This window comes from Chelmon rostratus, chromosome 11 (genome assembly GCF_017976325.1).
Source record: "Chelmon rostratus isolate fCheRos1 chromosome 11, fCheRos1.pri, whole genome shotgun sequence".
NCBI classification, from domain to species: domain Eukaryota; kingdom Metazoa; phylum Chordata; class Actinopteri; order Chaetodontiformes; family Chaetodontidae; genus Chelmon; species Chelmon rostratus.
Window position 1 is genome coordinate 8,565,431 of NC_055668.1, and position 70,655 is coordinate 8,636,085.

Here is a 70,655-nt window from a genome sequence, read left to right on the forward strand (position 1 = left end):
TTCAGGGGGAATGAATGGTTTTTGGGCTGGCGAAGCTGGAAAGTGTCCGGAGTTTGTTTTGGTCCCTTTGTGGGACAATAACTGAAGTACAGAACATATCTCGTCTTATCGTTAAATGTAGCGGGGAACAAATGTTTCTGTCCTTCAAAATATCTGTCACGGGTGCCATCGTGGAACATGGTTCAATGTGTAAGCCAGTGTAAGTCACGCCGAAAGCATTCAACAGTGTGCCGGTGGTTTTCATCTCAGGCTCTTGTAGAGGAATAAAAGGTCCTGCCAGTTGCTCCGATGGAGCAGCTCGGCAGCCCTGTAGTGAAGGACTGCAGTTGTTCTGGCGTCTCCAAAAAGTGAAATGTGTGCACATCTGTCAAGCAAGGTGCACTTAAAGGAAAGCGCCATCTCAGAAAACTTTGCCCAGGTGAGTAAATTTTTAAGAATATAATTAACTCAAGAGAAAAACACTGAAATCAGTGAAGCCGTATAAACACAGCGGCTTCTCCATTCTGAGCAATGAGGTTTTCAAAATTTTGTTGTTGCCATACGAATATTTCTGAAATATCTATTGGAGAGCTACCAAGCAGCACAAATGTGTAAAGTGCAGCCCAGTGATAAATAATCCAAAGCTTGCAGAGGATGAGGGAGACAGTGAGTGAGCCATGTCGCTCTTCACACAAAAGCTATTCTGTTTTGCTCTCAAACAGAACTCAGACGCTGTGGGTGGAGAAAATCAATCTAGTAAACCTAGCGCGCCAGAGAGAGAAGAAATGAGAACTGTGAGAGGCTTTGATTACTATGATGGACTTATGTCAGCTCTGTGAAAGCCACTTCATACGTCTCTGCTGTTTATCAAATCACAAATGCATTTGCATCACATTTTCCTGCACTTGTGGCTGCTTGGAGGGAAAATTAGTAGAGGAACCGCTCCCTACAGATTTTCAAGAATTTGACATTTTGATGAATAGATGTTTTTTTTCAGAGAAGCCACAATTCAATCTGAAAGACACATAATTAACTGAATTGCAGCTGTCAAGAGCGAGAGCTTGGGTGAGTCAACAGAGCTGTCTGGGACAGATAGCCTCTGTCCAAAGGGCTGCACATCTTTACAGCAGCTGAAAAAAAAAAAAAAAACAACCTCACAACAGTATTAACAGAAGCAACAAATAATACAGGATTTAGATGACTGGTGCCTTGTATTTCAGACACCAACCATGTCCATAGCAACCAGCCTGTGAGAGTTCAGTCAAGGTTCCTCAAAACAAAGCACAGCACAAGCAAATTCTGTAATAACTTGAATCAGCCGGTTCACCTTGCAGCCGGTACTATTCAGCATGCAGTTGCATGGCCATGGGGGATTATTATTGCATATACTGTGGATAACGATGGCTCAGTGTTTTGTTATGGTGTGTGTTCGGGGTGTGTAGGGTATAGGTTCCTTGATAAGACATCAGGCCCGGTGTGGGAAGAAGCCTTTAACTGCTGTAACAGGCGTGGAGACACAAATACCACAGCCTGGATTATTTTCAGTTACAGCTGTGTGCTCAGTAGATGGTGCTGCTTACATGTATCTGAGGAGAAAGGTCCCCGTCCTCCCCCTTTGCATTTAATATGTTCCGTTCAAAACAATGAAAGCCAAACCAGCCTTGATGCCGCACTGAGATCTGACGTTTGGTTTCAAAAATGGAGACAAGGCCACGGGTCATCTTCAAAAGTTTTTTATTCAATAGATGAGTTGTCAACTGCAGCAGTGTCTACTAACAAATTTCGAAGGTGATCACCCTAAAAAAATATGAGAGGTGTGAAGAGCTGTGTTGAATCTGAACCAGCTGGAAACAGTCTGCCGATAAGCCAAAGCATCAACAAAGTATTCGTATACAGCCGAGTATGAACAGCGAGAGCGCTACTTTGCATATAATGCCAGCATGTTACATAACAAGTAGACAATTGAATTGCAGAGATCTTTTCTACAGGATTGGCACTCTGGCGGCTTAATGATTAAAGATCCTCCAAATCACACGACATACAATCGAGACAGGGACATCAGAAAAAAACAACGCCCAGCATTCACTCAATTTTCATTTGGTGACAAAACATAAAAAATACATGTATATGCACTGTAGTGCACGTCAAAAGGAAGGCTGTTAAGATCTGCTGCCATCTTGTTATTTTTTCCCCATTCAGAAAAGCCTTAAACCATAAAAAGTTAGTTTCTAGTTTAACTGATTTCTTCCACTGACAGCACAGCTACACTTGGATACAAAAATTGCTGATGCATTCTTTGTTAAGCAACACTTGAAGGATGCCATCCAGCACACAAGAGAGAGGCAACGGTTTGGGGCGGCTTTGCGGTCTCGTCGCCGCTGAACACGGCCGTGGCTGTCTACCAGAATTCGAATGTTCAAGTTTAATGATTCATTGTGACTCAGAGTAGTTTGTGAATGTAACATACGGGTATGTGTGTTGAGCAGAAAATGTCTGCGTCAGTGCGTTAGCAGAGCTTCTGTGTTAGCAGAGTGTGCAGGGGCTAGTCACAGGTGGATGAGGTCAGTGGTTGTGGCTTGAGTGTGGCTCAGCGCTGGACTCTGCTGTGGCTTCGGCCTCATGATGCATTTGGCTGAGGTGTTTGACAAGGCTCTCCAGTTGAGGGTTTCCCCCAAATTCCCTGATGAGGCGGTAGGCCTCCACCTCCAGGTCCCGCAGAGTCTGACGGGTGTAGGCAAACGAGCCGACCTTCTCCAGGTAGTCCACGCAGTATCGCTTGATGTCCATGTTCTCTGTGCGCTGTCTCAGGATGTTCTGCACCTGGGTGCTCTCCGGACGCGACCAAATGGCATGAATGGTGGGGAAAGAGAACTTGCCCTCGGTCAGGTCCTCGCAGAAGCTCTTGTTCTCGCTGTACTCGCGAGAGCTCAGGTTGGCGTAGTCGTCGCGGATCTGGAAGAAGAGGCCTAGTGTGTCCAGGAGGGGTTTCAGGTCCTGTTTCCAGTCTGAGAAGAGCTGCATTAGACCGACAGCCAGGCCAAAGAGACCTCCGGTTTTCTGCAGCACCATGTTGCGGTACTCCTGCTCAGTGGGACAGGTGTAGGTGTCCCTCCAATGAATGTCCAAGCCCTGGCCGCGGTGCAACTCCAGCAGCTGTCGGGTAAACACTCGGACAGCCTCGGGGTGCTCCAGAGTCAGCACCTTCTCCAACCCCAAGAAGTAGACGTAGTTGGCCGAGTTAATGACGGAGGGAATGCCATAGATGCTGTGGGCCACGGGGAAGCCCCGCCGCAGCTTGGAGCTGTCCTCAATGTCATCAATGAGCAAGCTGGCGTTGTGTAGCATCTCAGTCACCTCGATGATCACCTGAACAAGACAAACAAACCTCATCAAACCTCGTCCATGCAGACATGAATTAATAGTTTGAGAATTACTGTGCCTGAAAAAAACCCACTTCATCATATTTTCTTTTTCATAGTAATTAATGACTTTGAGTTTTGCTGTACTAGCTTTCAGGAGCTGATATGATGATGCATACAGTGAGAAAACTTGCTTTTCCCTTCTCTTGACTTGTAACAGACAGGTTTTCAGGAGCTCTGTGTAAATTATGCATTACAACTTGTATACAGCAGAGGGTGCCATGTCTACACTCTTGCCTTCGCTGCTCCACTGGCAAGAGTCTTCATCAGCAGGCAAAATAGTTGTTGCTGAACCAAACCAGGTAGTCATTGAGAGGGAGTGAGCTCAGCAGAGGCACACTCCATACTGTTGCTGTTTCACATTCACATTCAGAAATTGACCACGGTCGGTTTTATCTCGTGTGCTGTAAAATTCAGAGAGCCAGAGCAGCTCGATGAGCTTAGAGGAGATGTGTTCACATGGTTGAGCAATTACATGTGACACTACAGGGCTTAGCACACTTTCACCAGGGCTCAGCACTTAACTTAAGCCATAAATGACAACAAGCTCCAACAGGGTCAACATTAACACTTATGCACTGCTGTGATGAGACAATGGATAAGTTCTTGTTGAGACTTTTTCAGCAATATGGAGCAGCGCATGTTCTACGTAGATGCTTTGCTTGCTGAAATTGCAGCAGTCATTTATCATTGGAGCACACAGCTCCATAGTAAACTTCCTGTGTCCTTCAGCCTCAACCAACCAAAAATGGCTTTGTTTCAAGTCCATGTGTGACACAAAACAGCCAGAGTTGCCATCAGGTGTCTGCTGTCTCGAGCTGGCCGTGCAGCCTGCTGGAGTGCTCCGCTGATTTAAAAGACAAGTGGTGTGGCCCGGTAATGAAAGCTGTTTGCATGGGGCTGGGGAAGCACAAAGAGAGGCTCAGTGGGTCAGGCAGATGGCCAAGGCTGGGCCAGTTGAGCAGTTTATCCGACAAACACATCCTTTCCTTCTGCAGGGTCCCAACTCTCACCCGCCCTGCAGCCTCAGTCAGCCACTTACGCGAGAGGGGGGTTGTGGGTAAAGCGGCACTGAATGCACACATAAACGAGACATTATGCAGGCAAAAACATACTAAAGGATTCAGAGGTTGTTGCAAAAAGCCTGCAGTCTCTGTGAACTTCCCCGTCAGGATAAAGGGATACGAGCACAAAATTCACATCAAAACAGCCTCAGAAAACAACAGCAGCTATCAAACCCAAACACAAGCACCAACAATTTTCAAGTTTTGGTCCTTGAGTGTCTAGGCTCTCCAACCATGCTTTGAACTAGTCAGGCTGTTGCTGTGTGATGCTGCTGTTTAAGTGCCAAAAGCCTTCACTACTCCGCAGGACTTCATTGATTATCACCGGAGGTTACTGACTCAGAAACTCACTGTTTGCCAAAGCTACAATCAGCGGTCCTTTAAGAATGCAGAGACTCCCTCACAAGAAATGAGTGCACTGAGTCCAATATATTGAAGAGAAATAACTCTGAAGCAGACAAGTCAGTTAGGTGTGTGCATAAACCTGTCTCACTTAGAGGGACTATAGTAGGTGCTAACCTACTACAAGTACACCTGAGTCAGACTGCAGCACTGTTGAAGTCTGGCCAAGGTTTTAACATGTTCATCCCACATGATTACACACCGCGCCTGCTAGATTGTGTCATTCAAACATGCACACTCATTCATCTAGAACAGCAGCTTTACAGTGCAAATATAAGAAAATACTGCAGATGTCCTACCAAAAATAAATGCTCAAGAAGCCGCAGTAAAATCTTAATCTGGGACTTCTGTTTTATATGTTTGGGTTTTTTTTAAATCATGTTGTTTGCTGACGCCGTGTCCCTTCTGTATGTCCTCATCAATTGTCTTGTATTGTTTTTGATGCTGTGTGGTGCAGCTGAGGGCAGTTTTCCCCAGTGCAGATAGTGGAGCCCTTAACTGATCAACTCCTTTACAATACAGGGTTTTCTTGCAGTGTTTTACAGAGGTGGCAGGTCACCTGACTTGAAACAACACCTTCACTGTCATCATAAAGAATTGATACTTTTAGGATATAAAACATTAGCGTTTAGGGAAAAGAGCAGAAGAGTGATTTCAGCAAAGGTAATATATTTAACGAGTGTGGCTGTTGTTAGGTCTGTCATCTAATAACTTCAATGATGACGAGATGAGATGTGTCAGGATGTGTCTGGTTAACTACTGCAGCCAAACTGCCTCCTGGAGAAAACGCTATGGTGCAAATGTATTACAGATGCACTTTCTAGCCTGATCCAGGCTTTACTGCAATACAATCTGCTGTTGTCACAGCCTCTTATCTGCTCCATGTAATGATAACCCTCTGACACATTGCAGGTTGTATCTAGAAATTTGACTTGTTTGCATTCATGAGCTGCTACTTAGGGTTGCAACAGTATGAAATATTCACAGTATGACAACCATCTCTGTAAATACCACTGTCTCACTGTACAACACTATTACTTATATTAACAATAATAATAATAATATCAGTTCCAATGTCCCTTAAAGGAATACAAACTTTTTTTTGGTTGAATAAATCATAATTTATAATTTCACAAAGTATTGTGTCTGATATTTTTTAAAAAAGCACTAATATGATAGAATCCATCTTTTTAACTAACACTAATATGGGAGAATTTGAAACCATAGGTACGAAAATGTAACATGGTATGACAACAATCAAATGTCATACCCTGGTATACCATGAAACCGTATGCTTCCACTACCCTCGCTGCTGCACATCATATTTGACATGTTAACCTGTGACCCAGTCCCTAGTTATTTTCTCATGGAGGCAGCTGCATTATAGTCTCACTCTGCATCAGTCACATTATAACCTACAGGATGGTCTGAACCTGAGACACTCTCATGAATGACACATGTTTTGCCAGTAGAGGAAAGAAGACAGACGAAAAACTAACCTTTCTATGTTGTCAAAGACCAGGAGGAAGACAGCTAAAGGCCGCAAGGCAACTGATGTGTACAAGGGGAATTTCCCAAACCTCCACGAGCTGTGCTGTACTACACTGTGGAGGAGCGCGTATGGGGGCTTGATAAAAAATTCATTGGCGAATGAATGAGACAGTGTGCCACTGTCACTGCCTCCATCTATCTGAAGGCACGGTTGTTTCCATGGTGGCGACTTCTTGGCAGCAGTGTGCTAATGATGACGAGAGGAGTCTGTATGTTGGGTTCAGCAGGAGTTTACAGAGCTACTACACACACACGCACACACACATACACACAGAAAGAGTGAGGGGGGAGATGGAGCTAATCATATGGGGAGGCAGTCTCAGTATGTGAGGTAAATTTAAACCTTAACTGCCCGATGTACCAGAACAAGGAAATTCTATCTGAAGAGGAATTATCAGCAGAACAAAGAGATTTGGTTACAATCTGACATCTATAGTTTAATCTCAAAAACTGATCAGTCAAACTGAAAACTCTAAGGTAACATGCCACTGCGGCCTCCACGTTCATATATCCTCCTGCATTGAAAATGTCAGCACTCCTGTCAGGAAACAGCAGCGTGTAAAATGTGAAAATATTCACAAATGCCACTTTGAACGTTGAGTCGCACCCTTGACTTCTTCTGCAAACGCGATTTATTTATTTGAAGACATACAACCCACTGTAATAGTAGCAGTGTGAAAGCTGAAATTAAATACATCTCTACTGATGCAACGTGTGAGATGGATGCTGTGGCAGGAGGAGGGCTGACATGACAGCACTGATCTATAATATTCCTGAGAAGAGCCCGACAACTTAATTACTCTTTTGCATGCATGCACCTACTTTTCTTATAGAGGCCGGAAACCAGTCATCAGATCTGGGCAAGACTTTTATTGTGCACTGGAAGATGAAATGACCACAGGAGACAACAGCGCCGCCTCTGAGCTTCGCTGCAGAACCAGAATTCCTCTATTTGTGGGAGGGTTTATAAAACATTCAGGACAAAGGGAGACCTGTTGAACAGCAAACCTAATGAGACCTGACAGGCTCAACACTTAGCATTCTGCAGTGGCATGTAGATTCAGAAAACACAGATTAGTCTCCGTATCTTCATCGCCGGACACTGGACCAGAATTCAGCCGTAACAATGCTAATGCTCTCAGTAGAATAAGGTCAATGGCCTGATCTCCCTAAGCGGACAGTGGGGAGGGTCCTGCTCAATAAAACCAATAAATCCTAAATGGCTAGTCTGAAATTAATTCGGAGGAAAAGCAGTGATGCCTATCAGCCTGCTATCTGTGTATGTGCTTCAATATGTCTGTTGCAATCTAATCAGGCAGCATTCAACAAGATGTTACAACACTGTAATGGATGAGCGGAGGCGTACGCTTGCCTGGTACTTGAATCATGCTAATCCTTTGCTCACGGAGGTGATCAGGGACACAAGGAGCTGAAGAAGCAGTAGCCTCTCGTTGGAGATTAATGTGGGTGCAGTATGTCTTAAACTACACAAACAGTCCCTAAATGCTGCCAAATATTTCCTTCTCACTCTCATTTACAGCACCATCAGGAACAGACTGTATCTGAAACCATGACCTACACATTTTCATTTTTCTGTTAAAACTGTGAAATTCCCGTCAAATTTCTGGCAGTATATTTTTTACGGCAATATTTTTGATAGATCTTTTGTGGCAATATATATTTTTCTTTTAGATCTCTATAGTTCTTGTATAAAATGTACATATATATAGTCAACTTTTATTTTGTATGTTGTATTTTTCTGTTCTGTTGTTATTACTACTGCTATTGCTTGCTGCCTGTAACACTCAAATTTCTCCAGCTGGGGATGAATCTCATCTTATCTTATCCTAAAATATCCTGACAACCAGCTCAAGCATATTCAGGGAAACCCCTGTATTAGAAACAACTATTGCAACTGATGCAATTTCCTTTGCGGTCATTAGAACCAATTTGGTGTCTTCCGTTTTCCATCCAAATTTACAGACAAATCTAATGTGACTCTGGGAGAAAATACAATGCTTTAGAGTCTGGGAATCAATTTTGCAGCAATTTGCTTGACAACAGCTCACATGCAATCAGTTAAAATGCTTTGTGAATACAATTTAAAGACCACCTCAACTCACAGGGAAGTCTTGCTTTCACTCCCACCAGAGACACCACTCATCCTTGTTAGAAACTCTGTTTGAATAGATTTTTGATCTTTTCAGACGATGCAGAGGAATATTAAGAGGAGAAGGTAAGGTGGCAGATGACACTGCAGTAGTAGGTAGTAGTAGTAGTAGGAAGAAGAGGAGGGGGGTTGGGTTTCACATGACCAGCATCCATACAAACCCATAAAGACAAAGACGTGTCCTGGATGCAAGCGCCAAAACAGGAAACAGAAGCTGGTATGAATGACAATGCAGCGACGTGACTTCAGTGCACATTATTTGTACAAGTGGTCAGGCACATTCCCAACCCAAAACAAAACTTATTTCAGGTATGGACACTATAAACTGTCAAAACATATGGATACTAACAGTTAAACACAAAATACAGTCTAAGCAAAACCCATCATGACCAGACTCAGAGGCAATCTGAAACTTTCTAAGATTTAAAAGCAGAAGTGAGAGAACATACATCAAAATGTTGTTAACCTTTATGGAAATGGTAAAAATACAGTTTTAGTGGGCAGGTTTCCCTTCTCTGCTTGAAAGCCTTTGAAGACTATATTATGTTTCTGTTGTATAGCACTTTTGTTTGTATTGTAGCCAACAATAGCTAGCTAGCTGACATTGTTTCACTTTCATCTTGTTTTGTGTTCTTTTAAACAAAATTGAGAAGTGCTCTTTGTAATATTATCAAATAAAGCTATTATTAACGCGCCACCACTGAGCAACTTGAAAAAGCCCTGAGTCATGAGTAGACACCCTGAGATGAAACAGTAGATGCAACAGAAAGTGCCTTTTGAAAATGAACAATAGAGAGCAAATGGTGCAAGTGTTATGAATAAATCAACAGTGGGCAGGACGTCATCAGTGCCATAGTTTGAATGATACTTCGTGATTTAGGTAGCAAAATACAATCAGTGATTTTTTTTAAATATTAGCTACACCTATTTAATTCATTTCAGGCTGCATTTGTGTGTAAATTGTTCCTTCATTATTTTTTATTCAAGTTTGAAAGAGGCTCCGCTGTTCTGTTCTGGAGGTGTGGACTGTGGTAATGAAGAAATGTGTACAGAACACAAGATGGCCTGATCTGACACAGTTTGGCGTTGTTAGTCACATCAACTGTAATCTTAACCCACAAAGCCACTGATGAGCTTGGTTGTTTCTCCAACTGGCTAAACATTCATTCACCAGAGCAACGCCAGACCTTTTTCAATCTCTCCAAAGAATGTGTGATGTGGGCGGCAATTCAGAGGTCTGGTAACGGGCTACTGGGCTGTGCCTTAAAGCAGTCAAACCTCACAATCATCTCTGAAACAGCTGACAAGCCCACAACGAATCACTGTATCACCCAGCTCTGCAGCTCTATGCAGCTTTTTGGCCTTTATTAGCCTCTTGTTTTAGCTTTTGGTTCCACGACTTTACTGTATGTCTCAGTCTCACTTCAGTCTTAATCTTGTTGGCAACAGCCACAAGTAGCCATTTTCAGGTAGAGAGCAGAGAGCTCTGATTGGCCCACTCTGAAAAACTGAACCAAACCACAGACAAACTTAGCACTTACTGTTCTTACTCAAGACTAAGCTCTTTAAAAGTGAGTATACGCGCCATCTATATAGGCAGAAATGCATCCAATATCAACAATTCATGAAATCAGTGCTAGAGGAAAGCTGCAATTTTCAACCTACAGATCAAACAAATATAGAAGAGGGTAACTGTTCTGTTTCTAAAAGCATAGCTCCGGCTTTTTCATTTCATTCCACTTGATCCTCAGCTGCATTAACAACCTCCTGTAATCAATCATGGATGCTCTACGCTCTATATCCTGGCTTTACATTTACATTCAGTTTGGAACAACTCAGCTGACAGAACTCTCTGGCTGCATTACAAAATAAATTGCCTATTCGGAATGAGCACAGCATCATTTCACCTTCGTGGACCCATCTGCAACAATAAACATCAGACAACTCTGAATGTTAAGAGGCTTGAAATGGCTGATTTCTCACCTGCAGTTTGTCCTCTGGAACATTAAGCCAGTGGTTAAATGCTTGGGATAGTTTTGTCCTCACTTGCTTTCCTGAGAAGAGAGCAGAAAACAAAAGTTAAACTGTTTTAATAGTCAAAAACATATGTGCTGTAGTATAGAAAGGAAGACAACGATATGTCTAAATTGCATCCTTCACAATGAATACTATTGCAAATCATCAGCTCATTCTACATTGAAAAATGGTGTGTTACTGCGTAGGCTTTGCTGACATTAGTATTTCTTTGAGTCCTTATGTCACTGATATTTGAGAATGAACACTTTGTTGAGGTCTATATCAACACAGCTGGTGGGCGGTAGCTACATATTCCCAGAGAGACTGAACTTTCAACAAAAATTACATAGAACAATAGTTCTCAACCTTCCCAACCCTATCATTTATACAGGTCCCTTAGTGGCCTTGATCAAACAAGACGTAGGCTAACTGTCCTCCCTGAATCCTAATTTTGATTACTATTCTGTCAAATCGTGAAAAAAATATGGAATCAAATATTAAATAACAGATTTGATTTAACTGGACAGCTGGAACAGCATTATCATTAGTTTCCCAGGGAGCAAAAAGGCCATGTAAATACAAATGACTCTGTATTTATAAGTGCTAAACAAATGTAATTGTTAGAAGTTTGACATTCAAATTTGATTAGGTCTTGTTACTGATCACAAACAGCAGCTAATCAGAATTGCCAAAAAATAAAAGAATTCTTTCTTTTGTGCAAACGGAAACCAAGAGCAGCCTGCTAATAAAGGAAAAACTGGAAGGCAAAATATTTTAGAGCAGACTTTGTGTTGTTGGGCTTAACACTAAGTTTACTTGGAGCTGGTGCACATGGTTACGGCCTTTGTTCCCTCAGACACTGGTCTTGGTTGGCTCTCTGGGCAGCAGCAGGCAGACAGTGGTCTGGATCTCCCTGGAGGTGGGGTTGGAGCGCTGGTTGTAGTGAGCCAGACTAGAGGACTCACTGGCAACAGACTGCAATATATCACTCTCAAAGGACTTCATGATGCCCACGGCCTTGGAAGAGATGCCGGTGTCAGGTTGGACCTACTTCAGCACCTTGTACACATAGATAGCATGAGTGTCCTTCCTGGTTCCCGACCCTGTTCTTGCCACTCTTGGTGGCTTTAAATATGGCTTTCTTTGAGCCCTGTCAACTTTTTAAGAACGTTGCAACGTAACCTCCCACGTCTTTGCTGGAATTAAGGCGCATGACGGTGGAGCTGTGACTCAGCTTGTCAGGTGGCAGGTGTCTGGTTTTAGAATAGTGTTATATTGTGTGTCTGAATGATAGAAGCTAAGTTGATTACACATGAAGTCAACAGTGGAATATCCCTCTTTGAAAATTTGTAACAATGGCAATAACACAGTGTTCACTGTGTATCCTCGGGAGAAATGAATGCTTGAAGAGGAAGAAAGCTTGTTAAATTTCCTCCACGGGGAATACAAACGAAGATAGCATCCATTTTCCGGCGCTGACACCGTACATAGCATGTTGGTGAAATTTTTTGAGATGATACACACATATCGACCCTCTTTCAAAAATATTGCTTCCAGTGCCCCTCAATGTTCTCTGAACTCCCCCTGGGGGGTGGTACCGCCCCCGTTTCGAAAACACTTTTAGAACTTATTGTCATAACTTCAGCCAATATAACCGGGTAAACATGACACCGATCACATCCTCACTGTTGTAAACATAGAGCGCTCTGCAAGAAACAGCTTTGCAACAGGGTCCAGTGAGACCAAAAAATACCAGCCTCGCACACACTGTGAAATATTTCAATCCAACCTATCCCAAGTAGTTATTAACATCATGAACATCAACTCTGTTCTTTCTTCTTCTACTGGAGAACTAATTCAGAGTTAAACTTGCCTAGGCACACAACTCTGTTTTGGCAACAGCGGGTTGGGATGTGACCTGGCTAGAGGAACTGTCAACTGTCAGGAAGTCAAAAAAGAAAAGTCCTCCAGCTGCCTTAAATGAAGCACAGGAAGTTTTCTGCTGTTCAAAGACAAGGTGTAAGGGGAGTATCTCTTTGACCCTATTGGATTCTGTTGTAAAGCCATTTCCAGCTGAGTGCTCACATCCACAATCTAAACACTGACATGGATTAGTGCAATTGCATGCCAACCTATAGCTATGTTTGCCAAAACTATGACAAAAAGAAATTTTCCTTTAGGGAGAGGGTCTGTTGCAAGACTTTAAAATAATTGTATTTTATGAGCTTGAATGACACAGTGGCACTGTCACAAAGGAAAACACCCCAACTCACTGAGACTCTTAGGACTTGCCCTATTTACCCAAATAAAATTCTGATGTTAGGTCAGTTACTTCTCCACTGACAAAGAGTGACCAATCAAAACTGAAGAAGCAAATTATGTCGGTCTCCTAAACAGCAGCACATGAGCTCTCTGTCAAGAGGAATTAGACTCAAGAAAGCTGGGATGTTAAACATTTACAGAAGTACGCACAGCTTGCTCACTTCTGGGTATTTAAATTCTAATTTCTCAAACTTCTCTGTTTAATTTCTATTTGGAGTCATGTTGTATAAAATACAGCCTTAAATATGACTAGATTTTATAAGACAAATCTGTTCATGTTCAAATTGTCATCTACTGTTTTTATATTGAAATGTTAACATAATAACATCTTTAACATGGTGAGACCATATGCTGCTGCCAAAACACAGATTTGATTTTTAGGAACCATGTCAGTCAGTTGTCATAATTGTGTTCCAAATGTGCTCTGTAAAACAAAGTCAGTTAAAAACTCAAATATATAAGTTACAACGGATTAACTGAACTCCCTTTAAATTCAAGGCTTCTGTGCCACAGCAGTAACATATATGCACCCTTATATGAAATTAATCAACACCTCGTAATAACAAAAAGATTGGGTGTTAGCATTGATCAAGATGAACAACTTACGAGACATCCCGTCTCATATTGTGAGATTGATGGTAAATGTTGGGTGCATGTTTTTTGTGATTATGTCTGCAGTGTGCAGACATCACATTCATCATTTGAGGCATTTTGCTGATGCTATGATCCAGTGTGACTAACAAGATGTCTAGCATCCACACATGGCTTTCAATGACCTTTTAGCTACATGTCTGTGTGTCCCCACCTCTTCCGCCACTCGGCAGTCAATGACATGGAAAAGACTCACCTGGCAGCTGCAACAAGTACTTGTATGGCTCCAGCAGAATTCGCTCAGAGGCCGCTTGCGAGTCACTGTCCATTGCTTCAAACTTACACAAATCTATATTGGAGGAAAAAGTAAGGAAATGCAAAATGCAGTTGTTGAAGACAGCATCATTTTTGAATAAAAATGAACAGCCTCGAGGGTATGGCAATCTAATGTTGTTTGGGATGCGGGAGGCAATTTGTTTTGAATAATGAAGAAAGAGGTGAATTTTTGTTCTAAATATTCAATTTGTTAATTCACATGTGGAAACTGACTAGTTCACGGAACATTTGTAAAGTAATGGTATGTTCAGTGTCACCCACGTGAAACTCCAAAAATGGAAAGCAACAATTTTCCAAGTGTTAATCTCTCAAGACTTGAATGTGAAATGACAATGAAGAGCAACACAGACAAAGTACAAAAGAAATACAATTTGCACTTCATTTAACATCTTCAAGCTGTTGTTTATCCGTAGTCTCATAACAGTAAACAATTAGTTCCAAAAATATGAGCCATTGAGCAATTCAGAAATCCATTCCCTAAACTAAGAGATTATTATTTACTTTACTTTATTACTTAGATTAGATAACAACATGTGGCTTTCTGAACTGGCATGGCACCAGTTTCAAACCACAAAAGTCAGTCATTCCTCTAGCCCGTTGTTGATTGTGAGCTGGCTTACAGAAAAAACAGTGATATTACTGAGTCCTCACAGTTAAAAGGCTTGGTGCAAATCCACAAGCACACTAGAGTAAACAGAAGATGTGTAAAATTGTTATTAGTGAATGCTTGTGGTGTGTTCTTGTTGCTTGTTGTCTTGTATCTGTTATTTCTCAGCACCAAACTAGAAGCTGGCTATTGACTGACAGATTGGGGAACCAGTGTTGGGTAGACAGAGCTGTGGTTGAAGAGATTGCAGAAAGGAGTGTGTTGACATGACAAAAACTTTGTCAGGCTGGAAAGCCAGCTTGGTGTAACTGACATCAGATACAAAACTGTGCAATGCTGCAACACATTTAGCATAACACACAGGAATTGTGTGGCTATCATTTGTGAGTGATACTTTCACCCACTCATTGTACTCTCCTTTTAAATAAGCACATAATTGAGAGACAGGAAATGCAAAAGTAACACGCTTGTAATGCTTTACCTTAAACATGCTCTCACTCATCTAAACCAAACAAGAAAATAGGAGGCTTCAATAAATCAGATGAAATATTTTCATGATGTAATGCACCCTGCGCCAGACACGTGCAGAATCATGAAATCCCCTTGTGCATGATGACACATTTATCACATGATTGGATAGGTTAAAACAATCACATTACTGGTGAATCACAGAAACTGGTGACGGGTGATGTAGCAATAAAAATAGAGAGGCGGGGCAGTCTGTGGCAGCTAGCTCAAAAAATGACTTATTCCTCACATAAGATGGCAGTTTAGGTTTCATTTCATAAATTGCCCAGACTACATAATTTACACCCAGTCACATTATAAACATCTATAAACTAATGCACCTAAAAAAAAGTTTGAAACTTTTATCTTGAGAAAATAATATTAGCAAACTAACTTCTGTTCAAAAAGGAATCAATTCACTGCAGCTCTGCCTCTGACACTGATGCACAGCCTCACAGCTACTCATCATAATTAAATTATCAGACTGCCATGGACTTTAGGCAGTGCAATATTATATTTGGCAGACCTGATCTCTTGTCAGGTAATGTTATTCACAGAGTCATCATTGCTTTTGAAAAACTGTCACAGCCTAGCGTGTAGATGGAGAGCTACTAGATTAATAGGTATAAATGTATTATTGAAGACAGCTTTGAAATAAACTTGATTAAGTGGTAATTCCAGTGCAGTATAATTCCACAACTTCAGTTGAACAGTCAACATTATTTGGTTTGAAGCTGAAACAAATAGGTAATAAATGCAATGTTTACTCTCATCTGGTCTGCAACAAGTGCCTAGCGAGTGGAATAATCAAAATCTAGGCAATTTCTCATTAGATATGCCAATTTCACTTTAAAACACAGCCACCTCTCAGTTCAATTATATCTATTCCATATGTACACTCTGAAATTTTGTGACAGTGAGACTCAACCAAAAAAAAAGAGATTTTTTTAAATTATTAATTTTTAGAAGTTTTTGAAAAGTGAAGTTTAAGTTTTCCCATCACGTTGACAATGTACATCCCTTCAATTTCCCCGTTTCTTAAAATAACTTAAACGACAATATTAATTGCACACCCAAATTGCACACGCACATCAGAGCTTAGAAAATAAAATGGTGTGATGCAAATGTGAAAGCTTCCTTCAGGTACAGTCCAGTGTTCTTAACTCCACCCACCTTGGCTGCTGTCTGTCAGGCTGCTGACTGGCCGGTTCTGTCTTCCTGTTAGCCAGACTGCTAGTTAGTTAGCATTAGCAGGCTAACATAAACGCGCCGGTATGCCACAGTTGAGCATTTCTTTCTTTCTTTCCTTTTCAAAATAAAAACATCCACTCCGACGCTGGTCGACTAAGGCACACGACATGAATGCCACAGCCACACTTTCACATCATTTTCAGGTCCGTGTGTTACTAGCTAATTCACCACAAGCTAAGCTACGCTAGTGCCGTCACCGTTACGCATTAAACACTTTTCCAGACAAGCTAGTGTTGATGAGCTACATATATATGCTTCGACTGCGTTACAGAGCAGGCGCAGAGTAGGTGGGGAATGTAACATGGGTGCCTCGCATATTGTGCATTGCAATTATATTGCTACATTGGCCGGTAAAAGCTTCCGCCCGTTAAGTAAATCGGACAAACGCATCCCCGTGCTGTCGGGCAAGTCTGTAATACATATCGAACACACATGTGTTTCAACATCGGGTGTTGTAGTTTTTCAGTGTTTCTCCTCTGTGTATTGTGAGAACCACCCAGTAGGATTACTTCTTACGCCTGGCCATGGATATTTTTCTCCTCCCTCAGCCAATCACGTGCTTCTCTTCACTGTGCGATCCAATGGAGAGGCGAGGCGGGGTCAGTAAACACGTCAATCATTCTCAGGAGGCGGGGTAAAGATCATAGAAAGAGCTAGGCTAGAGGAGCTACTCAACAAGGCAAACAGCAGCGCTCTGCAAAAACGACTTTTACCCATCCGCATCCAACATCAACTGGGGGCCAACGGACGACGTTAAAACCTGTCAGATTTTTCACATAAATGTTCCTATGGATTACTAATACACTTTCGTCGAACAACATTGGTGTTTCTCAACTTGACAGCATAGGTAAGCCTGCTTTTGTTCGGCCAAGCCATCGCAATTTTGATTATTTTACTAACGTTAGCTTGCTTCCCTGCTGCTACCAAGCCAACCTTGACGTTAGCTAACTTGTTAACTAATGCTGCGATGTGTGTGGGGGGATTTTATGGAATGAATGAATTAGGCGACTGTACAGCAAAAAGCTGACGGCCGAGAATACAGAAAAAAAACTTGGGTCAGCTCGATAACAAAGTTATGCTGTAGCCAGCCAAATTAAGCTGATGAGCACAGTGAGAGGTTATGCTACTCCGTGGTTGAATAGTTTCAAGCCTGCTGGACAGGCACCGGAGTGTTGTGTTGTTGAGCGGAGGAATCCTCGGAGAGGCTGTCGTCGAGCTGCGCTTGTCATAGTGTTCCCTAATAGCCGTCAAAAGTGATATTACACGAAACCAGTGGCGACCTGTATGTGCTTGACATCGCTGCACGATGTGATTTGTCGACCAGCGACTAAACGTCGTCATTTAACAGGTAAATTGCGTTGTCAGGCTTTTCTTTTGTGACCCCAGTATCGTTAGCTTCCCCCGGTTGACTTGTCCAGTGTAGGTTGGACCAGATGAGCTACCTTGGATCAAGGAGCTCATCCGTTTGATCAGTTGTGGTTATATTCCCAGATGCGAGGTGGACTATTTCCCCTCTGCCGGAGAGGACTTGTGTTATTCTCTACGCTGTGTGTGCGTGACCAGTATTTTGCACATTTCCTTAACTGGCAACATCATCGCTGACAAACTGACAGGGCAGAAATCATCACTGAGGAGGTTTAAATGGGCTCGACGGGTTTTAGTTAATCACAGCACCGGGCTTTAGGACAGGGGAAAATGCGGTCGAGGCTCGGACCGTGTGTGTGTGTGTGTGTGTATGTGTGTGTGTGCATTATTGTTGGCGGTGGTCAATCACTCACTTGCAGCGGCTGGTCTAGCAAATTGTCTGGGGCGGATGACATTGTATCCTCCGCGATCATTCACCGCCACAAATGAGGGCTGCGACCTTGGCTTCTGCTCTAACAATAAAAAATGCTGTAGGTATTAATGCGATGTTGCCGCGTTACAAGTCTTCCTCGAGCTTGACCTTGTTGCGAACCGTTTCGTCGACTTGTTTCTTTGTCAGAAGCAGCCTCACTCAACGTTACTCCGTGAACAGTCAGCGAAACGCCAGAGCACTCGATAAAGAGTACATTTTGTGAGGAAACAAAGTGACTTCTAGCAGGGCTGCACGGCCGATCCTCACTTTGCTCAACTTAACGCTGTTATTGCGACTCGCCTTTAATGACATTTGTATAAAGGTCTGGTGTGGTGGCCGTGTTGCCTGTCCATAAGCAGTGTTATTATCGCTCTATTTTTGCTGTCGAGCGGACTCTCCGCAGAGAGCGGCGCACCGAGACAAGGGGGAGAAGCGAAAACGAAAATGAACGGTGTCGGGGCAGGTTTTTTCCCCCGTAAAAAGACGAGAGATTCGTCTCCGGGAGAGAAATGGCTCGAACGGGGGCAGGTGAATTGCGACCACCGTTCCCGCAATTTCCAGTGTTTGTGCGCTGAAGTGTTCTCCTTTTTAGCCGACTGTCAGCTACAGAAATGGCGTCATCCTCTGCTGTAGTGTTGCTATAGTCAGTGCAGTGCAGACAGGAGGCACACCACGCTGCCGTACTCAAAGAACCGAGCACCGTGCGGCGTTTACTGTACCTTTCGCTCTATCCTAAACCTCTTCATTATCCGTACATATGTGTGGACCGAACGAGGGGGTCGTCGCTTTCATCGGCGACTGGTTACTTTGTGTTTGCTCGCCCTTCGTAGCCACAAGCCAAGTCTGACTGCTGACTGACTGACTACAGCGCGCTGGGCATTACATAAACGGCTTTAAGGGCTCGGCGAATGAGAGTGATCAGCCCTGCCACGGTTTACTTTGCGACACAGATATTTTTGGGACCGTGGCTCGAGAGCTCGAACGCACACATCATTAGCCTCTTGCATTAGTTGGGATTATTTAAACTTTCCTTAAATCAATCACAGCCTCAGTTCCGAATGAAACCCCCAAATCCCCACAAGGGGATTTCGTGTGCAGACGATGTGTTTTTCTAAGCGATGTGGAAGTGTGCGTCTGCCGCCCAGCTTTTTCATGGCACCCAGCAGTGTGGCAGAACAAGTGATGTCATCATAACATAACCGTGTCTTGTTGTGGCAGACTGAAGTTGGCACTGTCTGTGATGCCTAACAGCTTCTCCAACCTTTGTTTGCAGCCTCGGATTCGTTACACTGGTCACCTAGAGGACTCATAGAGAGATGAAGGTACGTTCATTCATTTTTCTTGCATGCGTTTAACGCCACGGGGAAACTCAGATCGCTGCTACTTCTGCATCACCGCCAGCCTCAGCTCATTTTCATTTAACTCCTATGTAAACACGCCTTAACCAGGCAATTCAAAATGCAATATCAATATTTTCCATGCATGGCCTCAGCCCTTTGTTCTCATGAATAAGGCTGCTATGAACTTTTACTAAATGCCAATTTTGGTCTTGTTCAAACACAGCGAGGCAAGTGCCTTGGACATAGGCCAAAGCAATACATTTATTTGATAAGCATGATATTGAGTTTCCTGTGGCTTCAGCTGAATTTGCAAACACAAATTGGAATCTGTTATTTTGATGTAACGCTTTGTTATGCAGTGTTATCAAATTACACGCTGAGATAGTACCTGGACATGTAGTAATATATGTTGAATTTCATTTTAAAAACTGCCTTTACAGAGAGTGTCTAACCCAAATCCGCGCTAAAACTGTCTGTGCATAGTAATACAGTAGAATACATGAGCTGCGAAATTTACAACATATTTAAAAGCTCCGGCATTGTTTTCTCCAGCCCCAACTCTCATTGTACGGGAACTAGGTGGTGCAAGCTATTTAGTCTTTTCATGTATTTTCAGTGGATCATATCTGTGGCCGTTGTCATGCCAGCAGGCTGTTGTGTCTTGTCATTTGTTGCCATGTGAGCCATGTGTAGTGTCACAACCCACAGAGGTGTTTCACTTTTTAATTAATTGGTATGACATACAGAAACTTTGACAAGCAAGACTCTGCATTTTTAGTTATGCCTTATTTGAAATACATAATATATAGCGTAACAGAATCATGGGGAAAGAGTAAGGCAAATAGAAGGTATGATCACTTTGATAAGCTTTGTGATTGCAGAGTTAGCAGTGGATAAAATTAAAGCTGCTCTCGTAGTGATTAGTAGTCTGTCACTTTGGCCCTAACGATGTTATGCTTATTGTGGTTAATCAAAGTATACCACCACCCACTAATAGACACCTTAGCAGTCTACCAAAGGCTCCAATTAAAATGCAACCTAAAGCATCAGGCGATGTGAAAATAGTTGCCAACACATTTGTCTGCATTACTCATTCAATTTGGTCAAAACTTTAAATGGGAGATTAGGAAGTCTTTTTTTTCCCCCTGGTGCAAAAGCTTTAGTTTTTCTCTGCTTCAGAAACATTTCTGTTGCATGCATACTTGTACTGCTGGCTTCCCACTAGTACTGCTGACTTGCATGATGATTTGCGTGGTTATATAATGAATTGTTTGTGTCAGAGGAAGACGGTGGAATTCTGATCGTCATGACTGGAAATGCATTCCAGTGAACAGAGAGCATCTAGGCACAGATGATATGGAAACAGCAGGAGTTTGCTCCTAATTCACTCCTTAGGCTAGCTTTGCTGTTTAATTTCCTACAAGTGTCTACTTGAATAAAGCTTAATATGTGAACATTCATTTAACTGTTGCTGTTAGTGCTCATGATCATTTTGTGGTTATTATTCTCAGCAGCTGGGTAGCAGCGGGCTCTTATTAGGTTATTATTATGCTTACACTTGGTTATTTTCCAAACTGCTGACAGGAGTGATGTTTTAACGTTGACATTTCTGGTTTAATGTTGTAGCATTTGTTGTTTTCATAGTGCTCTGAGTCATCAGGCTCTACTGATGCTTGAGGAGTGCTCACTTACTTTACTGCTCTCTATAGTAGGAGCATCTGCTCAATGCCTAAACTGTAAATTGCTTTGTAACTAGGACAACTTTTCATTGTGTTCGCTTAGCACTTCATGTCACTTTGGCTTATGGGCCGCAGCCTGTCTTCATCGCTGCATTAGGCACGAGGCATCCTAAAAGTGGACCAACGTGTTGGATAATTGTTTGAATTCTTAATTATTATCTTAATATCTTCAGATAACTGTTGCATTTTGTCCATGACCTTGGTAACCTAGACAAGACGGATTAAAAATGCCCCAAGCATTAATAGCAGCAGTCCAAGCCCATACTAAATATTTCATTTCAAGATGTAAGCACTGTCTCATAATGTCCATGCCATCCGTTCCCTCCATCAATTCATAAATAGCTTCATGGTGTAGTCTACATGCATGTAACTGAGTGCTAAGACAGTGGTGCTTCTAAAAAGTGTCTAAAGCTTTGCCTTACACTACAACCAGTACTTTGACTGACCATATACATGACAGTGTGCTGTAGCATAATTATGTTAAAGGGCCACTCCACCTATTTTACCCATGAAGTTTAGTTAATTCGTCGTGAGGAGTGCTACTCAGCCTGTAGAAATGGTTGTATAATGTCTTCTGTGGCTCTGGAGAAAGCATAACATGGATGATGTCATCAGGGTTGTCTCAGTTTGGGCTTGAGAGGCATGTAGGAAGCTGGGTCGGCCTAATGAAAGATGGTACTGAGTTGCATTACTTATAGAGCTTGGCCTGTGCTATAGACATAAAGCTGCTTCAATTTTGACCACTCTGTTTTAAACCTGTCTCTTGTGAGTCCCCCCGACTTCATGGAAACGGAATACTAAATTGCTGGATTATTTGTTTAACTGCAGCTGGCAATTCAGAGTTGCTCTGTTCTGTCAAAAGACTAACTGTTGAGACACATTTTGATCGAAGCTGTTCGTTAAAAAAATTGCTGTGCTGCGGGAGCAGGATGTTGAGTTATTCCTGCATTTAGATGAGTTGACAGCATGTGGTGCAGTGGTAATATGGTACATATATGGAGCATTTGGGAAGAGACCCTCAGCAGGCCAGGTGCAGCAGGCTGCTGTAGTTACGGGTCTCCCTGCTTGGGAACCAAGCACAAGTACTGAAACCCTCACTGAGGCCTCATGGCAAGTAAGAGACTGCTACATCTCATTCAGAAGGCTTATGCAAAAATAGGGCATTTGCATTTTGGAATTGTCCATACTTTCCAGTCCACATGCTTGGTAAATGGTCAGGAAATGGGTTGCTTTAAGGTTTTAAGCATGTGTGATTTATTTTAATGCAGACTTTTATCAGAATTTTTAAAGGTCTGTACTTTGTTTGAAATGCATGTGATGCTGCAGGAGAAGTGGATTTGCTGGACTGCTCTAAATTCTTGGGAATAAGTTTGTAAAAAACAAACAAACAACAAAACTGTTTCGATTGTTGTATTTTTTCTAGTTTGAAACTGCCATGGCATTGCCAAGGCAACTCCTGCTGAAGCACCAGTCACTGGAATTGTGGTGGTGACTCTGGTTTGGACAAAGAGGTGATTCACAGCAGGATTATTGTACGTGTGAGCTTGGCTGGGAGCAAGCTTAATTCTTTCCTGCATGCCTCTTGCATGTTCCTTTGTTCAGCCTACAAGCCTATTCATTACTGCACAGTATAATGGGTCAAAAACTATTGTTTATAATATTTCAATAATGCTGCTTAGTGCCGAATGGTATGTTTAAAAAGAGGCGGTTTATACAGACATCAGTACATTGTAATTCTCAGAATGAAAATAATTGATTTGATGCTGTGCAGTTTTGTTCTCTTGATTTTCATGTAGACATTTAACTGTTATGTCATCCTGTTTCCCACCGCCTTCACTTGGAACAACAGCTGATTATTAAACAGTTTATGTTCCTAGCATCATCTTGCATTGTTGCATGGCTTCAAACATACCAACATATATAGTAACACATTCATCCTAACCATAAATTATGTCATTTTTACTTTTAAGAGTAGCACATTCTGGATTAAATCCAGGGCAAAGGTTTTCCTTAAAGCTAAGAAAGCAGCGAGAGGATGGTGAATCATTGGTGTGAAAATAAGACAGAAACTGAAACTCTGATCTGAAGTGGAAATCACACATGGTTATATAATTGGATTTCGATGCCTTAACAGGAGATTCAGAAGAAACAATTAGCTGAGGCACTCACATGCTCAGTTACTCGGCTAGGTGGACGGGTGATGATGGGAAATCAGAAAAACACAGTGTAGATAGTTACATGGTTTGCCTATAATTTCAATTATGTGCTGTCTGTCAATCTCATCTGCTTCTTTGTCAGCTCTGCATAAACTGTGACTTAATTATTAGTTTACTGGCAGTGGTAAAAGTAAAAATAAAAATGTTGCCATAAGTAAAAGTCCTGTACTAATAATATTACTTCACTAAAAGAACGCAAGTATTATCAGAAAAATGTGCTCAAAATATAAATAAAGTCCTTGTTGTGCATGTTATATTTTTTATATATTATTGATTTGAGAAAATATTGCAGCTGTTCAAGGCAGAGCAAGTTCTAATTTATTTATTTTGTATGTAAACTCTTAAAGTGCCTGCACAGCCATTGTCCATTTCACCTTCAATGCTTAATTAAACCCCTTCTCAGATGAGTGTCGGTACAAATAAGCATTCGTATGTCAGTGCGCTTGATTACCATCTCCATATCCCTTCGTTATGCTTTTGTACTGTTAGGGTGGGATAACCAACCCCATTATTATAGTTATTAGTGGACAGAGTCAGGTGAAATCAGGTAATTCCCAGCCCAGCTCCACTTAACTTACACCTGACTTGAGATCTAATGAGCCAGAGTAATGGAAAACACAGTTGTGAGTGTGGAGAGCATTTAGCAACTAGTAGCTATAGCTGTCAAATAAATGTGTGGAGTAAAAAGCACAATATGTCCCTGTGAAATGAAGTAAAATATAAAGTTGCATAACATGGAAATACTTTAGTAAATTACACTTAAGTACAGTGCTTTAGCAAGTGTACTAAGTTACATAACTTGCATTCCACCACTGATTCTTTGTCTGTAATAATGACAGTGGAGTAGTCGATATCACTGTGACATTTCCTTAAGGCTTGTATCAAAAATATGAGTATATCAGACTTGGATTCAGTCCAGCAATAGTCCTGCGCTCCACACCAAAAAGGGGCTTTAATGTGTCTGATGTAGATAATCAGGAAATAATAATCTGAGCAATAACAGGCTGTAAATAGTCTATGACTACAGTCTATGACAGTGGACACAGTGGAGCAGAATAATTGACTTTGCCATAAACACATCTACAAACAAAAGACTCATTATGAAACCATTGCTACTATTGGCTGGCAATGCAAATTTGTAGGTAAAAGTTTAGCAAAGGTGAACTGACTTGTGCATGTGCAACACATGTGAGTCTGAAACATACTCTTGAATGTGTCATATTTGCAGAGACTGATGCATGCGTGTCTTAACACATCAGCAGTGGATATCTGCAGGCGTCCATGGGACAGTCTCCAAGAAACTTCCTGTGGTCTTTTGAGTAACCAGGGGTTCCTTGAGCCACTCCCTGATGACCGATATAAAACGAGACCATTCACCATTGTGAATTGCAGTCCACAGTTTACATGCCACCCCACAACTGTGCCATCAGTATTTAGTTATTTATTTTTTGCAGCTTTTACCTTTTTGATAGCTTTCAGGAAGCGTCTTTTCACTGAGTTGTAGAAAGAAAATGCTATAGTCACTCAGGCTGTCCAAGAAATGCTCTATAAGCAGCAGCTTATTTTCAGCTGGTGCTCTGTGGAGTTGCCTGTTAAATTTTTCATGACCTGAAAGTCTTTATTGAGCAGAAACGGATCTCATTCTGCTGTCGCTGTCGCTCACTCCAATATGTTTTGGTTTGGTAAAACTGGAATGATTTCAAAGCTCATGCAGCAGCATTGCCTGTTTTGTCTTCTGACTAGAAACGCTTACGCACACACTGAGTAGGCTGTGGATCACTAGTAATCAGTACTCTGTTTAAATTGTCTGTGTGATTCAACAGCCAGGGCAGAGATACTTTATAGCTGACAACACTGGGGCTCTACACCTCTGGGATTTGTTTTAGGTGGTTCCTTTGTGGAGTGGACAAAAGCTTTTATGGTACAAACAAATGCTAAGTTGCTATCTATTGTGTGTATATGTGGATCATCCTTATAATTACTACCTGTACGTGCTATTTCTTTCTCTCAGATATGATGTATTCAAGCAAAGTCAGTGACAGTTTTTCAAACTCTTTAGGTTTGTTTCTTTCCATGCCAGCCGCAGGTGCATTTTGTCACCCCATGCCAAGTCACATTTGTATGTGTTTAATCAAGCTCGTGTTCCTGGAGAGTATTTTCCACATCAGTGACACTAGGTGAATAGCCAGAGAGTTGGTCTTGATTGTACCACTGCTATTACCATTACGTTGACTTTTTCATGCAGGAGCCGAATTGGCACTTAAGGCTCATGATAGATGCTGCTCTGCTCTTTTTATGACAGACTCTTAGATGAGAGCGGCTCTTGTGAGATGTGAGGCTTTTTAGCTTATTTTAAGTCGGTGAGAGGATGTTACACCTCCAAAGGCACAGGAATTCCGCCTCTCCGAGCTTAGTCATCTTGATTGGTTGATCTTCTGAGCGGGGGAAACGTTGTCTGACGTTCAGCTCCGGCAGGGGCTATGAAAATAAAAAAAGCAGTCAGTGTTTTTCTCTAGACAGCTGAAGGCTAAATGGCAATCTAATCCAAGGAATGGAATTTTCTTTCATAGTTTCAGCTGAATGCGGGGAGGTGGGGCATTATCAGTGGAAACAACAAACTGTCCTCTGTTTGTGTTGGCATGTGAGCATGACAAATGTAAATTTGGCCCCAGTAGTGCATTATCATCCCTGCCTTGTTAAGTTCGGGAGGCTTTGCATTCACAGCTGTCAAACTGCCCCCTCTGACTCAGTATTATGACTCTTCCTCTAAGAAGAAGAAAGGAACAGGCTTGGGGCAGGGGAAGCAAAAGGAGGCAAGTGTTAGTGTAACAGAAGAGCTTGAACAGTACACAGTAGCAGTCCATCTTTGTGTTGCATCCATGACTGACAAGAGCGTTGGTTAGCCAGTGGAAAAGGCTTCTGCGTCATGTAAACCTGGTGTTGGCAAGGGCAGCTGGTGCTGAGGCCAGACTGCACTAAAGACTAATGAGGTGTTTATCTGAGAGGTGGGGAGGCTGAAGTGCACTGGACTCTGCCCCTGAATCCCATCTGTCAGAATCGCAGAGACACTGGAGAAGAGGCATCTTGTCCTGGCTTGACTGAGACAGGCTCGTGGCCTTCTTAGCGCAGATGATGAAATTTGTCCATCTGTTAACAAGCATGTTTCTGTGCTTTTTTCTGTTAGCAGCCAGATTGCGTTAGTTCTTCAGTAGATGAGTGTTTGATTTATTCCATGTTTTTCTTTTGCAGTGATTCTTTAATAAAAGTTACAACTCAAAATTGCAAACTGCACAGAGAACCCCATCAGCAAGAGTTTCCTCTGTAAAATCTCTTCACAACACAAGATAAAAAACGATGTGAAACACTACTCTTTAGTCGACACAATTATTTTTCATAAAGCAGGACTGGTTTATTGCAGTAGGCAAGGCACCATTCTTATTTTTGGTATAGAGTACCGTATCGACTTCTACCCTTTTGATATCAATCGGAGCACCCCATTTGCACAACTGCCAAACTTTGGTCAATAACTTGGCTGAGAGTTAAAGTAACGCCTGTCTGATTAATGGAAAGAGAGTGTTCCCTAGTCAGATCTGCTGATCCAGATAATCTTCACCTCTGTCAATGTTGCTACTTGTTTTAGTTCTCAGCCAGATAAGATGATGTAGAATTTAGCCTCAGGTCACAAATTAATGAATGAGGGATATGAAACCTTTATGTTCATTTGGATAATTTAGCAATGGATTTTTAATCATATTGCTGTTTTACCTGTCTGATTTCATGCATGTGCAGTGAATTTCACGGAGTATTATTAGTAATCCAGTGACAACTCTGATTAGGGATGTTCTGATCATGTTTATGTGACCCAGATACTGATAAATATTAATTAATGTTCAATATTTGCAAAATTCACATCCTGATGGACTGTTTATATTTTATTTTCCTACATTTTGCAGCTGTACAGCTACTTCTGATGTAGACCTACATAAGTAAACCCAGCACAGCTGATGTCCTTAATGTTGCAGTTTGTGTGGTTCCACAGAGAGAAGAGTATCAGTGAGAAATGGTTGTAGCAGGAAGGTATGAGCAGCATTTCAACAGCTTCTTGTTACTGGATTAAACAGAATACACAAGTTCAAAAGCAACATTCAATCAATGCTAGCACTTAATGATGCACCTGCTGCTACGGTTTAAAGTTCGAGTGTTGGAGGATCAGAGTTTATAGAGTTGATAAAGTCAGTCACAAAACGCCTTGATAGGAGCACATCGGTTTGGGCAAAAAACAAAAATGTAATCTGCAAACAGTTAGAACATGTCAAAGGTCTCAAATTCACAGATGCAGTGGTTCAGTCATGGCACAAGTATGTGCCACGGAGGCTTACAGCAGCTGGTTTCAGTGATTAGTTCCTACACCGCTGGCTTGGTTGATAGTTGGAATAGCAACCTGTACACTCTTTGCCCTCATTGTGGGAATAATGAACAGCTGGTATGAACTCAGACGTGGCACTTGATTTGTATCTCTTAAAGTGAGGTTGTAAGAAAATGAGAATGAAAGCGGAAAAAATGGAGAGTTGGCATCTTATTGAGTCTTACATGTAAATAATTTGTTGAAATGTAATCTGCTCAAGCTGTTCAGAGAAATGTATTTTTTTTTCTTTGCTCATAGAACAGAGACATTTTCTGGTGGTGAATTTTGAAGTACACTTCATTCATTCAGAAAATAAGATGATGTGTTTTCATGTTCAGCGCACTGCCTAAATGTTTCTACTTTTGTGCTTTAAGAAAGGCTTGAGTTAAAACATGCTGTATTGTGCATACTGACATGTTGAAGTTGGTCATGATGTGTCCTGTCAGCAGGAAGTGTGGCCCACTTTGGGTCTTATTCTAGAAAGATGTCTAAATATACCACTGTTAGGTTAGGCCTTTCCTCAGGCCTTAGTGAAACACCCTCAGTAGATCCATCTCTACACTCCACGAACCACAAACATCATCTGCCCTCATCCACACACAGAAAGTCTGTTTTCTCTGTGTATTCTCCCGTCCGCAAATCTGTTCTTGAGGGGGGGAAAAAAGGTTTGATAAACATCCAATGATGACACAAGATGGTGCTATGTGTTTCGGATAGCTTCTTCTTTGTAGTCATCAAAGCAGTAGTGAAGTGGCCTTTTTGTTTGCTCCCTCAGAGGCTTGTTTTCCAATACCCAGAGCAGATGGTATGTGTTTTCCATGGATGAATCACTGAGCCGGGTGGGCTTTCGCGTAGCTGGCCTTGACTATGTGTGTATGCGTGTCCCCCTGGCTTAGCTATGAGAATACACCTGTGTCAGTAAACTATATATAAAAAGGGCTTTGAATTCACTGGTTTCTTTTTTGTTTTGTTTTGTCTTTTTATTTCCTCAGACTCTGGAGGAGCCCCCCTACTTGACAGTAGGGACGGATGTGAGTGCCAAGTACAGAGGGGCTTTCTGTGAGGCCAAGATCAAGACTGCCAAGAGGCTAGTCAAGGCCAAGGTAAGTCACATTTCAAAGTGCTCATGATCCAAAATGAAAAATGTATTGTCTGTCTTTGTTAGAAGGTCGTCATATTGGTTTGATTCTGAGACATTTAAATGATTTTCTTATTTTTGATGTTCCCAAAAAGTTCTGCTGTGTCTTTCATGCTAGAGCTCTACCACCTGGTTTAGGTTGTTAGTGCTGCTCACACAGTCGAAACACTGATCAGGGCTCCATCTGTGTCTGATGCGGGGTCTGGCCTAGCCCACCAGGTACCCATCACGTCCTCAGGCGTCCGTCTCGCCCACGGCTGCCACGTTTTGTGGCGGGGACGGTGCGGCTGCTATTTCCCCGTTGGTTTTATGCCTTGCTGATGAAGGCATTGCATGATGCTCGTACTACAGTATCTCATTTCCCACTGGGGCTGGAGCATCTGGATAATACAATAGAGACAGATCGCTTGTCTCTCGTTCTGCTAGAGTGTGTGGGAGGAACAAAGATTGGATGCCGGCTTTTTCACTGTGTCAATGCACTGTAGTTCCCCCGTAGAGACAAAAGAGCAGTGATGTTCCGCTATTCTGACACAGGAGCTGAGATCATCAGATGACATGCCTTTTTGTCTTATGGACAGGGACAAACAACATGACAAAGTAGATCATGTGATGTTTTCAGTTTAAATATTGTGGACTAAAATGAAGCTAATAGGACAGTCTCAGCTCATAAATTAATTACCACGCAAATTGGCTGAGTGTGGGGTTTGTTTTCGGTGAGCTATAATGTGAATGTGAACTACACAAACACAAACGTTGAAACATGGCAATTATTCAGTGGTTGTTGCGAGTCTGAATATTCCACTGTAATGAATTCCTCTTTAGCTCTTTGGTTCATTAATCTCTGTCTGCTTGTTTTACAAAGTCGATGGCTGCAGCATATGGCGCTGATGTCTCGTGAGTGATTTTTAAAACCCAGGGAAAGATCTGCGCGACATTCTTATTTATGATGATGATCTGTAGTAGAAGACCTGCAGAAAGTTAATTAGGACCATGTCGGCATCGCTCACTGTGACATGTTCAGCACACATATGATCAGTCAGGACTAACCTTCAGACACAGTAACAGGTACTGTGTCAGAAAATGAGTGCTGCTATACATGTTTGTTGTGGGGTGGGAACTTGTGACAGAGTCCACGTTATGGTACATTTTCTAGTAGTTTCTCTTATAGATTTTAATGCAGAGTGCAAATAAAATAATTTCTTAAATGGAAAAGAATTATTTAAGGTTTATATATGAGCGAAGAGGAAATGTATAAGCTTATATGGCCTAACATTCTCCAATCAATGCAGTTTGCATTGTTTGCCTCTTCAAAAGAAGTCAAACAAATAACAGCTAACTTAGAATTTGTTTTAATTCATTAGATTTGACTGAACCCACATAGCCCAACTGTTAACTAACATTAGTTTTAAAATGTTAATGTTAACTTGCAATGACTCTGCTGCCTCACTAGAAGACGTCAGATTTGTTGTTGTGCTAATATTATGTTGCGTTTTCCAAAAGGCAGCAAACAGCTCGACAGTTTCTTTGGCATTGAATCCAAAGTACTTCCACATGTTACTTTTCAGATGGTGTAGTGTCATTATTATCAATTTAACACAGCACGCTAGTTTCCGCCGTTTTGTGTTTGTAAAGAGAGCATTTGCAGAGTTTCCTGAGAGGGCAAAAGGACATGCAGTAGATCAGAGCGATTTTACCAATGAACAGATAGAACCTTTACTTTTTTTCCATATTTGATAAGAAAAGTGATGGCCTTACTCCTGGTTACAGTGAAGTAAATGTAGTGAATCTTGCCCTTTAGTTTAATTATACTTTGTTACATTTGCTTATGGAGGTGAAGAGATGCAGCTATGCATAAGTGCATACTCTTAAGTTCATTACTGTACAATTTTTAGCAACATGTAAAATCAGAACAGCAGGAGTCTTTATTAATGTGAAGAGACAGACACATAAAGATGTTAACTAACTATTTTGAATTCAGTACAGTGAAACATCCTGCAGCTCAGCAACATTTTTAGCCTCATTGGAAGAAAGAATCTTGTTATCTTGTTATATAATGGGCTGCGAGCGCCACCTATTCACATCACATTCATTTTCTGGACTGATCTATTTCTATCAGCAGTACCCTCTCCTATCTTATTCCATTATGTGTTGTTAATTCTAAGTGGCTGTGCAGTTTGCGTGTCCAGCTACAGACCCGCGTTGAGCCACGTAGGAACCCAGCTCACAGCTGGGAGGTTGTCAGGATGGTCAGGTGTTTTTGATGCTCTCTAGCTGTGGCTTTGGACAGTGAGTATCACCCTCCCTCTGGCTGTGGAGAGCCCCGTGAGCAGAGGGATTCCTTTATTCCACCGGGCAGGAATGTTATTATCTCCATAACAGATGAAATGCTGCCTCAGGAAGCTTTTTACGCCCTTCTCTTCCCTCTTATTTTATGACCTGACAATTCAACAGCATCTTACAGAGTGTATTTCTTTCATTCACTGTGTTGATCCTGCCTTCACAGCGAGGCTTTGATTGCTGTTCCTGCTGTTGTTATATGCGAAACTGACTGGAGGGAGTATTGTCTGACCATCTTTTTCTGCCCTGTATGGGGGTTGATTCTAAACTAATTCACAGTCAATAAAAGTGAAAGCAGTTTTCCATTATGATTATGTTACTAATTTACCAGCACATGCTCTCAAAATACTTTTAATTTCCCCTAGGAAACAGAGAAGGAAACACATGAGCATTTTGATATATAAAGCAGGGAGGGCCATTTGTAATGCCAAGCAGATTCTGTGCTTCCTCTGCGCTTTTCACACATGCTCTGTGCAAAATATGTGACAGTAAAGTGTGTGTGTGCCTGCGTTGTGGTCTTTTCTGCCACTCAGTGTTGCCAGGTCACCATGCAGATGCAAGACTACCACAGCGTGATCAGATTATGATCTTCCGTGGCTCGCTCAGGCGAGGCTGCAGATGCAGGGAGGGGGAGGGTGGTCAGCTAGCATAGCCCTAACATTCACAACAGAAATCCACCACAGTTGGCGCCGGCAGATGCGGCGCAGTTGCCAATTTGGGGTCAGTCACTCAGCGATGCCAGAAATGAGCCATAGTATTAAATGTTTGCCCACGTGCTGCTTGCCTAATGACACAGAGAAGTCTTTCCTAGCACGTTATCACAAATCAAAGTGATTTAAAGCAACAAACCTGTCTTACTGCCAAGTCTTACATGAGAGAGTCCATCATTGTAATCTGTGTATCGCCGTTATAAAGTCCAGCAGCGTCAGTACGGACGAGCTGCCTCTGTGAAGTGGAACATTGATGCGGCTCGGTCAGGCCTTTGGGGAACTGTTTGTTTATCCTCGTTACTGATTCTCCCCCCCTGTTGCCTCCCCCCTCCCCCAGGTGACCTTTAAACCAGATCTGTCCACGGCTGAGGTTCATGATGAAAACATCAAAGGACCACTAAAGGTAAGGCAGGAAAGCTGGAGGAGACTGATGTTGTCCCGCAGTCAGCTTTGAACACTGTCATAACACACATAATGTCATTAATTATCCATGATTACTTTTGTCTTCTTCGGCTCAGGCTGTAAGACCTTAGTGAATGTAGAAAAAAAACACAGGGAAACTGACCTGTGAAGCTGTTGCTCAGCAATGTAATTTCAATTCAATTATGATTCTTGTAGCAGCAATATGGTGCCTCATTACTTGAAAACACATCATTAGATATATCATTAAGAGCGTTTTAGGATGCCAAATACAGTAACCGCAGTGTATCCGTTCCACAGGTGGGTGCTGTTGTAGAGGTGAAGAATCAGGATGGAGTCTACCAGGAGGCCACAATCAATAAACTGACCGATGCTAGCATATATACTGTTGGTAAGTCAATAACAAGCTGTCTGAGAGACGTACTCTCCCTTCAGCTAGCTTGTAAAAAGCATGTTTGTGTACAAAGGTTTTTAGCATTTGTATTATCCTTAAATGGGAGGGCTGCAAGTAAAGATAACATTTATTATTTATTCATATGCCTTTTTTTTTTTTTTTTTCAAATAATGAATTAATCATCTGGCCTATAAAGTGTCAGTGTGAAAAATGCCCAACGCAATTTTCCAAAGCCCAAGGTGATGTCCTCAAATGATGTGTTTTGTCTGACAAACAGTCCAAAATGAAACAGAGAAAAGCAGCAAATTGTTATGTCTGAGAGGCAAATATTTCTGCTTTTAATTTGTGACTGCGAGTCTGTCAAGAGTACACAGCTACGGTGTCGGATAATCCAAAGTATACAGAGTATAGACTGCTGCTCAGATCTGTAGTCTCTCAGCAGCTGCTCGTCGCTTAAGAGCGCCCGTGGGGTTTACTCTATCTCGAAACACTCGTCTTGGCACATTTTCATTCTTTTCATTCATCAATGAGAAAACAAAAACATGAATCAAATACATTTGAAATACGAATAATGGAATTTAAGGATTTACACAGCTGGGAGCGATGTGACTGAAAAGACGTTTCCTTGAGTTCTTATTAATTATTTGTTATGTGTTAATTTTATATTTGTTGTAATTTGATATGGATGTTTATTGTAAAACTTAATCAACAGAGATTTGACGTCAGACGTATTTTGATTTCAGTTACATATACATATACACATAAATAAGCAACATGTCTTTTATTGTACCATTTACTCCACCCTCTGTATAGCAGAGGGCCTTGAAGTTCTGATGAAGCTGTGAGCTGAAAGCGGCTCTGTATCCGCCTGCTGGAGGACCTGTGCGAGCCTTAAAAGCTGAACATAATTTGTTTTTAACATAGATCAAACAGACATTTTGTAAGTGAGATGGGATTTTATTTGTGCTTAAGTGTGTGTGTTTGTGCGTGCCGGTGGACTCCCGGCCTACAAACAGCAGCCTAATAGTTTGCTTCTCCGCAGTGTTTGACGACGGCGATGAGAAGACCCTGAGGCGTTCCTCTCTCTGCCTGAAAGGAGCGCGTCACTTTGCAGAGAGCGAGGCGAGTATTGTGCTGTCCTGCAGTTTTATGCTACCCTCATCCCTCCGCTTTCTCAGCAAAGTTCATTTCTCAGAGTTTTTTGTTGTTGTTTTTTTTTATGTAGTCACCAACAATCTCACATCTACTCACAGTGCTGAAATTGAAAGACTGCTTATGAAAGGTCCCATAATGGTATTAAGAAGTTCAGCGGTGAAATATTTCCAGGAAACCTCAAGTGGCCAACAGCAATGTTGCCAAATAAACTGTGTATTGTGTAACTATGTAGCGCAGGGTAAATCCCCTCCATTTGTGACAGATGAAATCCCACGAGGAGAATTTCTTCCAGGTTTAAAAGATAAATCTTTTGCCTTGCAATTTATTGTCTGAAAAGGTGGCACTGTGGCTCTTATCTGTTGTTTGTCTCCTCTGCAGACACTCGACAGACTCCCTCTCACCAACCCCGAGCACTTCGGCACACCCGTCATCGGCAAGAAGGGCAACCGTGGCCGACGATCAAACCCAATGTGAGTATTGTCCTCTGTTCCTCTGCATCCTGCGGGGCTCATATCAGGCTTAATATATCAGAGGTCAGTGATGCTGGTGCGGAGGGATTTCTGTACCAATCCACAGTTATCACCAACAGCCCCCCCCCCCCCCATTCTAAGTATGCTGACAAAATGAAAGATTTACTCTCATCTCAGTTCCCTCATAAACAGCCCCTGAGGCCTGGAAGAGGAGAGCCCGCTCGCCTTCTCCAGCTCCTTAATCACGCCAGGCTCCTGTGCATGCATGCATGCATGCTGGAGAGGCAGTGTGAGCATGGTGTGGTCCCGCTGAATATCACGCCTTTTCTTTTCTCCCTCCTCCTTTGACTCAAATGTTCCAGTGGGTGTTTTATGCTCTGATGTGCCTCCTCCTGGGAGACTGTAGAGTTTTCATCAGGGAATAGGAACTGCTGAGGGCTTTTTCGGTGCAAGGTATAATTGTGGCTCCCCTCTGTTATAAAGAGGACACTCTGCTACATAATCTCATTTTCTGACACCCCTCGCTAATGGCACTGAGAGAAAAGTCAATATTACTCTAAACATTGAAGCAATATTGACTTAGCAGTCCCAGCTTCACATTAGCACCTTGGACCTTCCTGTGCACCTATAGTGTCTTCACTCTTGAATTACAAGGATTGATAATACAGTAGAGATTGAGATTCCTGAAAAAAAAGTTGTTTTAAGAGAGGGTGTAATTTCTTTGACATTTTGGAATATGAGCTTACTCGCTTTCTTGCTAGGATTTAGAAGAGAAGATTGATACCTCTCTCTCCTGTCTGTAAACTAAATATGAAGCTAGAGCCAGCAGGTAATTATCTTTGCTTATCATAAAGACTGACAGGGAAAATGGCAAGCTTGGATCTGTCCAAAAGCATAAAAAACAACAAAAAACCCCCCAATACAACAGTGACCACAATTGTATGGTGAAGTTCCGGTTTCCAGGGAACCAGCAGAAAGTTACTTGAGGAAGTAACTTCTCCTTGCCAGGAAATAGTCTGGTGCTGTTTTTTATACGGATTAAACAAATGACATCATGTCAATTAGTGAGCTTTAGAGGTGCTTGTAGGAGGATTGCGTGACTTCGCCAGGCTCTATGTTTTCTCTGGTTTCCAGTCTTCATAAGCTAAGCTAACCGGCTGCTGGCTCGAGCTTCATATTTAGCGGACAGATATGAGAGTGGTATTGGCTTTCTCATCTGACGTGCGGAAAGAAAACAAATAAGTGTACTAGCCAAAATGTGGAACTATTTCTAGAAATTGCTATCTTAAGGGTAAGGGTCAAACATTCCCTGCTTCAACAGTCATTATATGAGGAGCAAACTCTTTCCTACATGAATTACAGTCTCTCCTTCATTGAGTGGCTTTGATTCACAGCTTAGTTGTTGTTGTTGTTGTAGTAGTAGTAGCAGCCTGGCTGATTTACTGCTCTTGAGTCGTGCCAGACTCTGTGCGTGTGTGTGTCTGTGTGTGTGTGTGTGTCTGTGTGTGTGTCTGTGTGGGGTGCTCAGAGCAGACCTAGTGAGGCATAAAAGGAGGACGGAGGATCTGTTTGCCTGCTGGTGCTGCTTGCATGATCACTCAGAGACATGGCTGCCTGTCTGCTGGTCGCAGTGAGGGCGTCATCCTGAGCATCAGGATGACTGTCAGACAGCAGAGACCGAGCTGGCTCATCAATACACTGATCCTAATGAGTGAGCTCATCAGTAGAGCAGGCCTCGTGTTTCGCTGTGCTACATACTGATAAGACTAGACAGTTTGCGGAGGGTTTTTGTTGTGCTATGGATTGTTAGTTTGAGACCTTTTTATGTTTTCTCGCTGAACACCAGTTAAATGAAGAGATGATGGGCTTGCAGAAACCAGCGCACACTATTTTATTTTCCTAACCGGTTTATATATAGCGTGGATTTAACATAAAATGCCAATATCTTTTGAGGCACTATGAGCAACCAGAATGTTTCTCTTTTTTGATGCAGCTGTGCTACACTTCTGTGTAGAAATGGAGATAAGTTGACAGCACTTTCCTCAATCAAATGTCAACACTTTCAGATTGTGTTTGGGGACTGCAGCCAGTCCCCGTTGTGGGGAAACAGATTTTGGTGACATGTGGGCGTTTACAATATACAGAAGCAGGCACGGCTTTGTGTGCATCCAGAAACTTTGGATAGAGCCACCCAGTTTCAAGCATTATTCTGATATAGAAGAGTCGTGTATCATTTTAGTGGGGCTACAACCAATTTTCACATATTAATTTTTCTCTCTATTAACTGATTAATCATTTAGTCTGTAGAGTGTCAGAAAAATTTGTTTCCTGAACTCTCTTTTTTGCCTGATGAACGGACCAAAACCTACAAATATTCACTTTTAAATCAGAAAAGGAAAAGGAGCAAATCCTTACAGTTGAGAAGCTGGCGCAAGGGAAGGTTGGCATTTTTGTTTGAAAATTTACTTAATCGATTATCCAGACTCGACAGCTGTCATTTTTAGGCAACTTTTACATTGTCGTTGTTTACTATGTACAGAAATTAGCTGCTAGCTGCTATTAGCTGCTTTAATTGTGTGCTGTCCATGCAAAAGTAAACAAAACAAACTGTACTAAGTTGTTTAGAAACTGAACTGAAATGACCAGATGCGATGAATGTAAAAGAATATGTTTATGAACATTTCACTGCGTTCATTCCCACTGCATCTCTCTGAAGTGCAGTCCCCGGAGTAAACCGCCTTTTCCCCCCACAGTCAAGAAGAAGAGTTGTCTTCATCCTCCAGTGAAGAGGAGGAGAGCGATCAGCGGCAGAATGAGGATCTGTTCGGCAAAGTGGTCTGTGTGGAGGGGGTCGCCACCGGGGACAAAAAGAAGACCACATGGTATCCTGCTCTGGTGAGCTCATAGTCTCCCTTCCTTCTCTGCTCTCTGCAGCATCACAGTGAACAAACAGGGACCACTGCTGCTGCTCCTCCAGTACACTCACAGCATTGTGCCATTTCATCTAAATGCCTGCTTGTGTAACCTCAGCAGGATTATCTTATTGCGTTAGAATACACCCATCATGGAATGTTGGAAAAATGTTGTTGCAGTTAGCTGATTTCTGTAAATAAGACTAACTTTTTTAAGTAGCTGCCTAGCTTCTTTAAGCATTTCAGAGAGTAGCACAGCTTACACTCTTATTTTTTAGAAAAAGATATGACTCTCTCTCCATGTGTGCAGCAGTGCATCACAAACACTGGTTTGATGTTTTCAGTCTTTTCCAGCGCATTTCTTTCCACCCACCCTTAACTCTCAACCACCGTTAGCGCACCATGCAATAGTGACAGGCGTTGTTTGTTTATGTAAGTGTTACAAGTAGAACAAGGAGAATGGTAGAGGGTGGGGAAAGCTGTCCCTTTAACTGTGTAGTCAGCAGAGCCCCACCTCCAGGGTTTGTTGTTCTTGGCTTGCTGTCGACTGAGCTCCATGCTGCCTCCTTGTGGCAGCCCAGAGAAGTACATGACATAGTGGCCTGTCATTGTTTACACTTTGACTGTATGGCAGAGGGGCGGAGTAGCGCACTGGTAGATGTCTCATGCAACAGATGATAATGGCTGTGACAAACAGTGTGCTCTGAAGTAACCTGGTAAAACAAAAGTCAAAAGAAACAGGTCTTCGTGTGCGAGCTGGGTGCTTTCATTGCACATTTGCAGTGCAGCATATGAAATGGTATCGCAGAGGAAAACATGACTCACACTGTTCAAGTAAAAGCATCCACCCTCTGTGTGTGTGTGTGTGTGTGTGTGTGTGTGTGTGTGTGTGTGTGTGTGTGTGTGTGTGTGTGTGTGTGTGTGTGTGTGTGTGTGTGTGTGTGTGTGTGTGTGTGTGTGTGTGTGTGTGTGTAAGAGAGAGAGAGAGAGAGAGAGAGAGCGCAGGAACAGTCCTGGTGCAAAGCAAATATCCATAACAGCAGTGCTGCCTCTTCTGGGTTAGACCCTGGCACTGGAACAACTCCCACCGTTGCGTTCCTCAACTCCAGTAAACAGCAGCAGCACATGCTGCGTGTGGGCGCGTGCCCCTCACACCTCGCTCTTCATCCACACTCGCTTGTTTGTCTTTGTTTCGTAGACAGCGTATTTTGTAATCCATCAGCGTGGCCTTTTGCTGAAACTACTTTAGTCATTGACTCCTACTCTGACACCCCCCTCCCCTCCTTGACTTTACTGTCTCTCTCTCTCTCTCACACACACACATACACACACACACACACACACACACACACACACACACACACAGACAGAGTACCACCTCGGCTGACCTCTTGGCTGTCTCTTGTTTCTGTGCAACAAGGTCATCTCCCCGGACTGCCATGAAGACGTGACTATGAAGAAGGACAACATCTTTGTTCGCTCTTTCAAGGATGGAAAATTGTGAGTCATCACTAATGTGTTGAAAACCATATTGACACTGTGTGTGAAGGAGGGCTGCACTAATGATTATCAGTAGATCATTTTCATTTTCAGTTGATACATAAGTGATGTTTTTAACCTGGAGGCAGAAAACTGAGGGTCATTCAATTCACAATAAGTGAAAATGAAGCAACCTTTTGAGAAGCTGTGATCAACAAATAATTGCCATTTCCACTTGACAAATTCTCAAAGTTGTACTTGATTTATTTTGTGTCAGTCAATGAATCAACTCATCATTTAGTGCTAATGTAGAACATCCCCGTAAGGAATCTTTACAGAAGTGCTTTTATGGGATACACAGTTTGTGCAGTGAACCAAAGAGGAGCACATGCACTGCTTTATATATGAACAACAATTTGCACATATTTCAGATAATATATAATTTTAGCCTTTTGTGTTTATCTATTGTAATGTGGTTTGAACTTCCCACTCATGACAGATCTCTGTATTATCACCTTATTTGATGGAGCTCTGTCCGATGACATTTCTACCTCTTGACTAATTGATTGTGCATGTTTCAAAAAATGAATTATAGTGTCAAGGATATCATTTGTAGTTTAGAAGAGTAAAACCTCAGATTTTGTTATCCCCCAACAAGAGTTAAGACACTGTGTGCCTTCCGTGGCAGTGCTGGTGTGTGTGTGTGAGTGTGTGTGATTTTATTTGTCCTAAGGCTGTAAGTTACTGTTGAGGTAAGGCAGTGTAGCTTCCCTGCAGCAGCTTGTCCTCAGCGTGGAACCACACAGCCAGATTGTTTTGTCTGTGGCAAAGAGAAATAAGCCCTGTCAGGAGTCTGCACTCAGCTGGCGGATTCAGTCTCTCTGTAAGTGGGTAGAAACACGGCCCACACTTGACATAAATTAATCTGGTGTTTGCTCGCTCTTCCAAAGTCTACTTTTCTGTCCGTTTGAATTCCACTGACGACAGAACAGCCTTGAGTCTGCATTCCTTAATAGACTCCCTGCGTAACTCATCAGCATTAATCTGCAGCAGAGGAAGTGTTAAATGTCCCTCTTATCGCTTGTGTTTTGGCTAATAGTCAGGTGGAGGGTAGAGGTGATGAGACGATGATAAATCAGGGAAGAGCTGGAAATCATATACTTGTGAAGTATTTCCTGTCTGAACATGGCACCCTATGATGCCTTTTGTTCCAAATTAAATTGCACTTTGGCAGTTTTTCTCTGTGTTCTGTAGCGATTTGATTTCACTCATTGAAATCAGCACAGTGTGTCTAGGGTAGATGCAAGAAATAATAATGTAAGAAGTCGGAAAATCTATATAATTGTTAATGAGATTTTCAGGTTTGTTTCCCTCCAATCCTTGTTGCTTTTATGTGGATGGAATAACAATGATGAAAAGTGCATATCATTACAGTCACTCGTGTGATGTGATGCATCGGTCTGATCCACCAGGCATGTCTCTGTATGTTATGTTACAGTTTGATCTATTGCGGGTTTTGCAAGTTAACCCAGAATTAGGGAAGTTAATGCATTTTCTAGTTTACAAGCTCACAACAATTTTTCACATGCGCCGACACGCTTCAGACACACGCTCTGTGCTTTTTGTCATTTTTGTCAGCCTCTTTTCGACTATGATTACTGAGTTATTCTAACTTGCTACTCCCTGTGTGATTTGTTCTTTGAAGAGAGGTCAGATCCATAAGCCATGTGACCAGGTGACCACAGCGCCGGGGTCAGCGTGTTCACTTTCCTCTGGAGAGTTTGGTATTGTTAGCGATAGCCATTCAACATGCCTTTCAACAACAATGGCTTTGGAAAACAATTTTTTTAGTGAAAGCAAGGTCACATCCAGAGTGGAGATGGGAGTTTTCAGGAAGTGGTTTTCTTATTTAGTAAAACTGGTTACTATAGTAACAATGGAAACAGAGGCCGTTTTTATTCTCTCTTGTTGGGCTGCCTTGTAATCTTGTCTGTGCTTTGGACGTGCTCTGAAAAAGATTAACCACTGTGAGTACTAAACTGTAACTAAGACTCTTACTATCAGCTAAACAAAACTGGGCTGTGGAATTGTTTAAAAAAAAAGGGATGTCTCGTCATATTTATAGCAGAACAATTAGTCAATCGGCCGACAATTAGTCAACTATTTTGACAGCAATGTTGATTAATGACTAATCGTTTGAGTCAAAATGCCCAAACATTTACTTGTACCTGTGTTTGAAATATGAGTTTTATATAATTGTACATTTAATTAATACCTTTAATGTATAAATGTGTATGTGTATATACGTGTGTGTGTGTGTGTATACACTATACTATATACACACACACATATACATATGTATGCATGTATATATATACTGTAATATACATGTATGTATGTATGTATGTATGTATGTACACATATATATGTATGTATATTAATACACACATGCATATATATGAATATGTGTGTGTGTTTATGTATGTGTCATTACACCAAAGTGATTTATATCAGCCCCCCCCCCCCACACACACACACACACACACACCCCTCTTCACTCCATGACAAATCTAGTGATGGGATCAACTCAGCTACCTACAGATACCAGAGCAAATCGTCTCTCTGGCACACTGGCCAAGCCTCTGACTGCTTTCAGCTGACAAGCTCCACTGATCCATCTGTCTGCCAAATCACCAGCACTCTGTCCAGCTGCTGTATGCTGATGTTGTAAGAAAGTAGTCATGTCTGCTCAAATTTTGAGGTTGCTGTTGTTGCTGAGCTGAGTGCAGTCTTTCCCCCCGCCAGTGTTTTAATAATGAAGACTCTAGGGTGGCTACCTTCATTTTTACAGTCATACATTTGTTCCGGAAAACAAAAATCTCCTTAGATTTTGGCTGGTTTACTACTCACTTGGTTACAGTCACATCGTAGAGCTGTAGCAACACTCCGTCCTGTCCACACTACGCCACTCCTGTGCACATATTAATAAGAGTTGCTGTGTTTTGCAGTTACACGGTGCTGCGGAAGGACGTCCGCGAGATGAATAGCGATTGTCCTCCGAAAGCTGACGCAGGGCTCAAACCAGGTGAGTGTAAAGTAAAGCTGGAAGAGGTGAGGCTCACAGAACTGGTGCATAGCACGCACCCAGTCCCAGACATCTGCGGCTGGTCTGCTGCGCTGACACACTTGGCAGAAAACGCTCAGAGTGGGTTGCAGCGAGACAGACTGAAGAAAGAGGAGTTTTGTTTTTGTTCTGTGGAATGCAGCGGCGGAGAGCTCCTGTCACTGTCGAGTCTATTTTTATTTGAAGTCCTCACCAGGCTTTTTATATAGTGCCCCCATTTTTCTGCAGCAGAGCTCTGACTCTTTCGTAATTACAGTTAGGAAATAGCTCTGCATTATACCCGTCTTGGTATTCACAGGTGGTTGACTCACAACTGTGATATTTTCACATTACAAAAGCGTAAAACAAGCATCTGCCAAGGTGGTTAGATACTACTTAAATCCACCTGTGACATTGTGGCTTAATGCTTGTGCTGCTCTGTGTCCCTGCAAATGCTCCTGACAGATTTTCACACTCCTTTCTTCCATAGCTGCTCCTCTCCACTATATATATATATAACTATACCTGACAATATATACTGGTACTGGGCTCACATATGCAGACGCACATATACAAGAACACCTCACACAGTGACAGATGTTATGAGGTTTGAATCAAAGAAGGAAAGTCTTACATTTTGAATTTTGGCCTTGTTTTCTATTGCTTTTTCATGTACAAGATGTAAAGAAAAATCTGATTGAAACATCTGCTCATGTCTGCTGCTTTTTATTTTGCATGAAAACGGTTCTGTCTCTGCAAATCATGTAGATGTATCTTGAGTTTTGCGAGCTCAGTTTGCCAGATTAGAGCAGCAGCAGCGAATGATAGGCAGCCCCTGTTGGAAGCGGTTAATATGCAATATTACTCACCCTGCGTGTGTTTGACAGCGCTGGACGCAGCCTCGGAGTTCCAGCAGCACTTTGTCGTGCCCAGCACCTGGAAGACAGAGGTGAAAGAAGAGAGTTCTAGCAGTGAGGATGACGATGAGGATGAAGAGGAAGAGCAGGAAGAAGACGCCAGCGGCGAGGAGGAGGAGGTAGAGGCAGAGTCGTGCGCATGTTCCTCATCCCCACAATCTCAAAGTTAAAAAAAAACAAAGATCGTCAGACTGTCTTGTTTCCTTTCCGCAGGAGGAAGTGGAGCCCTTCCCAGAGGAGCGGGAGAACTTTCTGCAGCAGCTGTACAAGTTCATGGAAGACAGAGGTGAGCCCAGATAAGACTGATGTTTACAGAGTTTCTTAGAAAAACAAACTTTTGTATTTTTTTAGCACAGTAATTGTAGGGCTTAGCTTTTCTATTCTCGTGGTTCAATGTTCATGTGTCGTTTCATAGCTTCATCTTTTTTTTATAATAAGAAATGTCTCTGTACATGTGGCTACTTTAACTTTTTCTCCTGCTTTGGTCAGTAAAACATTCTGTGAACCAGTGATGGATCACTCAAAGGGAGTATTTTTCTGCATTGTGCACACTTTTACCTTTGATACATTATGCCTATAATACTTGCCTACTTTTACTTAAGTGACCTTTTTAATTTTAAATACTTGTAATGGGAGTACATTTATTCTGCAGTACTGCTACTGTTGCTTCACTAAAATACTTCCTCCCACACTGCACACAGCTTTATAAAACATTTACAGTTAAAGAATAAAACAGGCAGGGTCGTGCAGCACTGCCTGACTCTCAGCTGTGTCTTTGTGTCTACCGCCTCAACCGGCCGTGTGTTTCTCCTCTTCAGGAACTCCCATCAACAAACGGCCTGTTCTGGGCTACAGGAACCTGAACCTGTTCAAGCTCTACAGGCTGGTGCACAAACTGGGAGGCTTTGACAACGTGAGTGCCACTCTGACTCCTCTCAGTGCCGTTGGACTTTGGTCACACTCGTCTCGTTGGATGTTGACTGACTCTGGGCGCGTCTTCCTCTGTGTCTGTGTTTGAGCAGATTGAAAGCGGCTCCATTTGGAAGCAAGTCTATCAGGATCTGGGAATCCCTGTACTCAACTCAGCCGCTGGTTACAATGTCAAATGTGCTTACCGCAAGTACGTACAGACGCCGCCTCCGCAGAGCTTTTGACTAAGCAACTGTGTGTGGCAGATGCGGCTTCTGTTTATGTTGTTTTCCACAAAGACTAACATGTTGTTTGTAGTCTCCTTTTTTTATGTCCATCTGGATGTCTTTTGTACTACTTTTACAGCCACTCAAGATTTAATTAAGCTTCTACGTTTGCGAGATTAGCTTTTAGCCGCGCCAGGTGTGATGGAACGTGTACGTTGTTGAGAATTTGACTTGGGGATTTTCTGGATATGTTGACGAGGAATGTTTTATTATCCAGGTACTTGTATGGATTTGAGGAATACTGCACCTCCACCGCCATCACCTTCAGGATGGATCTCCCTTTGAAGCAGGGTCCTAAGGGGGAGGTGAAGTCTGAGGGGGAGGCGGGAGGAACAGCTGCCACATCCTCCAGCTCTGAAGAGCAGACAGCCCTGGTGGATGGAGAACCTTGTAGTGCACAGTCTGTAGTCTGCAAGGTGCATTCTCCTAAATACTGTTTGATGAAAATCTTTGTCTTTTTTTCATATGTTAGGTATTTATTTAATGGATCATTTCTCCAGGCCTCCCGCTTTCATTATAATTAAAGTGTTCTTCTCTGATAGGACGAGAAACCCGATTTGAGCCGAAACAAAATCGAGTCTGAATCATCACAAACTGAGGGGAAGGACAGCGGAAACGACGATGATGACGAGGATGACGGCCCCCTGAAGGGAGACGCAGATGAGGGCTCGTCGACGGCTCGTCTCGGAGGGGAGTGCGTGAAGCAGGAGTGCGACGAGGAGCAGGAGAGCAAGGACAACTCTGGGTAGGTGGTCTGAAAGGATGGTCCCTCCACCAGGGTGGTAAAAAACCAAATCCTCACGGCACAAACACGAACTCCATGCAGGGCTCCTGCATGTGGAAACTGTGTTAATATCCAATTTGACTGTCAGTGCATGAGAACTTTAAAAGTTTCTCCAGATTAAAGGACCTGAGGCATTCACTTTCCTTGGTGGCAGTAAAAAACCTAAAAGACCATTAGCTGATGAGGATCCTTCTGACCTTAATGACACTAATTCCCAGTATACCCATAATCCACCTCTACCTGCTAACCAGAGAGAGGGAAGCTCTCCTGTCTCTCTCTCTCTTCTAACTAAGCTCTTACCCACTGCCCTCTGTGCTATTATTATTTCTCGTGGCTTAGTCGGCATCAGCTGGCAGAGACATCTTAGAGCAGCAAAGCCTGACTGCTACCTTTCACCTGGCATGTCATGCTGTGCTCTCTCTCTCTCTCTCACACTTACTCTCACTCTTTCGCTCTTTGTCTCTAACTCTCTCTCACTCTGTCTCTCTCTCTTTGTCTCGCTCTGTCTCTCTTCCTCTCACTCTTTCTCTGTCTCTCTCTCTCTCTGGCTGAGATTGTTTGACCGTGGCCAGCCTCACTCACTCAGCGCGCACAACATGGCCGTGCTCGTCTCAATTTCTGCCCTTTCCTGATCTCTTATCTCTGTCTCTCTGCCCTTTCTCTCTCTCTCTCTCTCTTTGTCCATCTGTCTTTTCTCTCATTTTTTGGCTTTTCAATGTTCAGCTTTATTAAATGTTCCATGTGTGTGAGTGTTGTCACTGATGCATTAGCACACTAGATGCAAGATAGTGCTTCAGCGGCAGTAACCCTTTAGAGGAAAAAAATCGCTTTCCGTATTGAAAAATGTTTGTTCTGGGTAGTTGTGTGGTTTGGTCGCAGTTAGATGCTTTTTCCGCGGTTGTTTCCTGTTCAGAGCGTCTCCATCACTGCTCTACCTAGGTTTGTTCAGCCTCCAGTTTGTCACTTGTGTTAAGGTTGTTTGGGCTACTGGGGACAGAAAACAAAAAGGTTAACAGTGCACATACTGAGTGTGCTGCAGTTTATTATGTGTCTGGTTGAAGGGATTGTTCTGGTCCTACCAGTGTCTCTCTCTCTCTCCCCCTCTCTCTCTGTAGTTTTTATTACCTGTGGCTTTGGGCACTCTACAGTGTGATCACACTGATTACCATCATATGCGCACTTTCTTTCAGATGGGAGGCTCTCTGATCCGTTGGCTTTGTCAGGATCAGTTGTCCTCGCAGTAGATTATGTGGTAGTGTGAGGGTTTACAGATTCAGCCTGCAGTCTGATCAGATCTGAACTTTCCTGATGATATCAAAACCTGTTCAGTGTTTACAGCCTGTAATCTGGATGGGACCTGGAGTGTGTATGTGTGTGTGTGTGTAGATCACATTTTCATTCTGGCAGCAGAGACTGTGTGTAGCCAATGACAGCTAGTTTACATTGAGTTTAAATGGAAAAATTCTGTTTTAATGTATATTAATGAGAGCAATTAATTATACAAAGCGAAACTCCTGTTCTACAGTGATTGTTAAGTAGCTACCTAAGTACTATTTACCATTGTTTTTCCTGATGAGGCCTACTCAACTGCACTATTGTAAGTGTACAGCCCACTTAGACTGAATTTTCTGTGCATAATAACACATTGAGTGACATTAAGTACTGCAGGTTTCGAGGAAATTAGAAGTGATGCTTTTGCATAATTCATTTAGAGCTGCAACTAACAATTCTTTTAATAACTACTACTTTTAATTACTGATTACTCTGCTAGTCATTTTTGTTTTTTATTGATTGTTTGGTTCATAAAATGTCAGAAAATAGTGAAAACTGCCCATCACAAGCTCACTGCGACCTCATAAAATGTTTTGTTTTGTCCAACCAACAGTCTGAACGCCCAAAATATTCAGTTTACTATAATGTAAGGCCAAGAAAAAAACAGCAAATTTTCACATTTGAGAGCACAGAACCAACAAATGTTTTTCTTTTAAAAATGACTTAAATGAAAAAGCAGTTATCAAAGTATTTGCAAATGATTTTCTGTCATTTGACTGCTTATTGATTAATTGTTGCAGCTCTGAATATGTCATATCTCAGTATTTGATATCCTATCTGCACTTGTTTGTGTTTCGTAACCACATTCATCACCGAGGTGTGGAAAAGTTCTATGAAACTGATTATGTGCATTTTGTGTTTTTAAAATCATCTGGCATTTGGAGTCTAGTGTGTCCCCAGTTTTAGGGCACTAACAGATTCTTCAGTTGTCACACTTGGACTGCTGCACAAAGAAGTGCATCTTCTTCATTGTGGTTTGTTGACAACGAGCTGTCAGCAGAGAGCACATGCTAGGAGCAGTTAGGTATGAGAGGGATTGTGTGGAGTACTGAGCTGTAGCTGTTCTCTGTGGCAGCAGACCAAATTAAATCTGGTAGTCGTGCTTCCTCCCGATGCTGTAGTCTTGCTTTCAGTTGCTGCGCTGCCTGCCAAGTTGTGCTTTGCCGTGCTAACCTGCCCCTGTGGTTCCTGTGGCCCCTGCGCCTAAACCACTCACTGGCACTCCCGCACCACCCGAATACCCTCCAGCTTCGACATCTCCTGACTGTTTCCCACTAGCTCCTCCTTGTGGCTGCTTTGTTTCTTACAGTGTGTGTGAATGGCAATCCCAAGTACTTTGTGGTGTGTGTGGATATAGGGTTAGATAGCCTAACAGCATTGTTACTTCCCATGCAAGATGATTGCTTTTTTCCATGAAAGAATGATGTCTTATTTACTGAAACACTCCATGTAATGTTCTTTGACTGGCTTACTGTAAATGATTCAGTTGTTAATCCTGCAGTTTGATGAAGGTAACACTGGACTAGAGTTAAGGCAGGCAAGAATGGGAAGTTTATGTTTCTTTCTAAGTAAGGGCCAAGTGTTGGGACAGAGAAGGCAAGGGTGGAGCAAATTAGTTAGAAAACAGGCTTCCTAGCAGCAGGCAGTGAGTTGGGTGGCTGGGTTTGGGTGGGGTTCTGTGGTGTTCAATGGGGCAGCCTAGGGCCAGGAAGTGCTGAACTGTTTTTCTTGCAGGGATGACAGCAGTCAGGAGGGGGAGGAAGGGGAGGAGTTTGAGTGTTACCCCCCGGGGATGAAGGTGCAGGTGAGGTATGGGCGAGGCCGCAATCTGAAGACGTACGAGGCCACTGTGAAAGAGGCAGACGTGGAGGGGGGAGAGGTGCTCTACCTGGTGCACTACTGTGGCTGGAACGTCAGGTAAGACAGGACCTGGGGAGAAATCACCTAACGTCTATATTCACCCAAAAAAAAAAGACCAAAAAGACATCTTTTAACCTTCAATTCAGCTCAAGGGATCACCACTACATGGGTATCCCTGCAGCAGTAACAGATACATCCCTTCCTCACAATTCTGCTTCACCTGATCCAGTCCCATGGTCAGTACTCTGATTATGGTGAACACTGGGCCATCTAGTGGCAGAAACAGAATTGAGTATTGGGTTGATGTGGATCATTCCTCAGCTCCCCTCGCTCAATTTTGTCTGAATCCCCTGTCTGTCTGTCCCCCAGCTGTCTGTCTCTCAACAAAATCTACAGACAGGCTTGAATTTGAACCAATTTTGCTCAACCAGTGGTTCTGGTTAAACAATTTGTAGATCCTCCGATGTGATACTTTAACGTGAGCTACCCTTTGGGTCTCTGAAAGGCCAACCAAAGTGCTGCTACACTCACCTCTACCTCTCAACCCTCTCCCCCCTCCCCAGTGGGTCAGGGTTAATGCAGTGTTAAGTAGAGTGTTAGGGTACCATGACACAGAGGTTAACTAGTGCAATCAGCATTTCATTGTCTCAATGTTGTTGTGTGGTCCTCTAGCACTCTATAAAAGACAGTGGGATGTTCTCTGCATTGTGTCTGTCGTGTGCGATGTCGTGAAACTTTTCATTTTCCTCATATGACCCAAGTAGCACCCTTGGTACTGTTGGAACTTTGTTGAATATGATTTGTGTGGTGGTCGGTGTTAATATTGTTTCTTTCTTCATCGTAAAGGTTTGTCTTTTTCCACATAACACCATGGGATTTCTTCCTTTGCTGTTGAGGCTTTTTGTATCACAGCAACATGTTGGGGTCAGACAGTAGAGGTGTCTGTGTGGTGGGTGGTGTGAGAGGATATTTCTTCGCTCCTTTCAAAGATCCGATTGATGAAATTGTCTCCTGTCTTTGTACTTGATTTTTAGATATGATGAATGGATCAAAGCAGACAAGATTGTGCGCCCGGCCAATAAGAACGTACCAAAAATAAAGCACCGCAAAAAAATAAAGGTACGAGTTTGGAGAGTGGTAACTTTTCAACTTAAACCTTGTTTCGATATCATGAAGCGAATCACTGACTGTGTTGAATTCTGACAGAACAAAGCTGAGAGGGAGCGAGACAGGTTGGAGAGGCTCAATGACAGAGAAGTCCTCGGCCCTTCATCCAACAGTAACCGCGTCCCACGCTCCAAATGTGGCCTGAGTCAGGATGTCTTTTCCAAGATGGACGAGGGTGAGGACAAAGGGACTCAGCAGTCTCCAGTCAAGTCTATAGAAATTACTTCTATCCTCAATGGCCTGCAAGGTAGCAACACTCATTAGCCTGTAGTCCTCATGCACACTTAAAGCAGATCAGGACTGTTTGACTCTGAAGTGGTTTATTCGTGCCTGTTGATATCCTGCTGAAACTAACAGAAGTTCTGTCTTGTTTGCCTCAGCCTCTGAGATGTCCACAGATGAAAGTGAGCATGAGGATGAGGAGGGAGAGCATAATGAAGATGATCGCCCAGGTTGCAGAGGCAGCCCTAGAAAGGCCCCACCAGAGCCCACGCAAACATCCGAGTGCTGGGAGAGCGGGACCCCTCCTGAAGAATCCAAACCTTCTCCAGTCTCAGGAAAGAACCAGGATTTAGTCAGTGCGGAGAGCGCAGACGTCGGGAAGCGTAGAAGCCAACCAGAGCTAGAGGGAGAGGCGAGTACCAGGAAGAGGAAATCTGACAGTGCATCAGAGAGGACCCCGAAAGCCCAATCCAAAGCTAAGACCAGGAACACCAGGAGCGCTGACTGGTTGCTTGGAGGCCCTCCCAGGAAGCTGGAGGAGAGAACGGTTGGGCCCGGGGAGGAGAGAGGGCCCTCTTCTAGCAGCAGTTCAGATGACGAGGGCGCAGCACTGGCTGAGTCCCAGGCGGAGGAAAGCGAGCGGAGCCGGCCAAAAACCAAAGGCTCCCCTTCCAAGAAGTACAACGGGATGAAGGAGAAGAACAAAACTGGTAGGCAAGCTGGGTTCTGGGAGATTCCTGAAAAGAGAGCCAAAATGTCTGGGAATGCAGAGGAGAGGCCAGCTGTCCGCTCTAAAGGCCAAAAGGATGTGTGGTCCAGCATCCAGGCCCAGTGGCCGAAGAAGACTCTCAAAGAGTTGTTCTCTGACTCGGACACAGAGGCCGCCAATTCTCCTCCTCCACCTGCACCCTCGTGCCTGGAGGAGCCCAGTGTTGAACAGGATGCTGGACCTGAGGACGAAGCTTCAGAGGAGCAGATGGAGAATGACAAACTGCAGGAGTTTCCAAGCAGCGGCAGTAACTCTGTACTCAACACACCACCAACAACACCAGAGTCCCCCTCAGGAGGAGGCAGTGCCGTGGAGGACTCCGGTCAGGCGCAGCCCTCCTCCCCTCCACCGTCCATACCCCCCGCCTTGCCTTCAGAGCCGGTTTCTGACGCTCTTCCCCCAGGACCCACACAGGAGGAAGTGGCAGGTGGGCGCAGTGAGACGGACAGCAGCACGGTGGAAGTGGAGAGCCTGGGTGGGGAGCTGCAAGACCTCCCTCAGGATGAGGGGGCTGGTTCCCCCTCAAAGGTGTTTGACGTCAGCCTCTCCTGCAACAGCAGCAGCAGCTGCAGCCTAGAGCTGAGCAGCAGCAGCCAACAGGAGAGTGAGCAGAAGTCCAAAGGTACAAGTAATAGCCAGTCTGCTCATACACCAGGTCTTGTGAATCTTTTAATTCATTCTTTTTCTTTCAGATGGAATACTAAAGAAATACACGCTGACAACTCATTTCACAGTCTGCTTGTTCCCTCACCATCTTCTTGCAACTTCTTTGTAGCATCTGCAAGTCAGAAGCGGCAGAAAGAATCACAGACAGGTGGAGCCTCAAAGAAACACAAGCCAAACCGCAAGAGCCTAGGTGTGCCTCCCAAAAAGAATAGGAAAACAGGTAAGGAGAGCTGCAAATGGGATTGCTGACACCCTGCAAGCCCTCCCATTTCAAACAACAGAAGTACTTTCATCAGCTGTAGAATTTCTATCTCATATTTACTGGTTTCCTGACATTAAATTATAGATTTCGGGTGGGAAAGGAAATGAGATTTTGCCTCATCTGTGCCCGTCTTTTCCCATCTCTGTTGTCTTCTCCCCTCCAGCCAACAGCAGTGACAGTGAGGACCAGTCTGTTGTTGAGGGCACTGCCAAATCAACTGCCTCTAAGAACAGCGCCTCAGAAGTGAAGGCTGCCACTTCGCCCAAGTGTCACGGACGATCTCCCCCTTCGAGCCATAAGTACCACAAGCAGGGTGAAGCCGACCACACCCAGCACCGAGACAACCATGGAAGATCGCCGCGTGTGTACAAGTGGAGCTTCCAGATGTGTACGAGTCACACATTGAACTCATTTGCTATTGTAGCTAGTTTATATAGTAATTAGGGTGAACAGATTCTTTAATTTAGAAACTATTATTCATTTTATTTGTTAAGGTTGAGATTTATATATGTCATATGTCAACAATGTATACCCATATCTGTTCCATGTTTACCCAAAAATTCATAAATGCATTATTTATGTTCCCCTTAGCTGACCTGGAAAAGATGAACAGTCTGGAGAGGATTTCATTTCTTCAGGAGAAGCTGCAGGACATCAGGAACCACTACCTCTCCCTTAAGTCTGAGGTGGCCTCTATTGACAGACGACGAAAACGCATGAAGAAGAAAGAACGGGAAAGTGAGTCACTGATTGCCAGGATTAGGCTGCCCCAGCTGTTCTCAAATCCATTATTAAATTGTGAGGAAAGTCCTTCCTGAGTTCTTAATAACCGCTAGCTGTTTCACTTAATTCAGTTGTCTATATAACGGTTGCACCTGATCGTTACTGGGTATAAATATGCAGTAACAGCTATTTGTGTTTAATATTTGCGTGAACAAACACATTTTAATTATGTGGTGTGTAAATCTCTACTTACATTATAACTAGGCTAACATAGAACTCGTAAAGAGGTCTCACTTCAGGAGTCTACTCCAGTTCATCTACCTGCCAACTCTCGCCATAACCAAATCCTGTCTCTACTCTGCAGGCACGGTGGCTGCTTCCTCTTCATCCTCCTCCTCCTCTTCACCGTCCTCCAGCTCACTGACTGCAGCAGTCATGCTGACACTGGCCGATCCTCCGGTGTCATCTTCATCCTCTTCTCAGAACTCTGGGGTATCAGTGGAGTGCAGGTGACAGGACGAACCAGCAAAAAGCCACCGCACTAAGCACTTAACCAGCACCCCGGGGTCACCGCCCCCATTCCCTTCCAACAGCACGGACAAGTCAACCTACATACTGTAACTACTGGGGCACAAAAACCAGACCAGAGACAAAAAAAAACAAGAAACAAGCACTATTTTCTATTTACAACTGTTTCCTTGGCAAGCTAACGGCACTTAAGTGCACTTTTATGAAGATTGTGTAGGGGGGTGAAATTTGTGGAAAAAAACAAAACAAAATTGTCTTTTGCGTGCTCCTTAATTGAACATTTGTAACAATTGTTTTTGCAAGCAATAATTGTTTCATTTGATAAAGTTGTAATGTTAAGGGAAGATCTCCAGTGAAGACCCCTCTGTGCTCTGTCCTCATAGCTCAACATGGCACAGCCTGTGCTCGCCATGTTATGGTGGGGAATTCAGAGGAACACTGCCACATTGGCATTAAGGACGTAGGAAATGTAACTTTGCCACGTTTCTCTGTCCACCCTCATTAAAAAGGCCTTCATGTGGTTAAACCTCAAGTGGTTGACGATGCTGTTCTCCCGTACAGGCATGTGGTCCTGTACATGTTTGCATTGGTCCATATAGGTGTTGATGGATAGGGTTTCAGACCGTCGTAGGTCCACTGACAACCTCAGTGGATGAATACGGAATGATACTGTAGTGCCTTTTTTTGTTCTTTTCCGTGGGGCACTTTGAGAAAGGACAGCACCTTGTTTCCTGATCCTTCTCTCAAATCAGAGGGTCAGCTGGAATAATGTGTCCCTCACAAAAGACTGAAGAATGCTGTATGAGTGAGAAGGCAGTGAAGGGCTGAGTCTGACAGATAATGATGGTTTTTATCAGTGTATGGTAATATTTAGGAAGTATAATTGTAAAAGCAGAACTCTTAAACTGGATCACCTGTAATCTACTACTGAATACTCATGCAGCTTGGGTATAACTGTTCAGTTTGGCAGTATAAAATGTGCAATGACGGAGGTGATGAATCCAGTGGTCACATTACTTCAGTTCATCAGCCTTTTAAAAGCCCATCTGCTTCATTTTATTATGTTTTCATCTCCCCATACCCATCGCTGCACAGCTGCAGCTGGATCAAATTAACGTGAAGGCAGCCATATATAAGTATTTACAGCATGTACTCAGTACTGCAGAACACACGAATGAAGCTGAATGCCACATTTGCAGTGTTTCAAACAGCAAGAAGTTATGTAATTATTTTTGCTTTATTACATACTTTTTTGGCATCTCTTTCTAATTTTACCCATGATCAATAATGACATGCCAGCTTCCTCTCATACTCACCCCTACCAAAAATGTTTGGCTCTTGTTTCCTGTACTATGACCAGATTAAAGGTAAAGATATTGTAAATGTGCATTTATATCATAAAGTGACGTACGTGTATACATTTCTGAAGACATCTCCAGTGTTTCCTTTGTATAGATCCCCTACTGTATGATAACCTGAAGTTACATTTTGTTTGGCACTTGTATGTAATTGTATGCTTTTGTTATACATTTGTATATTGAGAAGTGTTTTGAGTCAAGCTATTTAATATCTTGCACTGTTAATAACATGTACTTTTCTGTACAGACAGTTTTACGGTTTTACCTGTAGTTTGTGTGTAAATACTGAGGGTTACAGCATGTTTGTTCTGCCCCTTTGTCCTCATTCTTGTTCTCTTGTAGGAACAGATTTATTTGAGTTCATGTATGTTTTGTTTTGCCTCTTTGTCAGTTTAAATACTTATTTTTTTCTTTCTTTCTTTTTTAAATTACATGTTTTGCTTTAGTTTGTATCCTCTTTTGTTTTTCTATAGCTTGTGCTTGTAAGAGAAGAATGGTGGTTTTGGATGCGGCTGAACTATTTTCCAACCTGTACATGGCCTGAAGCTAAAGCTGTATGAACCTGTATATGGAAAATGTTCTGGATCATAGATTAAGAGAAAGTATGGAGCTTATTGAAAAATGCTCAATAGTATTTATTAGGCTCATCTGATGATGGTCATTGTGTAATTTATTGTAAAAATGTAAGCAAAGCAGAAGCCTCCGTTTGAAATAAATGCCATAGTTTGTGAAGTATTCAGTGTGTCTCCTGCAATCAGTGGTGGAAATTTATTACTCAAGTACTGTACTTCATGACACTTATGAGGTATTTCTACTTCACTTGAATATTTCCAATTTAATATACTTTATACTTTTTCTTCTTTCACTTTTTACTCACATTTATTTGACAAATGTGCTTACTGCAAAGTGAAGCTAAGTAGTTGGCAGATGGTTTTTGACATATAAAACATGACAAGATTAAAAAATGTCATAACTACCCAGCAATATATACAAATTAAACTTAAAACAAAAAGTAGTTCAACATTATCTCCACCTGCACTGCAACATAAATGCTCCTTATACATTAACGTTACTTCTTTCACCACTGATTATCATGCATCTGAGCAGCTCTCACTACTGTCACTGTGGATCCAAGAAAACACATTATATACTCATTAATGAGCTACTAACAAGACAAACATCTATAAAGTTTGCAGCTTTTACCGAATGCTGAGTTGTTAAGTTATTGTAGCGTATGAATGGAGAGGTATTTGGTCATAAATGTAGGTGCGGATTTAAAGCGTTTCCCGTCGGCTTTACGCCTTGCGTCCCGATTTACGTACTTCCGCTCCTTACTTCCTTAGCAACCTGCTAGCTGCTAGCCTGCGAGTGCTGCGTGCCGTGCCCATGAGTAGATTCGGATATGATGAGCGGCAAGACGGGCGCGGTAATTGCTGGAGTGTGTGGAACCCTTTTCATCGCATACTGCATTTATTTCGACAGAAAGCGACGGAGTGACCCCCGCTTCAAGGAAAAGCTACGTGAACGTAAGTGTTTGAGTTGGAGGAAACAGAAGAAGTCAGCCGAACTCGCAGCAAGTTGGTTTCCATGTGACCGACAAACCACAAGGGCGCGTTATCAATAAAAAAACAAAAAAGTGTCACTACAAATAACGCTGTAACAATGCACTTTTTCCATTCAGTTATTCACATCGTAGAGAGTATTAGCATTTGCTGTAGCTCAATTTTCCTCAGCTGCGTCAGGACAACGTTAACTAACTCGTTTCAGAAACACGCTGCAGCTAAGAGCTTAACTTCAGACCATGTGTTTCGGCTTGTTCGCACAGTCTAAAGCCCCTTCTGTTTCGCAGGAAGAAGAAGGCAAAATGCTTCTAGCGAGAAGTCTGGACTGGCAAAGGTAACAAAGTGTGACAGCATGCATTTCGGAGAATATTGTGTGTCTTACTGGGGCCTAATGAGCCTAAAGGTGCGTTTCTGACACCCTGTCTGATGACTTTGAAGCTGCCTGATTTGAAGGACGCGGAAGCTGTTCAGAAATTCTTTCTGGAGGAGATCCAGCTGGGAGAGGAGCTCCTGTCACAAGGTCAGCCACATGTTCGTTCACTGGTAATTCAGTCACAGATCATCACATGAAATGTTAAACGCATGACCAGGACATGCCTTAGAAAGCTTAGAGCTTTGTTGTGTAACTAGCAAATCATAACTAGGAAGGTTAATCATTCAGTGACAGGACCTCTGCTGGACATGATGTCACCTTGTACTTTAGCACCCCTAGTAGAGTTTGTAAACTATTTAAGAAAGGCCAAAGTCTCCTAACACTTCAGCCATCTATGACTAACCTGCACCTCTTTTTAACTTCCAACCCCCTTCCTCATGTCTAGATAGTTGATTAAACCTTTTTCTCACCCTAACCCAGGTGAGTTTGAGAAAGGTGTGGACCACCTAACCAATGCGATTGCGGTATGCGGTCAGCCTCAGCAGTTGCTTCAAGTACTCCAGCAGACACTTCCGCCCCCTGTCTTCCAAATGCTGCTCACCAAACTGCCCACAATCAGCCAGGTGAGGATTTCCTGCAACTCTGAATTTAAAGTTTCAGTGTGATAGATTGCAGAGCATCCTTAGTAAACCCCCCAGTTGCCATTTGTGGTCTCTGGGACAAGAAAGGGTGCAAGATCAATCTTAGAATCATCCAAAGCTGGGAGCCCTGTGTCAGTAGCTCTTGGTTATTTCACCTCTAAGACAGAAATGCTACAAATCACAAGCGGTTGCTAATTTTCTGTTTAATTTGAGAAAGTGGAAATTTTACTTGAGCTGTTCTGTCATTGTTGCTATGCATGTCTAAAAAATATGTTCTTCTGTTTTTCAGCGAATCATCAGCTCTCAGTCTTTAACAGAAGATGACGTGGAATGAATGATTATGTGTGAGTGAGAGATGGAAATATACCTTTTCCTTAAAGGGATTTCAGACACTGTTTGGTACAAGTGAATGCAGTTGTGTGTGAGTCGTGAGCCTGATTATTAGAGAGCTCGACCTTTGGACATCAGATGAGGATAACCCCCCCCCCTCCTCCAATCACGACCCTCAGAGGTTAAAGAACATCCTCAAGATTTCTGGGAAATTTTAAAAATACATTCCATCTTTCTAATTTTGCTCCCATCAGATCTCATGTTTTCTACTCATTTGTTTATTCTATTTATTTTCCTCAAAAGTAGTTATGTTTTGTTTTTTCTTTCGTTTTTTGGGGGTGGGGGGGTTGCTGATATATACTAAATAAAAAAACAAAGGTATGTAAATGATTTGTTACATATTGCTGTGCAATTGACATGTACATGTGAAATCTGTATAAGAGTGCCTGCACTAAACAGAACAACTGTTGGTGGAATATTGTCAAGTTTTTTGTTTTTCTTTTCAATGTCAGTTAAATGTTATTTTTATATTCCAGTCTTTCATATCTGGATGTTATTTTCGTGTGTGTGTGTAAAATCCTAAAATAAATCATGAAAACACAACTTGAGTTTCTGAGTTGCCAGTAGATGGCAGTAGCAATGCACAAGAAAATTTGAAGCCGTCTTAGTTTGGGAAATATTTAATGTGTGTAGTTTTTATCTGGAGGGTCGTTTTGCTGAATGAGCGTCTAGTGCGTAAGTCAAGGATACATATTTCATGATTTAAAAAAAAAAAAGATGCTAAGGAGCCTGGAGGAAGGTAATGCAATCTAATGGGGCAGAATTGCTAGGGTCCTCACAATTAAAAACAAACCCTTGAGTCCTGACATTCGATGCGTCAATGAATCCTTGACACTGGTTAATAAAATACAGATGCTGCCAGAACAAGGCTGGATTGCCCTCTTGAGCGTGCAGTATTTCTATTTCCAACTAACAAGGTGAAACATACAGTATGTCTTTATGTTGTGAATGGCTTTTATTGTGTGTGCAAGAGAGCGAAAGTGGAGCAGCTCGTAGGGGAAGGGAGTGGGTTGAAAGTGTGTCTCTTGGAAGACAAATAGAGCTGTAATTATTTTTATCCCTGTCTGCAGCTGTTTTTCTAAGGGCTCTGGCCAGAGCAGCCGGGGCCTTGACGTTGCCAGGAAACGAGAGCAGGGGAAAATAGTTTTTCTACATTAGGAATGAGAAATGAAAATTGAACGGTGGCCCAGAAATGTCGAGTGAAGACTAAATGGTAGACAGTGTTCCATTTTCCATGAACCCGTGTGCCCGCGCTGCAGTCCTTTCTTCAGCACTCCTGCTATTTTGCCATTTGGTGGAAAAGAAGAAGCCTGTCAAGAGGCCTGCAGAGTCGTCTGGCTCTGAGTGTGTGTGTGTGTGTGTGTGTGCAGAAGAAGTGACTCGTTGTTAATCTGTCCTTTGGGGAGGCAGAGGAGAAAAATAACAGACTGTGTTGGAGGTCAAGCTGGAGCTGTGGTCTGCTGCTGGCGCTGGGGGTAGGAACAGGGTGAGACCCCTTCCTCACACAGAGCACTGCTGGCCTGCGTCTCCTGTAAATAAACACTCAGCTGCTGGCCACGCACTCTGTCCCCTGCAGGCTGGAGAGAGCTGAGGGGTCATTGAAGGATACCAGACCCGCCTGCGAGGACAGCATGCCATCATAAAGTAAACCAAGCGAAACAGGCCTTGACATAAGGCCATGACACTGCGTTTGATTTCAGGATGACGCAGCAAATCTTCAGCTTTTATCCAAAACACGGCCTGCTCTGCATCCTCAATCCTGAGCAGAACATTAATGTAATCAATGAGGCATTTGTAGCACTTCTTTTAATTAAATGTCATTATTTTAATTGCATTCCTGCTCTATTTGAGTCTGCGCGTATGGATTATGAGTCAGCTCTTCATATCTGATGTAGCAGGCACGGGAAGAAAGAGGGAAATAAAGAAACTCCCTCCTCTTGTGCAGTAGGGGGAACTGTTGCTCCAGGCAGTGTTTGCAGGCCTCCACAGCGTTCCACTGAGGGAGAGCTGAATGGAGAGAGCTGAGAGCATAACAGTTCCACTTGACAGCAACAACAATGGCTGTGCCTGCAGCTCGGAGACCATGTGCTCGGGAGGGGAGATTTTTTAACAGTTTGTAATGCTTTCTTCTAATGAGCTCTTGATGACAGATGCACCCTGTTCCTTCATTACAGGTGCAGGGAAATAAACTGTTATTGAAGGCAACATTAAAATCCCAGGATTAGGCGCAGACAGGCTCTAACCAACTAGGACCAAAGCAGTCTGACTGCCACTGTAATTTGTTTGCATGGATTCTGATCGTATGTCAAATGCTGCACTGGGAATATTGTAATCACTTCAGCTCCACAACTCATTACTAGAAATCCTGTCAGCAAATTATTCACAGCAGTAATTACCTTTGCTGTGTTATTCCAGTTTGTGAGTCTGAATGTCAAAGCTTGATTGCCGCTCTGTATACTGAGTGCCATACATACACAGATTGGGTATCTGTAGGAGCAGCTGTGTTTGGGACTTTTAAGGCAGCCAGAAATAACTCTGTTGTAAGTGGTTGCTATGGCAGCTCCACGTAGCTCTGCAAAGCAGCAGGCTCTCTGCTGCACCGGTCTACGCTTGAGTGTTGCCTCTGAGCAGGGAGGTATTCGCTGCCCGTAGCTCGCCGACGGTCTGTAGGTGGAGGCGTCCGCAGAGGCCCGTGTCTGTGTTTTGGAACATGTTTTCCCTCTGCCCGATCATGCTCAGAGTCACACTGTCTGTGCCCTGCCGCTGATGTCATGGCTGCGGTGCCAGAGTCTGCAGCCTACTGTACGTTGTCATGGAGAGGCCAGGCTGGGGAGAAATATGAGACATGTCCAGGCTGTGCCAGCAGCTATAATAAAGACTGCAGCTCTCTCCTGCACTGCCACTTGTGTGCACAGCAGCAACTCAGTATATTAATTACCCAGCGCCTTCTCCGTGTCATTCACCAGTGAGCGAGAGGAGAAATTTTCCAAGGCACGTCCTTAAAATAAAGCAGCACTGTACGTGCTCAGAATATTAACTTCCACACAGATGACCCATTTTTCCATCTCAAAGGGTCTGAGGATGGGTGGAAAAAAAGAGGGGGTGGGTGAGGCGGGAGGGGAGGCAGCAGTGGAGCCGATCACGTGAATCTGAAGCAGGCTACAAATCCTGGCAGATTTCTCTTCCTCTGTGCGGCAATGCCTTAGTGTCATCTGTTTTTCCGTTTCACCGCTGCTCTCCTCGTGGTAATTTAACTTCTTCTTCTGCGGCCCTTCCTCCATGTGTAGCCCCAGCCAGTATATTCAGCTCCGTTGTTTACATTCCCCGTGAGTGTGAGCTGCAGGGTGTGGACAGCAACCCCCCCGGCACCCACCCAGCCTGAATGCCTCTCTCTACTGTCATCCCCCCCCCCCCCCCCCCCCCCCCCCCCCCCACACACACACACACACACACACACACACACACACACTGCCCCCCAGCCTCCTCCATCTATCTCCTCATCTCCTCCTTGATGCCTGATAAGGCAGACATTCAATAGCACCACTCTGCCCGAGAGAAATAAGTGCATCACATGATTTGTGAATACCTGTTTACGTTGGGTGGTTTTCATACTTCGGTCTGGTTACAAGCTTGTCTTGGGGCTGAATTTGTCATGAAGGCAGACAAAGAGGATAACAGCAACAGAGCTGAATGGGAGAAAAAAAAATCGCTCAGCATCCTGTCATCTGTCATCAGCATTATCTGTGCAGAGTGAAACTAGAAGAGGGAAGTGAGACACACACTGAACATGAGGGTGAGGAAAGGGTTAACTAAGCAGACGGTGCACAGTTATTTTTTTCCCCCCCTTTCTCTCTGATCTGCCTTCCTGTCTCACAGGCAGTGCAGTGCAGTGGCTTTGAAAATCATGAGAGAGTCAGACAGGCTTGTTTTGCATACTGTAGGTCTCCTGCATTGACTTGTAGCAAATCCCTGCCCTCGGGAGGCATGTCAGAGGGGATTAATGGGAGGGCTGGGGCCTCACAGAGTTTCCCATTGTCGCAGCCCAGCCCTGCGCTGTATTTTCATCCCGCAGAGTGAGAAAAGAGCGAGCAGGTGGGGTGGTGCTGGTGGAGGGAGGGTTGAGCTTGTGTGTGCAGTGTGTGTGTCAGCGCATGGGGGAGAGGGGGGGAGGTTATACAGTGGTGTTATTTCCCTCTGCCCTGATTCTTTTGAGCCGAGCTGAAGGGAGGGGAGGAGAGTGTAAATAATGTATTTGGAGCTGCGGGGTAAAGGGAGCTGGAGCTTGACCGAGCTAAGAACAGGGAAGGGAAGGCTTGAGCGGCTATGCTGCTGCACAGGAAGCTGGGGACTGGAGGGGGGCGTGGGTGCAGGGAGGGACCCACAGGAGGAACTGTATGAGCTACAACGACCCTGTTGCGCCGCTCTGGGGAATGTGGGGCCTCCACAAGAATGTAGCAATCCTCTACTTCCGCTCTATCCTCAGTTTTACCAAGACACATAGTTTTCTGCTGCAGACTGCCATTAATAATGCATTCTTAATAATAATGTGGTAATGTGAAATGCTATTTCACAACAGGCCCGGGGCTGGAAGGGATTCAAATAGTGTCTCTGAAGGAGCAAAGCATGGAAACTGGAAACCAGTCCTCCAAGTTCCAGGACAGGACAATAGTCACATTCATCCCAAGATAATCTCCACATAGTAGTCTCGGCTTAAACGTTCTTTTTATAAGAGTAGTTTGACAACGTTTTGGGAAACATACGTGTTTGCTTTCAGGATTAGAGCTGCAGCAGGCTTGCTTAGCTTCGCATAAAGTCCGTAAACAGCTAGCCATCCTAGCTAACCTCTAAAGGTGCATTCGGACAGAAAGTGAGGCAGATTTTTGCCTGCCGTCGTTTGTGTAGATCTGAGTGTGGGGTCATTAGTGTTTATTGTGTTGAAACATACTCACCTGATGCGGATGCTGCAATTCATGCTGCTCTGGGCAAATTTGCATGTCATCACGTCTTTTCATTGTCTTTGCATGCACTCGCACCACCTCTAAAATCCATGCTGTGTTTGATCATTCAGCTCATAACATGCAATTTTGTCATGTGTAAATATGACAGTTCACCATTTCTTATCACCAATTTTTGTTTCCTTCACCTGAATCCAAACTACGACCTCTAACCTGTGGTGCTAGTGGCTGGATTTTGCTACCTTTGTACAGAGCCCATTCCCAGTCTTTATGCTAAGCTAACTGCTGCTGGCTGTAGCTTCATGTTTGGCATACAAGTCTGAGAGTGCTATCGATCGTCTCATCTAACTTTCGGCAAAATAAAAGCAAATTCCTGTATTTCAGTTATGCCAGACTGTTCCTTTATGGCTCCCCTCCCTCAACATACCTCCGTTTGAGGGTGATGAAACCGCTCATTTGCACTTTTATACCATCAGCTCTTTATTTCTCTCCTCATCGCTCCGTGTCGTTCTCTCCTCGCTCTCCCTTGCCGCTCCAGCTCCTTTCTTTCTCCCACACCTGCTATGTTTTATGGCAAACGACAAAGGGGACCTTAACCTTGAAACATGATAGAGCAACCCCAACTCCCACACTACAATCATCTAAAAAAGAAGAAGAAGAAAAGATCACTCCTGTTCTCCTTTACACACAATGTAACCTTGGTGTAACTTTTGTATTTTATTATATTTTCTTGGGCTCGTAGAACTCCGCTGCCGTATCACCCTGTGCAGCTCGGCAGCTGCGGCCCACTCGTTCACCCGAGAACTACAAAGTGGGTTTGACGCCTTGCATCTTGTGTAACTGTGGTCTTTGAAGACTTTGGCTTTGAGCTCTGTGTCTCATCAATTCCCTACGCAAAGCTAAATTTGAATCTGAGGCGAGCACATAAGGGGGTAGCTTATCTGCCCCACTCGTTTAATGTTATTCATTCATGCGCACTATTTTTATGACAGGCAGTGCATGCACAACTAGTTTTGTTGTTTATGTAACCACCTTCAGTCTACATATGTGTGTGTGTGTGTGTGTGTGTGTGAGATGACAGTACAGTAACTCCTTAACTTTCCATGAGGGACAGAAAGCACTGGTTGCTTTTATAGGCTGTATGAGAAGTGATGCCCCCTCCTCTTACATTAAAGGCAAAGCTCGTATTGTTCGTGTATTCTTGTGTCTTAATGTTCAGGACGAAAGTGAGAAGCTGCCACAGAGAAAGAAATATAATCGATCTGATCACGAGCCCGGCCGGTCGTGGGTCTTTCTGGGTCATGCTTTGATGTTAATTCATGTCTCAACAGGAGGGAGAGCAGACCGCAGAAAATGGAGTGACACAGATACCCCCCCCCCCCCCCCCATTTCCGGCCTACGAGGGAGCCGCACCATAAAGTGAGTGGTACTTATCACAGCAAATTCCTGACTTATTTGTCATGTGGGGCTCTGGATTTGTCACATCAAATCTGATTTTCTCAATGAACTGGGGAGGGAGATTACAGGCTCATAGTCAGTGAGATAATAACGGCGAGTCGGGCTTTGACTCTCAAATGAAAGTCCTCAAGAGGGTGACGCGGGGAATAGAGCCAGAGCCAAATCGTACGCAACGTCTGATTCTCACGCTACCACTGAAGCCTCTTTTGTGTCCGTTTGGAAATATGATTTTCTTCTGCCCCCCCCCCCCCCAAGTCTGTTTGAAATACCGGTCAGCCTTGCGATTGTTTGGTGAACCTAAGCCGCAGAGCCACGCCACTCTTTCCTACCCTTCAGCCTTTCACTCGCCGCCAAATCCTCTCCAAGGCTGAGATGATCCACCGTGCAGCTGAATTCGCCATCAATATAAGACGAGAGCAGTCGCTGAAGAAAGCAGCTGTTAGTCTATTCTCTCTGTCTGATCGACTTACATGCATTTCATTGGACTGTTCTCGCAATTTTCCCCCCAGTTCATCTCTTACATTTCAGCCCTCAGCGCCAGTTTTGTCAGATCTGAGTCCTCTCCTCCACACACTGTTGATTTACGTCAGCACAGTGCCATGTAAGCTCACAGTAACATATCCCCAGTTTGCTTTGAGATTCAGCTGAGCTGCATCAATATCCTCCATCTGACCTATTTTACACTAAAGCCTTGATCTCCCTCTGTGTTTGTTTGGAGTCTATTTGCAGCTACTGTGATGATTTGATATTGCTGCCGACAATATGAGCGACTTGTTATGTTTGTTTTCAAACCACAGTACTACTTTCATTAGCATATAAAAGGCTTTCTTTTATATCCTTATCTAGTTTGAGGTGCTTCTCTCCATAAATTATTTCACAGGGCACGGGAGTCAATCAGACAGATAAGTTCTCGACCATTTATTTTCACCCAGAAAGCCTGCATTCCTGGACTTGATTTGAAGTTAATGGACTTGTAGATGATTAATGAATCAATTATTGGATACAGCATCTGATGTCTGGGCGGCTGCAGCGGCGACACTGACAGCTTCTCAAATTGAAAGAAGCACAATCGTTGCGGAGACTCGCACGCTGCCAACTCAGTGTGCACCTGTAATTATAAATGCATGAAATAATCAACAAACAACTCCACTTCGAGGCTGCTACATGTTGGGTCATTTGGGGTCAGCGGCGAGGGACGGGCGGAGAGTCGAGCTCGCAGATGATTGCACTTTGTCGGATAAGGATGGTAACACAGATTGAGTTAATCTTATGGAGACTGTGGGCTTTTAGTCCAGATGACGCTCAGTGTGAGGCCTCTCTCTCACGTAGCCCAGTGAAAAGCTAAGTGAAAGCAACCCCCGCCATCACGCCACCACCACCATCCACACCCTCTCCACCGCCCCCCCTTGCTCCATTCTTCCAGAGGGATGGCTTGTTGACATTCATTAGGAGGTTTCCCAGCATTGAGCCAGGCCAGGAAAGAGGGCTAATGATGTAATTCCCTGAGAGATGACATTAAAATGTCAAAGTGCCGCAGCTGACATCATCCATTTAGCACACATTTTCCAATAATATACATTTGTCTTCCTTTTTTCCCCCCCCTTCTCTCAGCTTTCCTTCCCTCAAACTAGAGCTCCCCACCCATCCCCGTGCCTCCAGGCTCTACTTAGGTGTGCAGCCACACGACGGAGGATAGCCTGGAATACAGGGGGATATCGTCAAAGCCTGTCTTCCCCTGCAGCTATTAACGCCCTGCTCCAGAAAGCAATGCTTTGAACAGGCTACGTGTGTCGCCTTACATTCATCCCTCCCTTTTTTTAAGCCTCAGCTAATGCTAATTCGTCTTGTCGGTACAACAAAGACCCTCATGCCCTCATTCCCCCACCTCACTTACAATTCCTGCCACATGTAGGAATGGCCACTGGATGATTTCAGGTCAGCTATGTGTGTTTATCCTTTTGGTTTTGAAGATGAGTGTGACAGACAGAGCATCTTGTGCAAATGACATTTTCTACCATGTCACTTTCACACTGGTCAACAAACACGGTAGAATCTGAATTATATTTCTATGAGGGAGGCTTGACAGCTCTCTATTCTTCAGCCCAGTGAGTGGGCAGGCTCAGACGTCAATAATGGATGCTTGAAGGCAGAGTAAGTAGACGTGAACTGGAAGCAGAGAAGGAGGGCTGCGCCTCAGTTAATAATGAATCAATTGATCCCCCTGCAGATGATGGATCGGGTTGCTATGACGACAGATGCAGTGTTACCCAGAGCGTGGAGAAGTGGTTTGTTTCCCAGAACCGTACAATCAAGGCTGTGAGTGGAGCTTGGCTTTTTAATGTATGCTGACGCAGGATGTGGCTAATATCGGAGGTGAAAACAGAAAAGGTTAGGCGGTGGATCAATGCAGCCGGACAGGATGTTCTCCAACGAGGAATCAGAAATCCTTCACATTATGTTGTGTAATTCCAAATCTATTCTTCTACCATGAGCACAGTAAAGATGCTGCAGGTGCATGAGATTGTACTGGCAATCATTCCCGCGTTAATTTGCCCCTCCTTCGATGGATGTTATAGCACTGAGTACACATGTGGGTTTTTTGGTGCATGTTGCACTGGCTTCCAAAAACCAACATGTTTACTGTGTCTGCATGTGTGCGTTCTGTTGCTGTGGCAACGCGGCTGATGCTGGGTCCAGCTGGGACCACGTTGCCAAGTAACAGCTGAGTTATGAGAGTGGAGGAGAGGAGCGTGGGCGTTGGGAGGGGGAGAGGGTGAAGGGAGCGCTGAGGATACGAGGACTTCTACAAAGACAGCAAGCAACAAAGACTGGAAGCATGGGGTGGGTGGGGGGGTACCCTGTCTCTGAGGGTAAAAAGAAAAAAAGCGTTTATTTGGGTTAGAGCTGCGGATTGAAAAATAAGATGTTTTTCATCTCTCTCTCTCTCCCTGTGCCTTCCTGCCAGAGAATATTAATACTTGGGTGCATCACAAACCATCTATACGCTCTGAAAAAGACACACAAACATAATAAGCCATGCCAGCAAAACATGAGTGATACACAGCACAGCACAGTGCTCTGTGCTGAACAGCAGCAGGGAAACTCTGATCGCTCCTTTCATGAGCAGGAGACCAGCGTAATGAGTGTGGCGCTCTGTGTGCAGAGGTCTGGCTGCGTCGGCCCTGCTTATAACATGACTACACAGAGCTTGCAGCCTGTAATGACTCACAAGCAGGCAGAAATATCAGGAGCAGTCGAGCTCCAAAGCCCCTGGCCGTAAATGATTGTGTGTCCTTGCAGCCCACGAGGCTCGAGCATGGAGCTGCAGCAAATGGCCCGCTGTTGAGTCAGCAGCGGTTTAGCATACGGACAGGGAAGGTTACACTGAACTCACTCCTGAGCTCGGTTTCATGGTTCCACTGTGGAAATGTGGCCTGTAATCCATTAATGAGTTAATGGTTTGTGATTAGAGCAGCTGGTCGTGTTTTTCAGCCACCGTCAGGATTCTTTCAAAGACAGGCTACGCCCACAGAACACCCATCTGTGTGTCAGGTCATTATAATCAAAGGACAGCAATATGTTCCTACTATCTGTCAACTCCTTTACCTGGCGAGGCAGCAGCATCATGAGATCATGAGATCACAAGATCACGCGGCGCGAGAATCTTGACGGGCTGCAGGTTATGCGCTTGTGGCTGAAGCACAGATGTTTGGACCAATCAGCGTCTGTTTGAGGAACTGCTGGAAGCTATGAGCCAGCGTGGTTTGGGCGTGATGACAGCACGACTCCTGAAGAGGTTAGCATAGATGCTGCTATGTTGTCAGTTATATCAGAGTATTTCTTCATTGAAAGAAGGGCACTGAAGGCTTTTCCCCCCAGGGAAAATGTGTTCTTGATCTTCTGAGTTTCGCTCTCCTGCTACATCATACAGTTTGTTGATGTAATTGGTTGGTTAGATGAGCTGGTGAGAGACATCCAATCACCTGCCAAGTACTTTTTAAATTCCTGCCCTTTTCCAAACAGTGTCGGATGACTTCCCAGATAGTTCTGTGTAACAAACCATCTGGGCCGTCAGGTTATCCACTCCTCCGACCTGCTCGCTCTCACAGATACTCCCATGAATAATCTGGACCCAACCTTCAATCTGCCTCCACCTCCTTCCTCATACTCCACATGATTATGCAGTTTTTCTGTCATATCAATGTTGTCTCTGGCTTCTGGCTCAAATGCTTTTGTTCGTGCTCATCAAGACCACATTTTTCTGTCTTCCGCCGGCTGAGCAGTCTGATTTGTCACCATGGAAACTGACCACGAAGTGCCTCGGTGCTACATTTGGGATTAACTGTCGCTCCCAAACCAACACACACACTCTTAGACACACACTTGCTGCTGAAATCACTGTATTTGTCGCTGTCTTTGTTATAATATTCTCATGCTCCAGTACTTCTTGACAATAAACCTCCGACACAAAGCCCCCGAAATCCTGCGCAAGAGTGAGGGAAATAGCTGAAAACAACAAACTCCACAAAACAAAACAGCTATTGAAGTTCCTGGAGCTGTTCCCAAGCTGCTCGATCCAAATATGCTTGATGAATTTTTTAGCCTGGGAAATGTGAAATTTAACGCTCCGTGCACGGCTGACACATTCAGTCCTCGGCTAAGGGTTGCGCTAAGTGACATGTCAGAGATCAGAGGACGCAGTGTCCGTCCAGATTTGTGCAGCACAGAAATTACAGACAGGACGAACCAGAAAAACAAAAACAATGGAGCCAGCGTGGCCCCATCTTTATATAACAGAGCTTGCCTGTAGCGATTGTGCAATGCGGTGCAGTTGTCTGGGCTGATGTAAACAGAGCCTTAGTGCCTCTGGAGGCTCAGCCATGTGCCTTGATGCAGCAGTTATGGGCACATGCCCTACTTTCATAAATCAGAGCTGGAAAAAAAGGAAACAGCGTGAGGGGAGACGAGGAGGAGGGGTGAGAGGGGATACCGAGTGAGCAGGAGAGTGGAGGGAGAAAGAGTTTTGGAGGGAGTAGGAGGGGGGGTGCTGAACAAGGCTCATATTGATGTTCCAAACACAGCTGCAGGCGTCAGCTGACTAGCTGGCCTGGAAGCAGCCCCATGCTCTGCCTCCTGCCTTTATCAGCTTACACTGTGACCTTTCTCTCTCTACTGGAATAGATCTCCCCCTCTGAACCTAACCCCCCCCCCACCACCCATATCTGGCCCTTTATCACGCACTGTCCACACAGCCCCGATGACTCCGGACCCTGTCTGTCCTCTCTGACATCTGACTTCTGCCGGGGGTTTTTGGTTCTGCATGCCTCCAGAAACACTGGCTCTCTTTTCGGAGCATCAGCACTTTCGTTTGCCTCACATGGCTCGGTTTTCAAGCCTCGCCCCACGCTCTTGCACAACTCACCATGAAGTCACTTTTACTCCTCACGTCCGCACCCAGTGGCTTAGGATAAAGACAGAGTGGTGATGAAGGGCTCGGTTACTGTGCAAATACATGTCAGTTCAGCAGGACTGTGCGGCAACGTGCGGTCCTCTCGTGTCAGATTTCTGCAAAGCGTTCCTCGAAACAAAGACGGAGAGGAGGATTTGGATACCATGCTTAAGCTGACAACTTGGGTTTGGACATATTTAGTGAACCTGAAGTTAGCATCAGTTCAGGGCGAGTTTTGAAGCGGCAGCTGTCGTCGAGAGTCTGTCCCTGAGGGGCAGTAATCAGCAGAGGTAACTGTCAATCACAGGTCTGCAGGCCTCGTGGGCTTTTTCTCAGAAAGACGCCCCCTCCATGCACACACACACACACACACACAGCACACCTCCCCTTGATGACGCTTTTCAAGTGTTACTGGATAGTGTTTCTATGGGAGCTGTCCACCCACACACATACAGCAGCGCCTCCCTCACCTCCCCTCCCAACTGTTTGCAGGAAACACTCATCCTTCTCTGGAGATGTCGCTCGCGGCAGCTCATGCACTCATAAATCCTGGGCTCCTTTCTGGGAAATGAAGGGCTTGAAAGAAACATACATACACACACTGAGAGTGGGGGGGGGGAAGGCAAAACACAGCTTGCCAAGTATATCTCCAACGCCTTTCTGACAGTGAAGAGGTTGGATTGAGTGTCTGCCTCATGTGGGAGGCAAATAAGGAGCATATTCTGCGCTTCCCCGGTTACTGTGTGAGAATCGGAGACTCTGCGGTGTCTAGGCAGACCTCAGCGATACCAGAAAACATCACAGGAATGAGAAGTGTTTGGCGGTGGAGGACAAAGGGGGACGGATGGTGGGAGCAAATAGGAGGGAAGGCGAGAGAAAGAATAGAAGCGTTTAAAGGCAGCCATCGCCGGCTTCAAATGTCAGTCAGCTCCCGGTGAGACAATGGAACACAGCTGTTGCTCAGATTTGAACTGCAGCTGTCTGTCTTTTGTTGGCACAATTTGTGTGTACATGTGGTCACGGGTTGTGTTTGAACATAGGGCTGCTATGAAGCATTGTAGCAAGATTAGCGTGTACAATATTCCAGTGTAAGAGGGTGGATCGAGGTCACAGGGAGTTGCAGAGAGACACGAGTAGGTGGCGAGTATGTCAGATGTTCCTGATTTAGAAACCCTCAAGCAAGAGGCAGAGATGAGGAGGGGTGGGGTGGCAAAGAGGCTGCGGCGCTCAGTCTGGAGTGGGCTGTAATAGTTTGGGGTTGAGGGTCAAAGAGGGGGAGGGAGACGAAGGACATGACTGCGAAGGGCATCTCACTCACTCAGAAAAACTCTCATCCGATTGAGATTTGAGAGACGAATCTGCAAATGAAATTAGATGGCTTTCCTTGGCTGGTTCGTGACTAAAACGGCCGCAGTGTCCGCCACGCCTGAAAACTCCTTCAAGTGCCTCATTATCGGTGTCGTCCGCGGATCATCGGAGAACATCTCATCCTCATCTCGGCTGCCTTTTGATCATCCTCCAGACAATGCGCCATTAGGCCTGGGCTGATTTTCTAAAGCACAGCTCAATTACTCAAGGGGAGTTTCATTAGCATATCAGAAAGCACAGGCGTGACTCTGCAAATAAAAGAACACATTAGATCCCCCCTTTGCAATGGGTTTAAATTATTCATATAATGTAAGAGTGAGCCGAATCACACCTTGATCGGCATTCGGCTGAGGAAATTAACATTTTCTGAGTTCTCCCTCGAACACACCAGCCCGCGTTTGAGACGTTTTAGTCGAGCCGGTGGCGTGAGTGTGTTGGCCCGCCGCACACAGGCGATTAAGCAGCCTGGCAATACGCCTTAGCGTCAATATTCCTTAAATGTCTCTTTTCACACAACACCATTTTGTCACAGCAGTTCAGAGTGCCACCCTGGGTGCCTACTCAGCGCCTGCTCAACTACACAGGACAGGGCTACTCAATTATTCATAAGAGGGAAAACATGTGGTCTCACTTTGCGTGTGTGTGTGTCAGTGTGTGTTTGGGGGGGGTTATATGATTCCCCAGAAACGATGTGTCTTGTTTTGGCAGTTTAGCGAAACGGGGGTGATGAACTAGCACGCGGCTCACCAATGAAAATGTCAGTCAGCGACATTGATCCTAAAGCCAGCACCATCATGAAGGCACC

General features: G+C 43.7%; 3 protein-coding genes and 1 non-coding gene across 9 annotated transcripts; 3 read left to right on the forward strand and 1 right to left on the reverse strand.

The window, feature by feature from the left end:
- Positions 1 to 1,696: 1,696 nt before the first annotated feature.
- On the reverse strand, positions 1,697 to 16,421 carry ggps1 (geranylgeranyl diphosphate synthase 1). Of its 3 annotated transcripts, none has more exons than XM_041947395.1 (4): positions 16,138 to 16,421; positions 13,771 to 13,863; positions 10,569 to 10,639; positions 1,697 to 3,345 (listed from the first exon to the last, which is right to left on the reverse strand). In XM_041947395.1, the coding sequence occupies exons 2-4, from the start codon at positions 13,841 to 13,843 to the stop codon at positions 2,542 to 2,544; spliced, it is 948 nt and encodes a 315-aa protein (XP_041803329.1). In that variant the 5' UTR covers positions 13,844 to 13,863; positions 16,138 to 16,421; the 3' UTR covers positions 1,697 to 2,541. The 3 variants fall into 3 exon arrangements, with proteins under 3 accessions (XP_041803329.1, XP_041803330.1, XP_041803331.1); XM_041947396.1 differs by having other exon boundaries at positions 10,569 to 11,660; XM_041947397.1 differs by lacking the exons at positions 13,771 to 13,863; positions 16,138 to 16,421 and adding an exon at positions 11,418 to 13,758.
- Positions 16,422 to 16,904: 483 nt separating this feature from the next.
- arid4b (AT-rich interaction domain 4B) lies at positions 16,905 to 54,389 on the forward strand. 4 transcript variants are annotated; one of them, XM_041947313.1, is made up of 24 exons: positions 16,905 to 17,062; positions 19,326 to 19,374; positions 28,745 to 28,855; positions 32,275 to 32,340; positions 32,658 to 32,748; positions 33,794 to 33,873; positions 34,285 to 34,376; positions 37,130 to 37,271; positions 38,709 to 38,788; positions 41,776 to 41,852; positions 42,758 to 42,906; positions 43,001 to 43,073; positions 43,606 to 43,700; positions 43,810 to 43,907; positions 44,201 to 44,399; positions 44,526 to 44,728; positions 47,834 to 48,016; positions 48,994 to 49,078; positions 49,166 to 49,373; positions 49,507 to 50,739; positions 50,893 to 51,003; positions 51,209 to 51,433; positions 51,637 to 51,783; positions 52,133 to 54,389. In XM_041947313.1, exons 2-24 carry the CDS (start codon positions 19,369 to 19,371, stop codon positions 52,279 to 52,281), a joined length of 3,903 nt encoding a protein of 1,300 aa, XP_041803247.1. In that variant the 5' UTR covers positions 16,905 to 17,062; positions 19,326 to 19,368; the 3' UTR covers positions 52,282 to 54,389. The 4 variants fall into 4 exon arrangements, with proteins under 4 accessions (XP_041803247.1, XP_041803249.1, XP_041803250.1 ...); XM_041947315.1 differs by having other exon boundaries at positions 49,166 to 49,301; XM_041947314.1 differs by lacking the exon at positions 16,905 to 17,062 and adding an exon at positions 18,505 to 18,580.
- A 614-nt stretch (positions 54,390 to 55,003) lies between these two features.
- Positions 55,004 to 57,426, forward strand: tomm20a (translocase of outer mitochondrial membrane 20). Its single transcript, XM_041947757.1, has 5 exons — positions 55,004 to 55,180; positions 55,504 to 55,550; positions 55,655 to 55,736; positions 56,070 to 56,212; positions 56,520 to 57,426. The coding sequence occupies exons 1-5, from the start codon at positions 55,057 to 55,059 to the stop codon at positions 56,562 to 56,564; spliced, it is 441 nt and encodes a 146-aa protein (XP_041803691.1). The 5' UTR covers positions 55,004 to 55,056; the 3' UTR covers positions 56,565 to 57,426.
- LOC121614391 lies at positions 56,264 to 56,398 on the forward strand. The gene has a single exon (XR_006007229.1). It is a non-coding gene; the product is annotated as a small nucleolar RNA SNORA14 (small nucleolar RNA).
- Positions 57,427 to 70,655: the final 13,229 nt, after the last annotated feature.

Coding starts and splice junctions, on each gene's coding strand:
- ggps1 (XM_041947395.1), bottom strand. CDS start 13,843: ATGGACAGTGACTCGCAAGCGGCCTCTGAGCGAATTCTGCTGGAGCCA. Junction 10,640..13,770: donor GTACTTGTTGCAGCTGCCAG/GTGAGTCTTTTC, acceptor CTCTCTTCTCAG/GAAAGCAAGTGAGGACAAAA. Junction 3,346..10,568: donor TTCCAGAGGACAAACTGCAG/GTGAGAAATCAG, acceptor TGTCTTGTTCAG/GTGATCATCGAGGTGACTGA.
- arid4b (XM_041947313.1), top strand. Junction 44,400..44,525: donor CACAGTCTGTAGTCTGCAAG/GTGCATTCTCCT, acceptor CTTCTCTGATAG/GACGAGAAACCCGATTTGAG. Junction 51,004..51,208: donor CAAAAAGAATAGGAAAACAG/GTAAGGAGAGCT, acceptor TCTCCCCTCCAG/CCAACAGCAGTGACAGTGAG.
- tomm20a (XM_041947757.1), top strand. CDS start 55,057: ATGATGAGCGGCAAGACGGGCGCGGTAATTGCTGGAGTGTGTGGAACC. Junction 55,181..55,503: donor CAAGGAAAAGCTACGTGAAC/GTAAGTGTTTGA, acceptor TCTGTTTCGCAG/GAAGAAGAAGGCAAAATGCT. Junction 55,737..56,069: donor AGAGGAGCTCCTGTCACAAG/GTCAGCCACATG, acceptor ACCCTAACCCAG/GTGAGTTTGAGAAAGGTGTG.